Source organism: Schistocerca americana, chromosome 4 (assembly GCF_021461395.2).
Source record: "Schistocerca americana isolate TAMUIC-IGC-003095 chromosome 4, iqSchAmer2.1, whole genome shotgun sequence".
Taxonomy (NCBI): Eukaryota; Metazoa; Arthropoda; class Insecta; order Orthoptera; family Acrididae; genus Schistocerca; species Schistocerca americana.
In genome coordinates, this window is record NC_060122.1 from 394,326,262 (window position 1) to 394,398,350 (window position 72,089).

Consider the following 72,089-nt stretch of genomic DNA (forward strand, 5'->3'; position numbering starts at 1 on the left):
GCTGGGTTTCATTCTCTCCCTTCTTTTCATCTTCATCTATAGCAAAACAAACCCGGTAATAGACTGTACAAGCAGTCATCACAGTCATCCACATGACACATACACACTTGGCACTTCGCAAGCCGGAAGATGGCGACGGCAAACCATCTCCACTGGGACTTTGCCAAGAACGGCGAGGCACCGATATGCTATTTCCTGACCTTCCATTAGTTTAACCTTGAAAGTATGGAGGCAGCTGTTTGCAACGGAATACTTGCCAAAGTCTAAACCAACTTCGATGTGTACAATTACCTCCTTTCTGCGTAACTGTTATGGTGTAGAATTAATTTAGTAATTTTGTGCAGATTACTACGTGTGGTTTGAAATATGCGCGCAGGCGTCAATCACAACCTACAGCAATGATAATGTAACGTAACAGTTAAATGTAAACGTCGTGTGACTAGGGCCTCCCGTCGGATAGACCGTTCGCCGGGTGAAAGTCTTTCGATTTGACGCCACTTCAGCAACTTGCGCTTCGATGTGGATGAAATGAACGTAGCAGTTAAAACTGAATATTATTATTTTCGAACGCCACCTATATTTTGAGCGCGAGTAAATGTGCTTTAAATATACGTCGCGTGATGTAATCTCAATACACAGGCAAAAAGTTATTTATTATTAATGGAAATGTTACGCTCTTTCAAGAAATGATAACGTAACTTAACTTCCAACTAACCCAGAGATAATATAGAGCATGAAATGATTTCTTTTCGAAGGAAAATAATCTAACGTTACGCACAAAGAAAGAATGGTACAAACACCTATGTATTATTGAAATAATTGCAAAGAATTTCTTTAACTATCTCTTTAAGAATTGAGTTAACTTTTAATTCTTTGACTTAAATGAAAATATTTTAAATCAGAGGTGAAGCCTCACGTAGGCCTTGTGGTGTTAAATCTCTGAATAACTTTCGTAACCAAAAAGCATTGAAGCGTTCTCGTTACCAAAAATATTAAATAACCTTAATATTGGAAATTGACTGTAAAAATTCTTAAAAGCACTTAGGATTATTTTCCTTTGCGAGTGAAGCTCGCAAACACTGAAATGTTCTTTAGTAAACGTAATGGCGGACTCAGCGCCGCCAAAACAGTCGAAACCAGATGGGCGGTCGACAGCAGTATTATTATCTTCAAAGAAATTTCATGTGAAGGGAGAAGTATTTTTGAAAGGAAACATAAGATACTTCCGATTAACAATATACTGTAACTTTAAAAAAATTGTACAGACAGCGAATTACACATACATCGACCCACAGGTGAGAGAGAACAAACAGGGAAAAACAGAGAACAAACAGGAGCGAGCAACATGGCTCTTGTATGTATATATTACACTTGAAGTTGCATGCTTTCGAGGAACGTATTGAAATATCGTATTCATTATCTCTGAGATTAATGGAAAATATTTACAGTATTTGTCACAAAATATTATCCGACTAGACAAAATGCCTCATAATATTACAGGCATTATTTTCTCGGTTTACCATTACATTCATACCAGTTGAATAAATCGCGTCATACATTAGATACGCTTCCAGGTGACATCACACATGTCAAAAAGTAACAAATATTGTTACAGTTAATGATAATGATTAGAGGACAAAATACAGCAAAATACACTTCATTCAATCAAGCTTATGTTTAAAACTTTCCAAAAAATACTAATTATAATGGAGGGCTTCTATAAATGGTTCATTTGTTTCAAAAGTCTGTATTTTCCGAAGTATTACGTGTACTGTACAAATATTATGGAAACATGAACAGGACCATAAACTTACCAAGTTTGCTTTCTGTACTCTACAAATGTTCTATGAGTTCCCCTGTTGTCACTCGACACACGTGCATGTGATAGCCACGTCATCACAGCAGCATTGAAGAGTTCTGTGAACTGTTCCAGAGGTCTTGCTACCGTATGTAATGTACCTAAAGGAAAAAGTCACAAGGCGTTAGGTCAGGCGACCTGTGGGCCAGCCGAACAAAGCCACGCCATCTTCACTACTTCGGCCAATCCAGCGATGAGGAAGTTCGTCGGTTAGGTAGCGACGAACATCGATGCCCCCAGTGGCGGTGCGCCCCGTGCTTTTCGGAAGATGACATTCTTTGACTGCGTAGTCACTTATGGAAAAACCACAGCTACAGCATATCGTGGCAAGAAGTACCATTCATAGTCTTCTCACAGAAAGGAAACGGCTCGCACATTAGCTTTCGGTGAACCTCGTTAATGTGCCACAACTTCATAAGGGTGTTCAGTGTCCTACAGTATCACATTGTGGCTATTAAACTTTCCAGGTAAATGGAAGGTCGCTTTGTCGCTGAAAAATCACCTTGAAGGCGAGATATTCATCCTCAAGTGCTTTCTGCACTGTGATGCAAGATTGAAGACGCCAAACGCAATATTCTGGTTTTAATTGTACGAGCTACACCGATACGGTTTGAAACGTAACCAACGTAGCAAAATCTTCCACGCGATATTCCAAGTAACCATTTTGAGCGGACCTTTGATTTTTTGGACTGTGTACGAAACTGTCCCTCACCCTCTCCACGGATGCAACTGGCAGACTTGGTCGACCGTTAGTTTTCTCTTTACCGAAACAACCAGTGTTCCTAAATTGTCGATACCGACAGACAATGCTCTGTTTAGATGACGTGTCCTGTCCATAATTCCTTCTGAACGCACGCTGCACAGCTGTGAAAGATAAACATCTCGCATATTCCAATACACAAAATCACTTTTTTTTTAACCTTTTTCGCCGTATAGTCAAGGAACTGCACTGGAGTTGCCATCCTTTCCAGTACAGAGGGAACGTCACCGTAATGGACCTTCTTGTCCCGACATCCCGACGACACCCAATTTTGCAAAATACTGTTACGAGCTTGGCTCTAGGAATGAAGTAAAGCCATCTGTTAGCGCAACGTCCAAATGCAGCCTGTTTAATTTATGTCAATAAGTTCATATTGACAAAGTCGTCTCACAGATGGCGTTGTATGTTGCGTGTCCTGTATAGACGATGCAAGCACGTTCTAGATCTAGTGCCATCATTCTAGAAAATACCAGACTTCTCCAGCAGTACGGGGCTGGAAGTATTAAGCAGCACCACATGGCAGAATAGGGTAGTTTCACATTAATAGCGACCTGATAAGACGATTCTTTCTAAACTTAATACGGACGACGAGTGCAAGTTAGTGATGTTTGAAGTGTTTCCTGCGGATATATAGACGTGAAATGTGTAGTGACGTGTACTTCGATGACTAAAGTGTTATTGTCGAGTGTTTACCGACTATAAAACTTATCATAGCTTACGAAAATGCCTAACGATGGAAAGGAAAGCGTCAGTTTTCGGATGATTATACAAAAGTGTGGACATACGCATCCGGTAGAGTTGTGTGAGATCTGTAGCTGTTACATCTCAGTAACTCACAGAAGTAAAACAGATGTGAGGCATCATATTTCTACGAAGAATCATACAAACATATTTGCGGTAGCATCGGCATCACAGCCTACTTCTACAATCACGATTAAATAAGATACCCAGGAAGAGTTGCTCGTTGCTGCTGCAAAACTGACAACAGCTTATAAAGTTGTCAAGCATCATCAATCCTTCAGTTTTCTTGACCGAACAGTAATACTGAATGCCGCAATGTACCCTGACTCTGAAGTCGCCGCAAAGCTGTCTAGAGTCAGGACCAAAGCTATAGCGGCTGTTAAAAATATTCTCGCATCACCCTCCGTGTCCGAGCGCATAAAACAATAGCAAGAAATTTCATTACATGCCATAGGCACCTATACATCGAACCACAAGACTAAAAAGGTTTCCTTTAGTTGTCGAATACTTAACTAAAAGTGACGGAATCCAGCAGAAGCTGTTGAACTTCGATTCGCTGAAAAATGAAACATCGGAGACAATTGCAAAATTTTGTCTAGACACTTACGCGTTATCAATCATCAGACTCTTCTGTCTCACGCAAAATTAAGATGGCTACCGTTAATACCCGCAGGTGAGAGAAATTTTTAAGCTTTGGATATCATTAAAACTATATTTGACGCTCAGGTCAGGCCACCTAAACTAATTTCAGATTTTTTCAATAGTCCGATCCCTGAAATTAACTTTCTGTAGCCAAACTTGGGTCTGTTTGAAAATATATATTAAAGGGGGAAGAAGAATAATGTCTCTATGATCAGATGGTTGGATCCCCTCATTCGAAGGCGTCAGATTGCAAAGCCTGGGCTACTCTCAGGTTGGAATCTCCGTCTTCGAAGATTGTGTCCGTCTGTCTGTCTGTCTGTCTGTATGCCCGTCTGCCCGCCGCTTACTGCTGTAGCTGTTCGTTCGTCCGTCCGTACGTCCGTCCGTCCGCCTGCGTGCTCGCTGTCCATCACCGCCGCTACCACTGCTGCCTGCTGTCCGTCCTTCCGTCTGTTCGCCGCCGCCGCCGCCGCCGCCTGGTCGCCGCCAGCCGGTGCTCGCCGCCGTCGCCTGGTCGCCGCCGCCTGGTCGCCGCCGCCGCCGCCGTCGCCGTCCGACCCTGGTCTTTGGCCGTCTTCGTCTTCCTCCGTCTTTGTCTTCGTCAGTCCCCTGTTTGTGTCCTTTCCTTTTCGTTCTGTGCGTTATTGTTTCTCCCTGACGTCATGTCCACCCCCACCACCACCGCACCGCTACCACCACCGCCATAGTTTACACTTCCCCTTCTGTCGCCTCCACCACTATAACGTGGTGTGCCCAGTCCCACCCCCCTCCTTCCATCCCACCTCTTCTCACTCGCCCTTCGCCCTCGCTCTTTGTCGCCCCCTCTCCAGCTTCTTCCTCCCGCTCCTCTCGATCTGATCCTTTCCCCCCACTCCCCCAGCCTGTCACTGCAGCTCCGGCTAGGGTGGTGGCCCGTCGGGCCACTGTCCATGCCCAGCTCTCCCCGTCGCCTTCGCCGTTACCGCCGTCGCCGTCACCGTCACCGTCACCGTCACCATCACCGTCTCCGGCGCCGACTGCTGCGTCCACGCCGGGACCTGTCCCTTCCCACCACCTCCCTATAGCTCCCGTCCCTCTTGTCACCACCCGCCCTTCTGCCGCCGTTAAGCGCCCTAGTGGCACCACCACCTCCTCCGCCCCCAAAAAGGCTCCGCCCCGACCTCCTTCCCCCCCCCCCCCCCGGGGTGCCATGGATGTCTCCCCACCTGGCCCTGCTCCCTCCGCCTCTTCCTCCTCCTCCTCCTCCTCCTCCTCCTCCCCCCCTCTTTCTACAAATACCTCCTCTCCCGTCCCGATCCTTCCCTTCTTGAGGCCCAGAATCTCTCCCTCCTCCTCCGCCAACACTTCCCTGGTGCACCTATCTCTCTCCTCACTCCCAGACGGGATTCCGTTCTCATCTCCTCCCCCAGCCCCACCCTCCATACTGACATCCTCTCCCACCTCCCCATCACCCGTTTTGGCCCCAACACCTCTCTCACCCCTGCTCCTTCCCCATCTCCTACCCGCCAACCCCAACCCCCGCGTCGCCCACCGACCCTCACGACCGTGATCACTCGGCTCAGTCCATCGATCACGGAGGAGGAGGTGTTGGCGGAGCTCAAGGCGCATCCCATGCTGGAGGTGCGGGCGGTCCGCCGCATTTTAAACTCGGCCGGCCCCACCCGCCTTATGCGGGTTTTCTCCGAGGACGCCCCCTCCATTGACCGTCTCCTGAAGGAGGGTGCCCTCCTCTTCAACCAGCGTTACAAGGTCGACCCCTCCTGTTCCCCTCCTCAATCCCTGCGCTGCCAGAGGTGTCTGCACTATAACGCGCATCCCACAGCTGAGTGCCACGAGGCCCCCACCTGCCCGCATTGTAGGCAGGCGCACTTCCTCAGGCAGTGCCCTAACCTCCAATCCCCTCCTTCCTGCAATACCTGCAATCTCCCCCATCCCACCTACTCCCAAAAGTGTAAAGCCTGACCCCCTCCGACCGCTCCTGAACTCACCATCCCTGTCCGTCCTCTGGACGCCCCCACCCCTCCTGGAAATTCCCTTCGTCCCCCCCCCCCCACCGCTGAGGACATCATCCGGTTCCTCACCATCATCCTCCAGAATGTCCATCCCTTTCAGCGCCCCCACACCCTCCAACAGGTATCCCTCACCGCCCGTTCCATTTTCCACCTCAAAATGTACGCCACCTACTCCAACAACCAGGCCCATTTCACCTTCTCCCGCCTTGACACCCTCGTCTAAATCCCTGTCATGGCACGACAGCAACGTATCCTTTTCAACAACATCCGCTCCCTTCCCGCCAACAAGAACCTCTTCCTGCACACCCTTGCCACCCACCATGTGAATGCCTGCCTCCTTACTGAAACCTTCCTCCAACCCCACCACTCCATCCACACTTCGCCCTATCTCCTCCACCGCTCCGATAATCCCCTCCCAATTGTGCGTGGCGGAGTAGCCATTGGTCACCACCGCCAGATCCCTGTTCGGCTCCAACCTCTCCTTCCTGACCCCACCGAACACCTGATCCTTAGTCTCTTCTTCCCCGGCCTTACCGTTACCTGCGCCACCATCTATGTCCACCCCAACGCCCCTATTAGCTTCGACTTCCTCTCCCACATCGACCGTACCTTCTCCTCTTACGTGATCACCGCCGACCTCAACATCCATAGTCGTTCCGCCGCCGAGGTACGGCGGTGGCATCAGTTCCTCTCCTCCCTTCAGGGCGACCTAATCCCCATCCCCCAGCACACCCGTCCCGAATCCAATTCCACTCCTGATGTTATCCTCTCCTCCCCCAACCTCCTTGGCCGCATCACGGTGGATGTCCAGGAGCCTATTGGTAGCGACCATCTCCCTGTCCTCCTCACCGTTTCAGATAGTCATCGCCCCCGCCCCGACCCTCGTCATGACCCTCCCCCTAAGTATGTCCATGACTATTCCCGTGCCGACTGGAATGCCTACCGGGATAACCTTTCCACCCAGGTCGATAGCCACCCCTTCACCTACCACCACCCTGACGATGTCACCCATGCCGCCTCCTTTCTCCAGCAGACCTTGTCTGAGGCCGTGGAGGCCCACGTCCCTACTGTCGCCATCCATCCCCACCGTCCTACCTTACCCCCACAGGCCGTCCTCCTCCTCCGTGACTCCCGTCGTCTCTACCGTGCCTTCCTCTGCACGCGTGACCCGGACACACTACGACGCCACTGGCAACTCCAGCGACACATTCGTAATTTGCTCGCGGCTAAGAAACGCCAGGTCTGGCGACAGACATGCACCCGTTTAAATGATACCCTACCAATCAACTCGTCCAAGTTCTGGTCAGCCTTCCATCGCCTTACCGGAACTAAACCCTCCCCCTACTATCACCCTTTCCCTGACACCCTTAGTAAGGCCAATCACTTTGCCTCCTACCTCTCTGATGTATTTTCCATTCCCGATGATCCCCAGTTCGATTATTCCCTCTTACCGGATATCCGCGATCGAACTGACACCTCTGTCCCTCCCCTCGCTCCTGGTTTCCAGTACTTGGACAACATTGCACACACGGAACTCAATGCCCCTATACTACACAGGATCTCATTGATACACTCCGCACAAAACGCAACATTGTTCCTGGTCACGATCGTGTCACCTACCGTCACCTTCGTGAAGCTCCTGTCTCTTTCCTCTCCACCCTGGCCAGGCTCTACAATGTAGTCCTGTCCACCGGTTACTACCCCGACCTGTGGAAAACCTCCCGTATCCTCATGTTCCTTAAACCCGGCAAACCGCCGTCTCCTCCTACCGTCCCATCAGCCTTACCTCAGTCTTCAGCAAGGTCCTGGAATCTATCCTCACCCAATGTATCCACCAGCATCTCCGCCAGCACTGCCTCCTTCCCGTTACCCAGTGTGGCTTTCGGCCGTCCTTCTCTTCCGACGACCTTCTCCTCCACCTCACTCATCTCCTTTCCGAACAGCTTAATTCCCGTCGCTCCGCAATCTTCCTCTCCCTGGACCTCGAATGTGCATATGACCGCGTATGGCATTCCGGTCTCCTCTTCAAGCTCCAAACCTTCGCCCTTCCCATTAACTACATCCGTCTGATCGGCTCCTTTCTCTCCCGCCGTCCTTCCTATGTCACCATCCATAACACAGATTCCTACACCTTTTTCCCCTCTGCCGGTGTGCCCCAAGGCTCCGTCCTCTCCCCCCTTCTGTACCTTTTGTACACGGCGGACATGCCGCCGCCGTCAGCCCCTGTCCACCTTCTCCAGTTTGCCGATGACACCGCCTTCCTAGCCCTTGCCCCCACCCTCCAGCGCTCCCAACACCTTCTCCAATCCTATCTTGACCGGTTCACCGCTTAGTGCAACCAGTGGTTGCTCAAGGTCAATCCCTCCAAAACCCAGGCGATCATTGTAGGCAAAACCACCCCTTCCTTCCGCCTCCTTGATTTCTATCTCACCATCTATGTCCGTCCTATCACCCTCACTCCCACCCTTAAGTACCTTGGCGTCACCCTCGACCGTCGCCTCTCCTGGACTCCCCACCTCCGGACAATCCAAGCCAAGGCACGCTCCCGACTCAGTCTCCTCAAGCTCCTCTCTGGCCGTACGTGGGGTCTGGACCCCTCCACCATCCCCCACACCTATAAGTCCCTCATCTGCCCTATCCTTTGTTATGCCCATCCGGCTTGGATCTCCGCCCCCGCTACCTTTTATAAATCCCTCCAAATCCTGGAACGTCATGCTCTCCGCCTTGCCTATCGCATCCGTCTCCCCTCCCCCACGCGTATCCTGTACAATCTCATCCCCTTCCCCCACCTCCTCCTTTTCCTTGAAAGGATACGGATCCTGTACACCTCCCGCAAACTCGATCCTCCTCACCCGCTCGTCTCCCTGATCCTCTCCCACCCCCACCCGCTGCCGCGCCTGTATTCGCACGTCCCACCCAGTCTCCGTCTCTCCACCCTCCTTACCCTCTCCCAAGGTGGCTTCCGCCAGCTTCCCCTCCCTGATGATGTCCTCCTCCCCTGCATCTACCCCTCCTATCAACTTTGATCCTCCCCCCCCCCCCCACCTCCTGTGTCCTTTCCTTTAGGCACCCTCCCTCCCTTCCCTTCCCTTCTCTTTCCTTTCCCCCCTCCCTCCTCCCCTCTCCCCAGGGATTCCCCTCCCCCTTCCTCCCTTCCCCTCTCTCCTTTGCCCATGGCATCTCTGCTCTCCCCTCTCCCATTCATCTTCCCCTTCCTCCTCCTCCACCTTCTCTCTTGGCAGGTCACCGGACTCGTACACGCTCAGTGAACATTCGCGCGCCGGAGATCATCGCCGTCAGTGTTTCGTGTGTGTGCCTTCGTTTGTGTGTAGTGTTGTTCACCGTCACGCCACCACCATTCACGTGCCATCGCCATCATCCATGTTATGTGCACCGTGTCGCTTCGTGTTAGTGGTGTTTCTCGTCCAGCGTGAACGGCTCCATGTTTTTTCGATTTTTAGTGTCTACATTTTTTGCTCACCGTTTTTACTGTCTACTCTGTGCCACCTTTATGTACTACGTGTTGTCAAACTCAAGGCTGAAGAGCGGCGTATTGTGCTGCTGAAAGCCCGCCTTTGTATAAGGTGTTTAAAATCACAATAAAGAAAAAATAATAATGTCTCTATAACTGAAATAAGGTATATATTAATTGACACTCAAAGATGTTTGTATGAAAGGAAAACCTCCAAAACCAAGACGAATATGAACAAATTAAAGAATGAGAACCCTAACCAAGACATAATTAATTTGATTTCGAAATTTGAGGCAGAGATAATGGATTTCTACACCAAAACATTTGATTACTTTGAGAATTGGGCTAGTTCCTTTAGCAAATATCAAGTATTGATTGGATGACGCTATGTAAAACACCAGATTGAATTATGGTTGAAAACACTGTTATATACCCGTTAAAAATGGTGTGAAATTTTCTGGAGACAATTGTTTCGAGGAATATATTCAGGAATATCTGAGTTTCTTAGGGAGAGTGGAAGTCTAAACGGTCCGTGGAAGAAAGGTTGATTTATTTTCTTAAGGAATCCAAAAATCCTGAACACAAATGCCAACTGCTAAAATTATGCGAGTATTTGTTTTCTAATCTCGCACACAACACCAATGTGGTAAGAATATTTTCGCTGATGTCGGCCCAGTGGACTGTTGAAAGAAATCGACCACTGCCAGAGTCACTGGAATCAGTTTTACAGTTCCAGTTCAGCTACAAGCTGACGTGCATGAAGCTTTATAAACACGTGAAATGGGAAAAAATACTTGGTGAAAAAGGTGAAATTTTTCGAAAAATATGGTGTGTCAACCACTTCTGCATCAACAAGTTCCATGCAGTTGTGTTCTACATAAAAAGTAATAATATTAAATAAATTTTTTCCTTTATTTCTACACCCCCATCTCAGTCTCCCGACGAGGTCCCAGCTAGATATGGCAACCGTACACCGCACTCTTAACGCCAACTGGTGGGAACAACGCAAATTCGATGTCTTTGCGGTTCTTTTCTTGCGTCAGTCGTATTTGTAGATGTAATACTTCGGAAAATGTAGAAGACTGAAAAAGAATGAATCATACACGAAAATTATATCCTGTAACCAACGTCCGTCACCAATTACCCAAAAGCTCTAATGTGACATTACGTTTTCATTCAGTTACTAATTCTTTTGGGAGAGTGATGAAAATAATAAGTAGGTTTTTTGGTTTGTTACTTACAATGAGCTGCTGGGCATGAACTTCAAAATCGGTAATTATTATTTCCATTATATACAGGAAATTTATTTGGTTATGAATCGATGTGTGCAAAAATTGAAAAAAATAAGAAACTTTCACTCTTACTTTAATCAATAGTGGATTTTCTTTAATTGCAATTTCCACAAAAAGGGAAACTGCCTGACTGTCATTATCAACAAAAAATTTCATTGGGGGCTATTTTTGTTATCATCTAACTCCAATGTATTTCCTTCAAAAACATGATCACACGAGAAAACAAGTCGTCTTGCACAACAAATCAAATCAAAATCCAGTCTTCTCTCACACATTTCTTTCTATTTCTGACCAATAATTTACAGCCTCTCCCCTTCTCTCGATAGTCTCATCTCCCTATCGATTTCTCGATAACCTAAAGCCAATAGTTTTTAGTTTGTTGCCCAGCGACAAAAATGGGAATCATCCCCCCGACGTTTCTAGACATTTGACGAGAATAAGATGGAAAACGCCAGTGTCGGTTGGTCACAGCCAGTGTGCTCCCTGCCGCCGATGGATAAGCAGCTGCCAGCAGCAAGTCGTATACTCTTAGCTCAATTATTTTTTACATAGTTTAATTCTTAATTTCTTTGCGTGTTTTTGGGTACTTGCATTGTTTAATTCATAAATTTCGGGCGTATTATAGTGTTTGAGAGTTGTAGCATCGCGTTTTAGTTCCTGAATAGTGTAAAATCGGGTAGTCTCCTTCTGCCGCCGAGCGGTGTGTCAGCAGTGCGCAAGTAGCAGCATTACTGCACTTACTAGGTAATCTGGTATTTTAATAACCGTTTAAATTTTGTCTCGAATTGTTTGTGCTCTCTGTTCATTAGTTCAGACGTTCTTTGCACAAGAGTATTTAGCATGGACAGGGACTGCGCCTGCTGTGATCGGATGCGGGCTGAGTTGACATCCCTTCGCTCCCAGCATCAGGCAGTGTTGGCTTCGGTCACCCAGCTTGTGGCTCTTGCCAATGGGCATCACTGTGGGGGTCCGGATGGGGGTTTGTCAGGGATGGCCAGCTCTTCCCACGCATCCCCCAATCGGACTACGGCTGTGGCTGCCCGGGATACTGTCCACATTGAGGCTGACCCCTCAACCGTGGTAGAGTGGGAGGTTGTCTCGAGGTGTGTCAGGGGGTGAAAGACATTCTGGAGGGCTGAACGGAAGGCCTCTCCAGTTTGTCTCACGAACTGGTTTCAGGCTCTGCCTCCGGCTGATACTGATCTTCAGCCGGACATGGCTGCTTGTCCTGTTCCAGAGGTTGCCCCTAAGTCTGCAAGATCTGGGCGGTCGCACAGGGTGGGCTTACTGGTAGCTGGGAGCTCCAAAGCCAGGCGCGTAATGGGGCCCCTTAGGGATATGGCAGCAAGAGAGGGGAAGAAAACCAATGTGCACTCCGTGTGCATACCGAGGGGAGTCATTCCAGATGTGGAAAGGGTCCTTCCGGATGCCATGAAGGATACAGGGTGCACCCATCTGCAGGTGGTCGCTCATGTCGGCACCAATGATGTGTGTCGCTCTGGATCGGAGGAAATCCACTCTGGCTTCCGGCGGCTATCTGATTTGGTGAAGACTGCCAGTCTCGCTAGCGGGATGAAAGCAGAGCTCACCATCTGCAGCATCGTCGACAGGACTGACTGCGGTCCTTTGGTACAGAGCCGAGTGGAGGGTCTGAATCAGAGGCTGAGACGGTTCTGCGACCGTGTGGGCTGCAGATTCCTCGACTTGCGCCGTAGGGTGGTGGGGCTTCGGGTTCCGCTGGATAGGTCAGGAGTCCACTACACACAGCAGGCGGTTACACGGGTAGCAGGGGTTGTGTGGCGTGGACTGGGCGTTTTTTTTAGGTTAGATGACCTCGGGCAAGTACAGAAAGGGCAACAGCCTCAAAGGGTGTGGGGCAAAGTCAGGACATGCAGGGACCAAGCAGCAATCGGTATTGTAATTGTAAACTGTCGAAGCTGCGTTGGTAAAGTACCGGAACTTCAAGCGCTGATAGACAGCACCGCGGCTGAAGTCGTTATAGGTACGTAATGCTGGCTGAAGCCAGAGATAGATTCTGCCGAAATTTTTACAAGGAAACAGACGGTGTTTAGAAAGGATAGATTGCATGCAACTGGTGGTGGCGTGTTTGTCGCTGTTAGTAGTAGTTTATCCTGTAGTGAAGTAGAAGTGGATAGTTCCTGTGAATTACTATAGGTGGAGGTTACACTCAACAACCTAGCTAGGTTAATAATTGGCTCCTTTTACCGACCTTCCGACTGAGCAGCATAAGTGGCAGAACAACTGAGAGAAAATCTGGAATATATTTCACATAAATTTTCTCAGCATGTTATAGTGTTAGGTGGAGATTTCAATTTACCAGATATAGACTGTGACACTCAGATGTTTGGGACGGGTGGTAGGGACAGAGCATCGAGTGACATTATACTGAGTGCGCTATCCGAAAATTACCTCGAGCAATTAAACAGAGAATCGACTCGTGGAGATAACATCTTGGACCTACTGATAACAAACAGACCCGAACTTTTCGACTCTGTAAGCGCAGAACAGGGGATCAGTGATCATAAGGCCGTTGCAGCATCCCTTACTTCCATATTCAGGGATAGGAATATAAAAAAAGGGAGGAAGGTTTTTCTGTTTAGCAAGAGTAATAGAAGGCAGATTTTAGGCTACCTAACAGATCATAACGAAAATTTCTGTTCCGACACTGACAATGTTGAGTGGTTACGGAAAAAGTTCCCGAGTAAAACTGTGAGGGATGGGAAAAACCCACCGTGGTTCCACAACAAAGTTAGGAAACTACTGTGAAAGCAAAGAGATCTTCACTGCAAGTTTAAAAAAACGGTTCAAATGGCTCTGAGCACTATGGGACTTAACATCTTAGGTCATCAGTCCCCTAGAATTTAGAACTACTTAAACCTAACTAACCTAAGGATCTCACACACATCCATGCCAGAGGCAGGATTCGAACCTGCGACCGTAGTAGTCCCGCGGTTCCGGACTGTAGCGCCTAGAACCGCACGACCACCGCGGCCGGCACTGCAAGTTTAAACGCAGCCAAAACCTCTCAGACAAACAGAAGCTAAACGATGTCAAAGTGAGCGTAAGGAGGGCTATGCGTGAAGCGTTTAGTGAATTCGAAAAGTAAAATTCTATGTACCGACTTGACAGAAAACCCTAGAAAGTTTTGGCCTTACGTTAAATCAGTAAGTGGCTCGAAACAGCATATCCAGACACTGTGGGATGATGATGGCATTGAAACAGAGGACGAAGGCTGAAATACTAAACACCTTTTTCCAAAGCTGTTACACAGAGGAAGACCACACTGCAGTTCCTTCTCTAAATCCTCGCACAAACGAAAAAATGGCTGACATCGAAATTAATGTCCAAGGAATAGAAAAGCAACTGAAATCACTCAACAGAGGAAAGTCCACTGGACCTGATGGGATACCAATTCGATTCTACACAGAGTACGCGAAAGAACCTGCCCCCCTTCTAACAGCCGTGTATCGCAAGTCTCTAGAGGAACGGAAGGTTCCAAATGATTGAAAAAGAGCACAGGTACTCCCAGTCTTCAAGAAGAGTCGTCGAGCAGATGCATAAAACTATAGACGTATATCTCTGACATCGATCTGTTGTAGAATTTTAGAACATGTTTTTGCTCGCGTATCATGCCATTTCTGGAAACCCAGAATCTACTCTGTAGGAATCAACATGGATTCCGGAAACAGCGATCGTGTGAGATCCAACTCGCTTTATTTGTTCATGAGACCCAGGCAAAATATTAGATACAGGCTCCCAGGTAGATGCCATTTTCCTTGACTTCCGGAAGGCGTTCGATACAGTTCCACACTGTCGCCTGATAAACAAAGTAAGAGCCTACGGAATATCAGACCAGCTGTGTGGCTGGATTGAAGAGTTTTTAGCGAACAGATCACTGCATGTTGTTCTCAATGGAGAGACGTCTATAGATGTTAGTGTAACCTCTGGCGTGCCACAGGGGAGTGTTATGGGACCTCTGCTTTTCACAATATATATAAATGACCTAGTAGATAGTGTCGGAAGTTCCATGCGGCTTTTCGCGGATGATGCTGTAGTATACAGAGAAGTTGCAGCATTAGAAAATTGTAGCGAAATGCAGGAAGATCTGCAGCGGATAGGCACTTGGTGCAGGGAGTGGCAACTGACCCTTAACATAGACAAATGTAATGTATTGCGAATACATAGAAAGAAGGATCCTTTATTGTATGATTATATGATAGCGGAACAAACTCTGGTAGCGGTTACTTCTGTAAAATATCTGGGAGTATGGGTGCGGAACGATTTGAAGTGGAATGCTCATATAAAATTAATTGTTGGTAAGGCGGGTGCCAGGTTGAGATTCATTGGGAGAGTCCTTAGAAAATGTAGTCCAGCAACGAAGGAGGTGGCTTACATAACACTTGTTCGACCTATACTTGATTATTGCTCATCAGTGTGGGATCCGTACCAGATCGGGTTGACAGAGGAGATAGAGAAGATCCAAAGAAGAGCGGCGCGTTTCGTCACAGGGTTATTTGGTAAGCGTAATAGCGTTACGGAGATGTTTAGCAAAATCAAGTGGCAGACTCTGCAAGAGAGGCGCTCTGCATCGCGGTGTAGCTTGCTGTCCAGGTTTCGAGAGGGTGCGTTTCGGGATGAGGTATCGAATATATTGCTTCCCCCTACTTATACCTCCCGAGGAGATCACGAATGTAAAATTATAGAGATTCAAGCACGCACGGAGGCTTTCCGGCAGTCGTTCTTCCCGCGAACCATACGCGACTGTAACAGGAAATGGAGGTAATGACAGTGGCACATGAAGTGCCCTTCGCCACACACCGTTGGGTGGCTTGCGGAGTATAAATGTAGATGTAGATGTAGAGATGTAGAGGTCTCCACTAGAGGCAAGAGGGTTATGAGAGATCAAAAGGTTCATTAATTGCACTGCCGGTGAAAGGTACGGCTCTGCTATATGAAAAAGTGGGAGGGGCAGATGTCTGAGCACGTGCTTTGGCCAAAGCATTATGTTTTTTGGGACATCACACTTATAAATGCAAGCACCTTGACGGCTACTAATGACCACTCAGTGCAGATGTACTCCTCCTCCGAGCCCTTGTGGGAAACAACGTGAGGTTGCGAGGAATGAGGGTAGTGGGCAGGGGGCGCTATGTACGTAATAGGTGACAAGTTGAGAACCTGAGTTGACAGGAAGTGTTCTCGGGTAGCTAAGAGAGTTAAAGCGACTGCTCGCCTAATGTGGGAGATTCGGGATGAAGTCCCGAGCCGTCACAAATTTTTACTAACCGCCATTGAATTCATTTCAGTGCCTGATTGCGGCTAATGTCGGATTTTCAGTATCGTCAATATAATTTTATTAATTCATCACAGACTTAAGGTAACAAAGTCAGCGTTTTGTACGACTGAGTGATGCAAGTTGACGCCGCAGTTCGACTGAATGAACCCACATCTAAAATCTTGCGTTTGCTAATTATAACTGCGATGAGCCGTATCATCTGATACCAGTTAACGTAAAGTCCAGGTAGAGTCTGGCATCGATCCTTTAGTTTACGAGTGTTGATGTGTCTGGTTTTCAGGAAACTGCTTTCGGTTCAATCCGTTGCACACAGAGACCAAAACAAAGCAATGGATTCTAATAGTAATAGGAGAGGCCGAGCGCCTTGAGCAGTAACCAATAGATCATTTTTTAAAGTAGATACTTACCACATCTGTAATAAAGGGGTTTGTGTACGCTTAAAAAAATGTTCAAATGTGTGTGAAATCTTGTGGGACTTAACTGCTAAGGTCATCAGTCCCTGAGCTTACACACTACTTAACCTAAATTATCCTAAGGACAAACACATACACACACCCATGCCCGGGGGAGGACTCGAACCTCCGCCGGGACAAGCCGCGCAATCCATGACTGCAGCGCCCAAAGACCGCTCGGCTAATCCCGCGCGGCAGTGTACGCTTCACCCGCTTCACCACTATTTGTCACGAAACATGAAAGTTAACATTGCTACTCGCTCCGAAGCTAACAGGAAGTTTCAAACCTTGAATCTAGGTAAACAAGTTATGGAATGTCTACATGTATACCCCGCAAGCCACACGATGTTGTGTAGCGTAATGTTCCACGGTCACAGCTCCAGTTCCATTTACGAACAGCGCCGGGGAACGATAATTGTTGGTAAGCTTAAGTCTCCCTATTTAATTTGTCGAATTTTCTCGTTGTCGTCATTTCGCGAAACGTACGTGGGAAGAGGTTACATGTTGTCCGCCTCTTGCCGAAACGCACCCTCTCGGAATTTCAGTAGTAGGCCTCTCCGTGATGCACAAAGCTTCTCTTGCAACGTCTACCACTGAAATTTGTTGAACATTTCCGTAACGATCTCGCGCTCACCAAACGATCCCGTGACGAAACACGCCGCTCTTCGTTGGATCGTACCCACCTCTTCCATCACTTCAGCCTGGTAAGAATCGCAAACTGATGAGCAATGCTCAAAAATCGATCGAATAATTGTCTTGTCAGCCACATCTTTCGCGCATGAAGTATATTGTCTTTAAGATTCTTCCTATGAATCACAGTCTGGCGTCTGCTTTTTCTACTATTTGTTTTACGTGGTCATTCCACTTGATTCCGCAGATTGGAAAATTGCGCAGGTCGCACCAGTGTTTAAGAAGGGTAGTAGGAGTAATCCATCGAACTACAGACCTATATCATTGACGTCGGTTTGCAGTAGGGGTTTGGAGCATATATTGTATTCAAACATTATGAATCACCTCGAAGGTAACGATCTATTGATACGTAATCAGCATGGTTTCAGAAAACATCGTTCTTGTGCAACGCAGCTAGCTCTTTATTCGCACGAAGTAATGGCCGCTTTCGACAGGGGATCTCAAGTTGATTCCGTATTTCTAGATTTCCGGAAAGCTTTTGACACCGTTCCTCACAAGCGCCTTCTAATCAAGGTGCGGGCCCATGGGGTATCGTCTCGGTTGTGCGACTGGATTCGTGATTTCCTGTCAGGAAGGTCGCAGTTCGTAGTAATAGACGGCAAATCATCGAGTAAACCTGAAGTGATATCAGGTGTTCCCCAGGGAAGCGTCCTGGGACCTCTGCTGTTCCTGATCTACATAAATGACCTGGGTGACAATCTCAGTGCCGGCCGAAGTGGCCGTGCGGTTAAAGGCGCTGCAGTCTGGAACCGCAAGACCGCTACGGTCGCAGGTTCGAATCCTGCCTCGGGCATGGATGTTTGTGATGTCCTTAGGTTAGTTAGGTTTAACTAGTTCTAAGTTCTAGGGGACTAATGACCTCAGCAGTTGAGTCCCATAGTGCTCAGAGCCATTTCAACCATTTGAACAATCTCAGTCCTCTTAGGTTGTTCGCAGATGATGCTGTAATTTACCGTCTAGTAAGGTCATCCGAAGGCCAGTATCAGTTGCAAAGCGGTTTAGAAAAAATTGCTGTATGGTGTGGCAGTTGACGTTAAATAACGAAAAGTGTGAGGTGATCCACATGAGTTCCAAAAGAAATCCGTTGGAATTCGATTACTTGATAAATAGTACAACTTTCAAGGCTGTCAATTCAACTAAGTAACTGGGTGTTAAAATTACGAACAACTTCAGCTGGAAAGACCACATAGATAATATTGTGGGGAAGGCGAGCCAAAGGTTGCGTTTCATTGGCAGGACACTTAGAAGATGCAACAAGTCCACTAAAGAGACAGCTTACGTCATCGAAAGGGTGCAAAAAAGGGCAGCTCGTTTTGTATTATCAGGTAATAAGGGAGAGAGTGTGGCAGATATGATACGCGAGTTGGGATGGAAGTCATTAAAGCAAAGACGTTTTTCGTCGCGGCGAGATCTATTTACGAAATTTCAGTCACCAACTTTCTCTTCCGAATGCGAAAATATTTTGTTGAGCCCAACCTACATAGGTAGGAATGATCATCAAAATGAAATAAGAGAAATCAGAGCTCGAACAGAAAGGTTTAGGTGTTCGTTTTTCCCCCGCGCGGTTCGGGAGTGGAATGGTAGAGAAATAGTATGATTAATGTGGTTCGATGAACCCTCTGCCAAGCACTTAAATGTGAATTGCAGAGTAATCATGTAGATGTAGATGTAGATGTCACTCTGGATGGTTACACTAAAGTATGTTTCCAGCAATTTGTCACTGACGGAGTAATTGTATGTGTAATACGTTACATTTATTTACGTTCATTTACATGAATAGTAAGGTATGTTGTTAATTTTATATTACGGTGGCAGGATATCCCAATTTCTTGCTTTATAGTAGATGGTACTTTGTTGAAGACATTTGAACCACGAGCTACAGTCTGAACCTTAGACCAGGAGACAGAATCTATACGAAACTTACTTTTATACTTTGTCTTGTGATTGTGCACATCACAGAGACATTAAAAACTATTTTTATCATCCGCAGCATGTGCCATTAAGGAATAAATGTACTAGGAAGTCAGTGAAAGGCATCCAAGAACTTGAAGAATTAACTGATATTTACTCGACGTAGTATCCATACTGCTCGCTTTTGCTGAGTAGCTACTTTTATTCCTTTTCGTTCATTGCCTCAGGAAATAGTTCCTTCTCATGACACTAAGAGAAAAATTCCTAGATAAGCCAACCACCTCGTCTTTAGATTATCAGAATGAGAGAAACATCTGATTGTGAGTACAAAACGTCCTGAGGCACTTGTGATGTTGCGTTTATTAATAAAACGACTATTGATTTAAAACTATGAACAACTTTCACCGAAAATTACTGTCGTTCCCATATTGACTTTAAGTCTGTGAAGAAATCTTCAGCTCCATGTATAACTGGATATTACGTAACAGCGCAACTAGACTGTCCGGTCATAATACTGTGACCACCGCGTAAGTTCAACATCAAAGTGCAATAACAACCCACGGAGAGCAGCTGGCATCATTAGCAGAGAAGGGTATACAAAGCGTGTCGGGGGCACGCAGAAAACTTCTGCCATTGTCGTAATGCGGAAACGGAGCATTTTTTTTTCTCTTATGGAACTTAACTGCTAAGGTCATCAGTCCCTAAGATTATACACTACTTAACCAAAATTATCCTAAGGACAAACACACACACCCATGCCCGGGGGAGGACTCGAACCTCCGCCGGGACGAGCCTCACAGTCCGTGACTGCAGCGCCTCAGACCGCTCTGCTAATCCCGCGCGGCAAGGAGCGGTTTTTCTGATGTCCAAAAGGGCATGATCATTGGCAGGGTAGAAGCATTTTCAAAACGGCCAAGTTGATAAACTGTTTGCGTCCTGTTGTGGTAAATATATACCTTTCATGTCAAAATGGCGATATCCAAAACCGGGTGCTGAGCAACTGTGGTGCTCCACGGGGCATAGACGACAATGGCGAACGTCAATGTACAGATGTGTACGGGGAGGAAGACGTACAACTGTTGAGCAACTGACCGACCAGATAAACCATGGGGCTAGTAAGTGTCTGCTCAACGACCTTATGGGCCTCCGTAGCAGGCGCCTGGTTCATGCAGCCTTGGTGACTGATGTTCATCGGTGACGAACGCACGCCAGTATTGCGACTAGACTCCAGTGAGTGGGACTGCTCGTCTTTTTCAGATGACTCGCGTTTCGTGCTCCGTCGGACTGATGGCCTTTGACGTGTATGGTGTGAAACGTGTGAACACCCTGAAACAATCGACGGGAGAGTCCGGCCTGGAAGAGGGAGACTTAATAGCTGGGTGTGGCGGGGCGGGGTCGGTTGTCTGCATTGTCTCCTTCACTTATCGAAAGTCCACCTACCTCGATATGCTTCTTTCCGACGTCCCTTCACTCTGTAGTAGCAGATGCGTGTTAGGCAGTGTAAAGCAGCGTTGATGAAACCACTACCTAATACCTACCACACAGCGGCCGGGTAACTCGGATTGAAAGTCAGTTCCTGGAAGTTCATTTTTAAAAAATCGGGCGTTCGGAGGTTGCAGTCTGCTTACAGAAACCATGTAAAATTAGATTGAATCTGCTGTTTATTCATATGGTTCAAATGGCTCTGAGCACTATGGGATTTAACATCTGTGGTCATCAGTCCCCTAGAACTTAGAGCTACTTAAACCTAACTAACCTAAGGACATCACACATATCCATGCCCGAGGCATATTCATATGGAAACACACGAAATGGCTATCAAGTCTGTATTTAATATCGTAATGCTCTGTCATTCAAAGTTCACTGTCTGTACAACGTAGTTTCGCTCTAAAAGTCCGACCCGACTAATTTTCACTTTCTACAGGTGAAACGTCCCTTTTGAACAATTAAACATGACTCTGCTTAAACTGACACACAATATTTTTAGCGCAACACAATCTGACTATCAAAGATCCCTGCAAAAGAATGGCCCTGAGTAACATTAAACTATACCTTTCAGAAATCACTTACCTCACAAAAATCTTCATTCCTCGAACTACTGCAATACAGCGAGCGCCACTACTGACAGCTAAATAAAAGATTCAAACTACGGAAGGCACTAACTACTGGTAGGGATAGTTAGCAAATGAAAGATATTAATAGAGAACAAACAATGTATTTACCTTTTGTTGTTGTTGTGGTCTTCAGTCCTGAGACTGGTTTGATGCAGCTCTCCATGCTACTCTATCCTGTGCAAGCTTCTTCATCTCCCAGTACCTACTGCAACCTACATCCTTCTGAATCTGCTTAGTGTATTCATCTCTTGGTCTCCCTCTACGATTTTTACCCTCCACGCTGCCCTCCAATGCTAAATTTGTGATCCCTTGATGCCTCAAAACATGTCCTACCAACCGATCCCTTCTTCTAGTCAAGTTGTGCCACAAACTTCTCTTCTCCCCAATCCTATTCAATACCTCCTCATTAGTTACGTGATCTACCCACCTTATCTTCAGCATTCTTCTGTAGCATCACATTTCGAAAGCTTCTATTCTCTTCTTGTCCAAACTAGTTATCGTCCATGTTTCACTTCCATACATGGCTACACTCCATACAAGTACTTTCAGAAACGACTTCCTGACACTTAAATCTATACTCGATGTTAACAAATTTCTCTTCTTGAGAAACGCTTTCCTTGCCATTGCCAGTCTACATTTTATATCCTCTCTACTTCGACCATCATCGGTTATTTTACTCCCTAAATAGCAAAACTCCTTTACTACTTTAAGTGTCTCATTTCCTAATCTAATTCCCTCAGCATCGCCCGACTTAATTTGACTACATTCCATTATCCTCGTTTTGCTTTTGTTGATGTTCATCTTATATCCTCCTTTCAAGACACTGTCCATTCCGTTCAACTGCTCTTCCAAGTCCTTTGCTGTCTCTGACAGAATTACGTCATCGGCGAACCTCAAAGTTTTTACTTCTTCTCCATGAATTTTAATACCTACTCCGAATTTTTCTTTTGTTTCCTTTACTGCTTGCTCAATATACAGATTGAATAACATCGGAGAGAGGCTACAACCCTGCCTCACTCCCTTCCCAACCACTGCTCCCCTTTCATGTCCCTCGACTCTTATAACTGCCATCTGGTTTCTGTACAAATTGTAAATAGCCTTTCGCTCCCTGTAGTTTACCCCTGCCACCTTCAGAATTTGAAAGAGAGTATTCCAGTTAACATTGTCAAAAGCTTTCTCTAAGTCTACAAATGCTAGAAACTTAGATTTGCCTTTTCTTAATCTTCGCGTTAGTATTTTGCAGCTGTGACTTATTAAACTGATAGTTCGGTAATTTTCACATCTGTCAACACCTGCTTTCTTTACCTTAATAGTCATAATATATATAGCAGTTCATGACAAATTACAAAACTCCGCCATCTCTCTCCCTACATCCATCACTGCTGGCGGCTCACCTCCAACTGCGCAACGCTACGCGCTGTTCACATCCAGCTGCCGCTGCCCAACACTACAATGGCAGACAACAATGCAAACTAGCCACAGACTTCACACAGCACAGCCAGTGATTTTTATACAGAGGTGGCGTTACCAATAAAAAAACCTAAACAGCCTACTTACACAGGTACCGACCCACAACTATTCTCGAGTTAAACACTAGGTCGTTTCATTGGCCTTCTTCGAAAGAAGTGCTCGCGAAAGTATTCCGTATAGAGCACGAAACATGCCACGCGGAATTGTTACTACGACCAGAAAGTTCACACGCTCATAACTCTCAAACTATTTAATTTTGAAACACCAAACTCTCATTAAAATATTCGTAACTCCAGTCGCTTCAGTCACGAGGTATTCGAACCGCAATTAACTCATTATTTCTTCATTTTTCAGAGTATTTTTACAGAGCTATCTAACATGGTGATATTCGTAGGCCGATTAGCAAGCGACTATCTCGAACTACTCTAGTCACTGCCCACTCCACTATATTCGCGCGGGAACAGCTTAATTCTGATTGGTTGTTGATCTAAACGACCAATCAGAATGTTCCTTCCAGATCATTCCAGAGTCAAAATTTGCCTTATACAATCAATAACCTGATAGAAATTAACATCATTAAAATTTCCATTTCTAGTATATTGTTTAATCAAAATAAGTGAAGTGCCAAATATTCCCCAAATTGATAAATAAACTTATTCCGCCTCTTTCATTCTGGCTGCTTTTGTACAAAAACGAGCTCACACCGACATATGTGATCTGAATCATGGTTGCACCATAACTTTCGCACGGTCTATTTGTACAAGGTTTTATGAAAAATGACATATTAAGTTTTAACGTATGTCCCACATACTCTCAATCATTCCCATGCATTCACACAACAAAATAGAACCAAATCATAATTCTGGCCGATTTTTGTGTTATGTACTGCACAGTGACTAAGGTGTAAAAAATAAAATTCTAATTAATTGATTTTCATGCACTGGTAACTTTGTAATGGCTTCAAATGATAACGAAAGTCAATATTTGTTTGTTTCTAACATGGTTTAAAAAAAAATTAGCATTGGTTTTAGGACTTTTAGCTAATTTTCTTTATCTCCGGCTATATCATAAATAAAAATTAGAAATTTTGGCAGCATCATTCCATTAATAACAAAAGGCTGTGTACCACATTTAAACAAAATCTGATAATAACTAATACAGATTATTTGATTCGATTCGCAAATGGTATGAATCTTCGTACTGACTGACTGTTACGATATCCAATTCTCACTGCAGACAGCGTCAGCTGCGCTGTGAGTGAGGCGAAAAAAAAAAAAAAAAAAAAAAAAAAACCATCCTGCATGCCTTACTGCAACGAATGTCATCCCGTAATAACTTGTTGGATTAGATGGGGAATGTCTTTGTGGCATTCCCTTGGTGATCCCGTCATTTTGGAAGTCACAATGGATCAATAAAAGAACGCACGCAATTTATTTTTGGTCGGCACATTGCAGTCTACCAGTAGGACAATGCAACGTGCCACACAGCTCACAGTGTGAAGCTGTGGATGGAAGAGCACCAGGTTGAGTTTACCGTACTCCCATAGCCACCAAACTCCCAGGATTTAAACCCAGTGGATATTCTGTGGAACCACCTTGACCAGCCTGTCACGCCATGGATCCTCAACCTAGAAACGTAGTGCAGCTGGGGACGGCATTGGAGTCCATGTTCCTGTCTGTACCTTCCAGAACATCACTGACTCGTTTCCTGCACGTCTCGCGCTGCAAAAGGTGGTTATTTGGGGTTCTGGCAGGTGGTCACATTGATGTGACTGAACAGTGTAGGTTTGAAAGAACGATAATAAAGGAAGCAAGCTTGGCATTAAACGTCACGTCGACGACTTTGTCAGTAGAGGTAGAACATAACCTCGTATTAGGGAAGCATAGGGAGGAAATCAGCAGTGCCATTCGAAAGGTACGATCACGGGTGTACGGGAATCTGAAACGCCTTCCTCCCGAACGTGAGCCCAGTGTGCTAACGTAGACATTCTATAATAATATAAACAGCCTCTACAAAGTAACGAAACGTACTTCCGATATTTGTTCGAATGACGCTATCGACTGAGAGTGAATCCAAGCTGGGAGGATGTGTAGAACAAGGCACCAGCAACAAAACTGCAGGAAGACAGCTTACGCGCTGCCCCATCAGCGTCCTTCTTGTGAAACCAGAAGAGTCAGTGTCCCACAAGGCTCCTTGATTGACGGATCGTCACATGTAATGGAAATGTGTAGATAAATGCTCTTGCACATCGTCTGTGTCGAAAGACACGATATTAGCGTTGACAGAGTTCAAACAGACACTTCGAAAATAGTTTGCCTTAACGTGATATTTTGACTAGTAAATGTCATCCCGCAACGGCAGCGACCTGTATACGGATTAAGTCCATAGAGAAGGGTCGTAGGCAGCGGCGAGCAGATACTAGACCACACAGAACGTGTGGATGACTGTAACACACCATGTGGAAGTGTCGACAATGCTGGTTCGACACTAGAACATTGCAAGGCAAGGACTTACATTCATCAGTACTTGACAAACTTTCCACTGAGGTTTTCCCGTATCACGTATCGAAAATTGTAACATTTAACAAGTGTAACTACTGAAACATCCCATATCAATGATCCATTTAAAACAACAAAAAAATGGTTCAAATGGCTCTGAGCACTATGGGACTTAACATCTGTGGTCATCAGTCCCCTAGAACTTAGAACTACTTAAACCTAACTAACCGAAGAACATCACACACATCCATGCCCGAGGCAGGATTCGAACCTGCGACTGTAGCAGTCCCCCGGTTCCGGACTGAGCGGCTAGAATTAAAATAACACATTACACGCTTGAGGGCGCTGTAAATAGTGTAGGACTGTAAATAGGTAATTATGTGACACCCACCGCAGACAATAAAAAGTCCGCCACAGGTAGTTCCAAAAGTAAAGACCCAATTGAACAAAAGTTTATCTGAATTAAGAAACACAATTAGTAGACAAGTCTTGAGTAGGCAATCCCAAAATAAGCTCTTCTTGTTGATCGCAAACAGTCCACTAGTCTGATATTGGAGGAAGCCAAGTTCTTAAAGGCTCTGGCTCTGAGCGCTATGGGACTTAATCTCTGAGGTCATCAGTCCCCTAGAACTTAGAACAACTTAAACCTAACTAACCGAAGGACATCACACACATCCATGCCCTAGGCAGGATTCGAACCTGCGACCGTAGCAGTCGCGCGGTTCCAGACTGAAGCGCCTAGAACCGCTCGGCCACACCGGCGGGCCAAGTTCTTAAAGTTCTTAGTGATCTTAGTCTAAAATAAAGTCCAAAATAAACTCTTCTAAACTGAACACGATAACAGTCCATCTGGCTGAAGAAGAGGAAAACCAAAGTTCTGAATTAAAATTCTTGGCGCACTAACAATATAAACCAAGTCCGATCAGAAATACACTGCCGGCCATTAAAGTTGCTACACGAAGAAGATATGCAGATGATAAACGGGTATTCATTGGACAAATATATTATACTAGAACTGACAAGTGGTTACATTTTCACGCAATTTGGGTGCATAGATCCTGAGAACTCAGTACCTAGAACAACCACCTCTGGCTGTAATAATGGCCTTGATACACCTGGGCATTGAGTCAAACAAAGCTTGGATGGCGTGTACAGGTATAGCTGCCCATGCAGCTTCAACACGATACCACAGTTCATCAAGAGTAGTGACTGGCGTATTGTGACCATTGATCAGACGTTTTCAATTTGTGAGAGACCTGAGAATGTGCTGGCCAGGGCAGCAGTCAAACATTTTCTGTATCCAGAAAGGCCCGTACAGGATCTGCAAGATGCGGTCGTGCATTATCCTACTGAAATGTAAGGTTTCGCAGCGATCGAATGAAGGGTAGAGCCACGGGTCGTAACACATCTGAAATGTAACGTCCACTGTTCAAAGTGCCGTCAATGCGAACAAGAGGTGACAGAGACGGGTAGCCAACGGTACCCCATACCATCACGGCTTGTGATATCCCAGTTGGGCTATGACGAATACACACTTCTAATGTGCGTTCATTGCGATGTCGCCAAACACGTATTCGACCATCATGATGCTGTAAACAGAACCTGGATTCATCCGAAAAAATGACGTTTTGCCATTCGTGCACCCAGATTCGTCGTTGAGTACACCATCGCAGGGGCTCCTATCTGTGATGCAGCGTCAAGGGTAACCGCCGCCATGGTCTCCGAACTGATAGTCCCTGCTGCTGCAAATGTCGTCGAACTGTTCGTGCAGATGGTTGTTGTCTTGCAAACATCCCCATCTGTTAACTCAGGATCGAGACGTGGCTGCACGATCCGTTACAGGCATGTGGATAAGATGCCTGTCATCTCGACTGCTAGTGATACGAGGCCTTTGGGATTCAGCACGGCGTTCCGTATTACCCTCCTGAACTCACGGATTCCATATTCTGCTAACAGTCATTGGATCTCGACCAACGCCAGCAGCAATGTCGCGATACGATAAGCCGAAATCGCGACAGGCTACGATCCGACCTTTATCAAAGTCGGAAACGTGATGGTACGAATTTCTCCTCGTTACACGAGGCATCACAACAACGGTTCACCAGGCAACGCCGGTCAGCTGCTGTTTGTGTATGAGAAATCGGTTGGAAAGTTTCCTCATGTCAGCATGTTGTAGATGTCGCCACCGGCGCCAACCTTGTGTGAATGCTCTGAAAAGCTAATCATTTGCATATCATAGCATCTTCTTCCTGTCGGTTAAATTTCGCGTCTGTAGCACGTCATCTTCGTGGTGTAGCAATTTTAATGGCCAGTAGTGTATGTCATACACTTTATATAGAGACAAAGTTAAAGTTCATGATTCACTTGATACAGAGATAAAGTGCGATTAAAGTTCTAGATATACTTAATATAGCAACAAAGTCCATGTAAAGTCCATGACAAAATTATGTGAATGCATCGTGTCTGTTCTTACGGACATAACCCGGAAGAACAGACACCACACATTCATATAGTAGATTCGCCTCGATGGACAATGAATCCATCACCTCCAGGGTGGACGCTGAGTTACGTGTGGCCTCCTGTGGGAATCTCAGAGCAGCGAGCCGAACATGGAGGACGTGGACGGGGACTGTGGATTGGTGGCGCAGGATGGGAATACGCGTCGGCCGTTGTCCGCACCGAAGCAGTCCGCGCAGTTGTAATAAACACTGTGTACGGATGGCACAGTGGTTATTGCAACTGCCTAGTAAGCAGGCGATCCTTCTCTTCCCTTTCCTTTCCCTTCTCCCCACGTCTATCTTCAATTTACATAATATGTTCATGACACACTTAATACAGAGAATTGCTAAAGAGTCCTAGTTCCCAAGGACAATTTACTAAAGCTGCTGAGGCCGAATTATAGGCAACCACAGAAATAGTAAAATCCGAAAGTCAGTCTTCCCGTTGGGGCTGCGTTTTCTTCAGGGAGGCTGCGCTGCAGGATCCAGGACAAAAAGGCTGGCTCGGACGGTGATTCCAGCGTGGCGATGGCCCCAGAGTCAACTCATTGTGGAAGAAATACATTCACGTTCGGCGTCTACCCAGGAAGCTCACTCGGTGTGAAAAAAATGGTTCAAATGGCTCTGAGCACTAAGGGACTTAACTTCTGATGTCATCAGTCCCCTAGAACTTAGAGCTACTTAAACCTAACTAACCTAAGGACATCACACACATCCATGCCCGAGGCAGGATTCGAACCTGCGACCGTAACGGTCCTGCGGTTCCAGACTGTAGCGCTTAGAACCGCTCGGCCACCCCGGCCGGCACTCTGAGTGAACTGGCTGTGCATGGTCCCTGCACCTTCCTAAATATACCCCTCGGCGCCTTCGTAAATGTCTTTATTCCTGTCACGTGGCTGGCCTAAAAAAAGACATGCCTGACGACAGCGACGTTTGTTGGCGCTTTGAGCGCAGTTTGTATGAGACTATTAGGGTGTCGTGGCAGCCCTTGAGTATTATCTTCTATGAGGAAGCAGGCTTCCTGAGGAACTCGGGTGTTGAGCGGATTACAGGCGGAGTAGGCGCAAGCTATACGGCATTGCAGACGTTAAGTGACGGCAGAGAAGTGGCGTGCGTCCGCCTATGGCTTGTGTTTAACCAGCATAGTTGAGTCAGGGTGGAGACGTGACAGAAAGGCAGAAAGGAGCAACATCTTTAGTCAAGGTCATGACCAGACCGTGGATGAGTTCGCCAGATTTGTTGGAGGTATCAGTGTGAACTGTCCACCTTGTCTGCAAGGAATGATACACTATTCTCATGTAAAACGACGTAGATACGGTGATCGTAAAAACATCCCTAAGCGACAGAATCGAATACTTGTCACGCCCTGTCAATGACACTCGGTTTTAAATCTGATAGCAATTGCTGTTGAAAGTGAATACAGGGCATCTCAACCAGTTTCCGCTCGAACATTGCGAAGGGAACTGCATGCAATGGACATTTGCAGCCGGGTACCTCTACAAAGGCGGTTGCTCACAGCGACACGTAAAGCTGCACGTCATCAGTCAACCAAACAACACAGGACTGGACAGCAGGTAACTGGAGACGGCTAGTGCGGTCCGACGAGTGGTGATTTTGCCTCTTGTCAGATGATGCGAGGCGTAGAGTGCACAGATATCCCAATAAGGCCTTAACCCGTAGTGTGTGGAGGGTAGTTCTGTGACCTCACGTACGAGGCATGTTCAGAAAGTAATCGTATTCAGACAGTCACGGGCTGTCGTTTGCTTTTTCGGGGTTGGCAACACTGAGTGGTAGAAGGAGGGGGAGGGGATCCCCTGACCAGAGCGGCCATCGCGGGATCACTGTAAAAGATAAACTCACTCTGTAGGGTCAAACTGTGTGAAAGATATCGGCCTGAAATCCCGACAAGTGCGAGCCACGTGCTGTTATCCGCTTACTATTAGCGGAAGGAATATCACCTAACGCATTTTTCTCCAATCAGATCGATTTATGAAGAAGATGTTGTGAATAGAACGCGTGAGTTTAAGTAATGTAGGGAGTTAAGCGGAGACAAACAATTTATCATGACTAACACAGGAGTGGAAGACCTTCGATTTTGGTGCAAAACAATCGAGGAATTTGTTCGTAAAGACCACCGACTGACAGGGAATTAAATTTCTGCTATGTTTCCACAATTCTCCAAAACTCTCTTATACGAGACACTCACAGAAACTTCGAAATACTGGAAACCGTGCGCAAGATGGGTTTCAGAACAGCTGACAGAGCAGCACATGGAATCAGATCAGTAGCGCCCTCAAGTTTCTTGGGGGACTTGAATTTGATTGTGAGGACTTTCTGAGCTCTATTGTGACTGGAGATGAAACCTGTGTGGCTCTTACATGCCTGAGACAAAAAGACAGTTGTCACAGTGGCGTCACACCAATTCCCCATCTGCCGAAAAATTCAAAACCCCAATTCGAGGAAAAAATCATGGCCTCAGTGTTCTTGGGACCGAAAAGGCATCGTATTCATTGATTTTCTGCCTTAGGCGGAGACTGTCAATGCACAACTAAATTATGAGACTCTAAAAAACTCAAAATGAGTATTCGAAACAGAAGGAGACTAATGCTGACGGGGAGAGCGTGCTTGTTGCACAACCTGCATATCCACACAGCCTTAGACACCAAGCATCTCTTGGTCTCATTTGGTTAGGATCTTTTGAACCACACACCTTATTCTTCTGACTTGGCGCCTTCATGGTCTCCTTTTCACCTCACTGAAGGCACACATGACTGGACGTAAATTTTCAACAGACGAACAGGTGCAAAAATAGGTTCCTAAATGGAGGAAGAAGCTCGTGCGAGAGGTCTTAGAGGAGGCCGTAAAGAAGCTTTGTGCCATAGCTTACAGCATTCACTGAATGGGATGGCGATTATGTGGAAAAATAGTCTGCAAGTGTATCAAAAATGTCCTGTAATTTTTGTTCAAATATAATTTTTTCTACAAAAAACATAAAAGTCTAGTACTCTTACTTTCTGAACAGCCTCGTACCATGATTTGGACCCACTCATTCGCCTGAATATGAACTGGCATAAAACTTCCTGGCAGATTCACTCTGGAAATGAACCGGCATATTTATTTCAGTACTAGCTGACAAACCTGGCATTTCCCAGCCATTTATTTTGATACTTTTCTATTAGAAACAAAAACAAAAGATGAACTGTGTTTGTAGTGCAATATCTAAAAATTTCATTTCCATATATTCGTGAAAACACCTCTGAAATTAGGAAATAGTCCTACAAAGAAATATTCATAATGCACAGGTGTATAAGTACAGCATCACAGACAGTTCGTGTACGCTGGCTGCTGCTTTGCGTCTCTACACGCTTTCGAAAGTGTCTCTATGACAACGCCTCTTCATAGCTCTATAGACAACAATTGTCTCGCCTATAGCCGTTTGCGTTTCGCAGTTGAAAGCTGTCGAACTCGCTGCTACGTGTCAGGGATTCCCTTGAATCGACTATAGGAGTGTCTTACTACTAAAGAATAAATATATCAAAACGCATGATCCAGCATTTTCCGATCTCATCTCGGTGTTTATGACGTTATATCTCTTTAACTATGTGCCGTACAATGATATATTTTGTAAGGTACATTCAGCGGCGTGTGTGAATACTGTCTGCTGTAATGTTATGTGAGCCTCACTGCTCTTTTTTTTAACTAATTTGTGCCTGATTTTATTCTGAGAAGCTTAGTAATGTATGTAAATACCGTAAATGTAAATTTGATTAAAAAAGTACAAAAAAACAGTTGATTTACTAAAAAAAAGAAGACTGTTAATCTGTATCTTGTGGGAAGAGGACGTGCTGCTAGGCCGTCACTCAGAACGTATTGTTGCATTTAATGAAAATTGCTATTTCAGTGATAAAACCGAGTAAAGTATGTTTAATAGTTTCCAAACGTTTATGTATACAGACTTTCTGGAAGTGATGAATAGAAATATCTTGTTTTTTGGAAAAGAAGTTGAACTTCATTATCGTCGCCGACCATTAATCGACAGAACTGTAAGAGTACAAAGTTCACTAAAACACAGGAAAGGAAATGCATTCCCTATAGTTTTCATTCAGTACGTAACAACCTCTCATAATTTCTTAGTTGCAGTAATTGGATTGTGTTCTTGTATAATAGTATGGTGTTGAACTCCACTGGCCAATTTTGATGCAGCAGGACGTGTAGTTTGAAGGAAGTTTGTGTGCCAAGCAGTCTCCTTTTCTCACGAAAAGCACATTGCTGTTTGATCTTATTTACTTACAACAGTGGTCCCTTAGGTATGAAAAGCTACGAAAACTTGGGCTCAAAGCTATCCGCAATACGGCCAAGAAACTAACAGAGTCGTATTTTAAACCTTAAAGAACAATAACTTCCTCCAAATTATAATACGCGCCAACTGGTGCACAAGCAGATCATTCAACGAGGCAGCAACCAAAATTCAGGTACCAGTTACGACTTAAAGTAAAAATCTCAATCAAAAATCAATCTCTGTCTCTCCAAATACATGTATAGATATTCATATTATTAAGATAAAAGTCAAATAAGTTGCGAATAGAGTCAGTAACAAAGAAGTAATAAATTTAAACGTCATGCATGATGCTCCAGTTTTTCACGCATCTCATGTTTGTGACGCCATATGTCCTGAACTATCACAGGTAGTTGGCTGTTATCCCAGAGCGACTGTTGCCTGACAGTAAGGGATATGTGTTCCATGTTTGGTTGAAATCGGCCGAGTGATTTCGCGGGAGATGTGGAAGATACGCACATACATCCATTTTTATAGTATGTGTGTATTCTAGGTGACATCTCCACGATGAGAATACTACGAAGGCTCCTGTCTCCCAGGGGCAGCAGCCTCGTTCATAAGGTTGCACGGACAAATTCCTAGTTTGGCGAACATCCTGACAATCTATCACATCTTTCCTGGCTCGCTACATCATCCGTTCTTTGTCCTATATATCTGGGACTATTTAAAACAGTGGGCTCCAGTGTTACACGATCTCGGATGCCTGAAAGGACGCGTATAGTGCTGCGTCTTTATACGTAAACTGCCTTCTTAGTTTTCTTAGCTCTGTTCAGTGGGTCGATGTAGCAATGTTCTTCCGAAAATTTTGCAGTGCTGAAGGGTCGTGCTGATAAAACATTTTTCGAATGAGGGGCACTGTAACTCTTCATATCTCATAGTTAAAACAACTCTTCAGAGTCGTAAAAGATTCTTCTGATGTCTAATGCGTTGCTAAGAGATTCAGAGACATTGCATAAATGCTACGCAGCAATAATGAAAGTATAATAAGGGAAACTGTCAAGACGTTACAGTTTCCAAGCATGCGTCCATATTGTTAGCTGCTCCAAACTTTAGCTCTTGCAGACAGAGTTTGATCAGAAATACTTGTGTCGTTTACGGGTGCATGAATCATTCTGATTGTAGCCTAAAGTAAAAAAGAATCACTTTTCATTCGTAGTCATCTCGTTCAAGCGATATTTTCTTCTATATACATGAATCTGGGATGCACTTTTTCCTTCTACTGTAGCGGTTTTGTTTCTATTATTTTATCTGTGAGACCAGCTCGAGTAGCTCTCTGTATGAACACTGTGAGAAGGCAAGATTGGAAATTGATCAAACATAGCATAATATCTCATCATTTCCGGAAAGAGGACATTGACCGAACATAAGTTTGGTCAATCCGCATTGCCGAAAATGTTGGATTACGAAAGCAGTCTTTTCACATCACATACATCACTTCTTGGTCATTCGAAATGGGTAACAAGAAGAAATTTGCATTAACGAAGCTAAATGTATCAAATTTGTATTTAAGGCCAGAAAAACGTCTGTTTTCTTCACGAAAACATTTTAATATTCAGACAATGTATTACTTCCCCCCAAATACATCTCGCGTATTGACCACGACGAGAAAACTCGAGAAATTAGAGCCAATGCAGAGGATTACCGACAATCATTCTTCCCACGCACTATTCGCGAGTGGAACAAGGTTGGAGGGATCAGTAGTACCGAAAGTACCCTCCACCACACACCTTTAGGTGGCTTGCAGAGTATATTTACTATATCTGAGACTCAAATCAGTTAATAAAGAATTGATCTTTGCACTTTCTCTTCTGATTAATTACTGATCACCAAACGTCGTACTTCTTGTATTATGATGTATCATAGATATTTTTAAATTAATACACATTAAATAATCACTCGCATAAATAAATAATTCCAATTTCGGAAAAACTTGATAGCTATATTTTGTTGTTTTATCAGAGCTTCAGTTTCAGTTTCAATCTCTTAATGCTTTCATAAGGGCTCTCTCTTTAGGTATTATTAATCAGTTCAGGTAAAAAGATCTTCAGCATGAATTCATTGCAAGTACACTGAATAATGTTTAACGCTTCATAAAGTCTTACTGTGTGTATGCAACATATACCCTACGCCTACATCACAAGACTTTACGTTAATTGACAAAGGTGTGCAATCAAACGTGACTGAAGGCATACTAACATGAACTGAGACAACATATTTTGCAACATAAAACATATTCTTTTTTTTCATTTGTTACAATGATAATCAACAGTGTCTTGACACAGCTGGAAACATCATCATCGTGCGGTACATAGCTGCCGAGTCGACCACAAGTCACCAAATAGCGCCAGGTGACCCCTCCACTGACGTCAAGGTCTCGTGTTGTACGTGAAACAGGCAAAAAACACATACATTTGTAGCGTTTGCCAACTGTACTTAATGAAGTTATTAATCATTTTCTGAAGTAAAATAGCGTAACCTACTGTACCACGTATTATGACGGTGGGATAATGCGTAGCGGAACAACTTCAAAAGTTACCTTCCGGTCAGCATCCCAGAAATGTGATGATATTGTCATAAAATTATGGCTTCAGTAGGATATGCCGCACCTGCAGACACTTGACTCTCTTACCCCGCCGAACTGAGGCCATTATCCAGCCTAGAGGCGCTATTACACAGTATCAGCGTAATACATCCTGACGATGACTAATTTATTATCCTGTGTGCCTATCAAATACACAGAAACAACAGTATGGTTGAAGCCACCGAACACAGCAGTATATACAGCAAACAGAAAAGGAAACTAAAGAGAAATGTGGAACAGGAATTAACGTTCAGGGAGGAGAAGCAAAAGCTTTAAGGTTTTTCGATGACATCAGAGTCCTGCCCGTGTGCCCGCCCACTTTCTTGTATTTAGGGACGGGCTCTGGCCCCTCCTTCAGAGGCGGGGTGTATTTTAAGAGAAACATAGTGATGTAAAGTATAATCACTGTTAATGAAATTTGTAGAATAGTGTATTTAGTAAAGTAATGGTAAAAAAATGTTCTGTCAGGGACTGAAAAGGAGCTGTAAAATCAGTTGAATGGAATAGATAGCGTCTGGAAAATAGACTGTAAGGCAAGCATAAACGAAAGTAAAATAAAGGTAAAGGAATGTAGTCGAATTAAATCAAGTGATACTGAAGGAATTAGATTGTGAAATGACACTTGAAGTGGTAGATGAGTTGCACTATTTGGGCAGCAAAATAATTGACGATGGCCGTAAACAAGAGGATAAAAAAAAGTGACTTGTGATAAAAAAAAATCCAGGTTTAACGTTCCGCCGAGACTGGTTTCGAAAGATGAAATAGCAAGAAAATTTGTTGATGCTGAATATTAAGTTTTGTGATGAGGTCTGGGTCTAAAACTGTAGTGAAAATGTTGAATGAAGTCATTCTGTATACGGCTGCTAAAAATATTTATTGCGATTGTCATTTCGACATTCTGCCATTTTCAGGTACCCCAGAAACAGTTATCAAATTTAAGCGTTAAAAAGCTTTTCTGGAAGTATTTGTAACCTTATATGGAAATGAGACGTGGATTATGAACAGCATAGTCAGGACGAGAACACAAATTCTGAAATGTGGTGTTTGAGTAGAATGGTAAATATCAGATGGGTAGATCGAGCAACTAAGTACCGAATAGAACTGAGGAGAAAAGGGGTTTAGTGCTCAAGTTAATGTAGTCAATTTTTAGTTTTGCCACATTCCGTGCATCATATTCGCAAAACGAGGATAATGGAACGTAGTCGAATTAAGTCGGGTGATGCTGAGGGAATTAGATTAGGAAATGAGACACTTAAAGTAGCAAAGGAGTTTTGCTATTTGGAGAGCAAAATAACTGATGATGGTCGAAATAGAGAGGATATAAAATGTAGACTGGCAATGGCAAGGAAAGCGTTTCTGAAGAAGAGAAATTTGTTAACATCAAGTATAGATTTAAGTGTCAGGAAATCGTTTCTGAAAGTATTTGTATGGAGTGTAGCCATGTATGGAAGTGAAACATGGACGATAAATAGTTTGTACAAGAAGAGAATAGAAGCTTTCGAAATCTGGTGCTACAGAGGAATGCTGAAGATTAGATGGGTAGATCACATAACTAATGAGGAGGTATTGAACAGAATTCGGGAGAAGAGGAGTTTGTGGCACAACTTGACAAGAAGAAGGGATCAGTCGGTAGGACATGTTCTGGGGCATCAAGTGATGACAAATTTAGCATTGGAGGGCAACTTGGAAGATAAAAATCGTAGAGGGAGACCAAGAGATGAATACACTAAGCAGATTCAGAAGGATGTAGGTTGCAGTAAGTACTGGGAGATGAATAAGCTTGCACAGGATAGAGTAGCATGGAGAGCTGCATCAAACCAGTCTCAGGACTGAAGACCATAACAAGAACAACATTCGGGACATTTAGCTATGACGTAGAACGTGTTAGTTTATTAAAAATTAAGATACAATGCTACATCCTCGCCGTTTACATTACTGTTCTTTCTATTTTTATTATTCGATCGCAGGACTTAACTAAAATGCGGGATACATTGACAGTACACATCCTAAGGAATCAATGGATAGTTAGTATGACAATGAATGAGAGAAGGGGCGGGGTGACTAAAGGTTGAATATCATACGAAATGCAGGTTCATATAGGTGTGGGTTGCTGTAGCTAAGCAAAAACGAAGAGATTTGCGTAGGATAGAATTGCGTGGAAGGTTGCATCAAACCAGTGTTCGAACTGAACAGCACAACACGACATTTCTAAAACGTTTTATTCCTAAAGCGATTGTCTGCCCTTCTGATAAAGAGGTTCTCGCACGAGTGCTAGTTACAATGTTCTGCGTTGTTACCTGTTGGGATGCCCCTTCCTTCTCTACAGGGCCAGCAAATGGAGTGTCACACCGACGAACTTACTCAACTTCCTCCACGACTGTCCGGGGAATGTTTCTACTCTCAACGCAGCCCATGACAAAAGGTCCTGGTAATTGTGTTATACCATTTAGACTGCGCAGGGAGGACATTATCTTACAGCGGCGTTGAGCCGAGGGAAGCGGAAGACTGAATGTATCTCGAGTTGGATAACACAGTACACAAAGTGGACCAGAAGTCACTGTGATCTGTTTGTAAACTCCATCGTAGTTACTCTCCTGTTAGTCTTCATCGCGACGCTATAGCTGTAAGGTGCTCCTATGTTTTCTGCTATTGTAAATAATTCGCGACAAAGACGAATGATCGCACGGCATGAGTTATGAATAAGATCCTTAATTACGTGTTTTGTTTTATCTGTGGTTGACTTGCTAGTCAGTTGTTCCTGCAGCGCTGGGACATTCGTATTTGTGCGTAGTAGTGGAACACTTGAGTTCTTCAGACAATGAGAACTGCTATTTGTGACTCTGGGAAAAACTATCTGGAATACTTTTTATGGAGATGAAGAAACATTTACAATACTTTCTAGTTCTTTATACTGATGGAGAAGAAGTTGGAGGAATTTTAAAGGTAATAAAGGCATGCGAAAGAATGAAATATTGGTTTATCAGAACCATTAACTGAAGGAAATCTTTGTCGCTCAGGTTACTAATAATGTTGTTGATTACTGTTAGTTTGATCTCACGCAATTGCTTGAGATGTCTGTAACTTTTGTAATGAGATAATTTCGTAATTGTTAGTCTTCTTATGTTGTACAGTCCTTTTTGTCAATAATCAGACTTTAATTTTTCAAGAAGGATTTTCCTTAAAGTAAAACCTACCTCCATGGCTACTAGTAAAGTTTTGAAAATTTTGTCGTGTGTGCATTGCACCTTATGCCACACGAAGACACAGATTGTTTCTGACAAGCAAAAAGAAAGAAATTACTAGTGAGTAGTTTATTTTTCTTTAGCTGTTGCATCTGTTGACTTCTATTTTCTTTCGAGAACGTCAGTACTCCAGACACAAAAATAGCTTGCTGAGCAGGAGGTAAGTCACATTTATTTCAGTGCAGATCTCACCTTGCATTCTTGAGCAAACAGTGCGTAGTCATGATTGTCAGGTGCCGTGCTTGCAAGCAGATTAATTTGCAGTGAATACTGCCGATAATTTCAAACAATTATTTTCTTCAGAGTAGAGCTATAATTTATTTTTGTGGATATTCCAAGTCAAACATTGCACTGTCACGTAACGCTCGGAATGTACTTCGGTACTGAGATTTAGTTATATGGTTTTCACTGATCAGACAGTTAGTTTCCTTTGGCATTTAATTCGATTCATTTGCTTTATTTCAAATTTTGCTTTCCGTAAAGTTTAAAGTATTATTTAACGACAATGTTCACATGCGTAACACAGGGAGAATTCGCAACTGAATGCAATACCTAATGTAAATGATACACGAGGAGAAAGTTTTTGAAATCATTATATTCATTTTTCTCATACATTTTGTACAGAAACCTTACAAAACAAGCTCAGGACAGTTATTTTCGTTTGGTGCTCTTTCGACTGTCACATTCACTGGTGGATGTCCTTTCTTCATTTTCATATTTCTTACGATTGTCATTACTGATTGTAATATTTGAACGGAAAATATGTAAAGCGCTATAATTGTTGCAATATTCATTGCCGTTATTAAAATTACGACAGAAATTTGTTTGCCGTGGTGCGACTGGCGTGTACCTAATTGTGCCCTCTAGTTATACTTACATGGTTATTATCTTTCTGGATCTTCTTCACAGCTATGCTAAATGAATAACATTAGAAGCTGCGTAAAACGATACGAAATAAAACTGGTGAAAGAGATACGAATAATTGTCTGTAACTAATGGCATATCCTTCATTGATTATATGACGTTGAATTGTTGGGCCTAACGATGAAAGTTTTTAAACAAACACAAATATTCCAATGAAGATCGCGGCATTTCTGCCACATTTTTCGCCCACACTACATTTTTATTTTACTTATACTTGCTGCCTGTCAGACTTCTACTTGCTGTCAGTCACACAAGAAGAATCAGTAGCAGGAAGGTAGGGGTAGATGTGCGGCAGATGGTTTCAGAGCACGGGAAAGCGCCTGCTGTATCACGCTGGAGTACAGTGCTACGCTTCTCCAGCCATACGATCAACGTTAGTTGCACTGATTGCAAATAATAATTTCATAAAGTCATTAACTAAAGTAAAAATATAAATAAGAAGAACATTTTAACTTAATCGTTATTGATGGAAGACGGTGGACTACTCAGGAGGGCGTACTGAATAAGCAGGCGCCAAACTGTCACCGTAACTTACTGTGAGTCTTCTACCGCGCACGAGTGAGGCGACGCACATCGGAACGGTCAAAGGACATACGAGGCCGATAATATTCGTCGCTGTTAATAGTGCCTTGGAAAACGTTTGTGTGTGTGTGTGTGTGTGTAAGAACTCACTAGAAGTTTTTATAAGATATGAAAAAAATGCAACACGCGGTTTGGACGGTATAATGTAACGAGTAACCGAAAATCATTTGTAGTGTTCAGCAGTGCCTCGGTGAATGGACGTGTGAAGTTCTGATCTTCTTTTAATGCTGTGACTCATTAGATTGTGCTCTGAACGTAGTGAGCTTCCGTGGAATTTGAGTTAATGAATGAACAAATCACTGAGTTTGATCGAGGTCGTTAGAAGGGCTGGAAAATATTCTGCGATATTATTGCACAAAGACTTGGCAGGAATGTGACTGCTACACATGATTGCTGGCAGTGGAGGTCACGAAAATGTACGGTCGCAAGAAGACAGGGCTCTGGACGGCTTCATGGCACTGCTGAAGGGAAGACCGTCGTGGTCGGCGTATGTTCCTCGCACACCGTACTGCATCTGCAGCAGCAGTTTGAGCAGCAGTCGGCACCACAGTGACACAACGAACTGTTAGAAACCCGTTACTTCAAGGACAGCTCCGAGCCAGATGCCCTGTGGCGTGCACTCCACTGACCCCAAACCACCGCCATTTGTGACCACAGTACAGTAGTGTCAGGCGAGAGCTCAATGGAGGGCAGGGTGGGAGGCTGTAGTGTATTTTATAAAAGCTGGTTCCTACCTCGGTGCCAGTGATGGCCGTGTGTTGGTTACAAGGAGGCCAGTTGAAGGTCTGCAACTTAGCTGTCTGCGTGCTGTTACACTGAAATTTGGTTACGGTTTGAGGTGCGGTAGCCGCGCGGGATTAGCCGAGCGCTCTAAGGCGCTGCAGTCATGCACTGTGCAGCTGGTCCCGGCGGAGGTTCGAGTCCTCCCTCGGGCATGGGTCTGTGTGTTTGTCCATAGGGTAATTTAGGTTACGTAGTGTGTAAGCTTAGGGACTGGCGACCTTAGCAGTTAAGTCCCACAAGATTTCACACACATTTGAACATTTGAGGTGCGGTTTCGTATGACAGCAGGAACACTATCATGGTTGTCCGACGCACCCTGACTGCAAATTTGTACGACAGTCTGCTGATTTGGTCTGCTGTGGACAGCATTCAATGGAATGTTTTCCAACAGGATAACGCTCGGCGACGTACCTTTGTTGTAAATCGACATCCTCTACCGTGTGTCGATTTGTTGCCTTGGCCTGCTCGGTAATGAGATCTCTCTCCAATCGAGCATGTATGGGACATCATCGGACTACAAGTCTAGCGTCGTCCAGAAACACTATTAATCGTCCCTATACTGATCGGCCAGGTTCAACAGGCGCGGAACTGCATCCCACAAACTGAGATCCGGCATCTGTACATGATAATGTATGCACGTATATGGGTACACAGCAGCATGGTTAGCATGTCCTAACCAGCTGGATTTTATTACAGTGTCAAGGGTTGTTAAGAACGTAGTCCAAGTACTCACCGCACTGCGAACTGTCGTTTTCGACCGCGAAATGTGTGAGAACCAAGTCATGATGCCCTTTATGCCACTCCTGAGGCCTTTTCTTCTCGATACTGAGCAGCGGTATATCCGAATTGTATTACTCGACCACCCATAAGAAAACTGAGCGACACGCGCTTTGGGCGGTATAATATAGCGAGTAACCGAAAATCATTTGTCGTGTTGAAAGTGCCTTGCGTTCAACATTCTAGCGGTTACACTGTTTATTTATGTACTAGCAGTTCTGACTTATAATCCGTTATCTGGCGCTTACATTAACCTGTGGTCTTGTACTGTTTATCACTTAAATATGTTGCCTAGAGATTTCATTAATTATTTTTTGGTCTTGCGATTTTTTTTTCTGTCAGTGTATTTAGTAGGACACGACCGTAAAAAAACCGGACATGTACGGAGACAGGTGGAAATCCAAAGTATTAACTGGAGCTGCGAACGCTGGTCGATGAGCCAGCACTCGGCTGGGACGTCCGGCACACCTCCTGGCCATTGCTGGTCGCCTGGCAGCCGCGGAGGCTCGGAGGCCGTGACGTGTGTCCTCGTCGATCAATTGACTCCCGCCCCCAGCCACACACACATAACGACGGCCACTTGCCAACGCACCGCCGACCGCCGAGCGTGGGGGCGGGAGATCGCCCATGTGATTCATAACCCTGTGCACGGCATTTAGCAGAGCATGAAATAAATCGACCTTGAAAGTTACGTGTGACGCGGCACTTTCAATATTTGCTACTCTTTTGTTTTTCCTTAACTCACTATCTGATCCTTGCAAAGTTTCGCAGACGTATTAAGTAACCAGTATCGATATGACATGTCGACACTTTGAATAGTCTCTCCTCTCTCTCTCTCTCTCTCTCTCTCTCTCTCGACGCCACAAGGTGGCATCTTTACCTTTTGTGATGTTCGTGCAGTTCCAGCCAGAAGGAGATAGAAGTTAGGTTTGTGCCATGTTTCCGAGTAAGTCAAAAACCCTTTCGTTCCGGGGCGTCGAACACAGAGTTTCGGCAATTCAGAGACAGCGGCAGTAGTTCGGATATTTGGTGAAATCGATTCAGTTGACTGTAGTGATTGGTAATTCATTCACGTGATATTCGTATTGCACATTTTGTTTTGCAAAAATTTCACGTGCTGAACTTGCAATCAACTATGCACGTGAACCTATATTCAGAAGCGACAATCACAGAGTTTCAGAGTGTATCTGCTATTCGTAAGTTGGAAGCTGTTTACTAAATCGTGTTGTAAACATACAGTCTGATGTATTATGCGCACAATTTCACCATTCTCTCCTGCACTTCAGATTTTTCTGCCATTTCGTGGAAATCGTATATATTAAACTTGAATATATGTCATTTCTGGAGTTTCCACTTTTGTCTCACGTCTGTTGTGAGTCCTACGTAGATTGGGGCCACTGTAGTTTGATTTGAAGACAATACACAAACTTCATTTCACTATACTGTTATTCATTTCTGCTTTGCTACATCATTTACTGCATATTTGTGCATATTGATGACGCATTCCCTGTCTGACATCCTGACATCTTGTGCGCACCTGTTGCAACCATTCCCCTCTTGATTATTCAGTGATTACAGATAGTGCAGGTAATGAAATAACTCAGTTCGAACTCAATTTTCCCGCATTAATAATGGTTCAAATGGCTCTGAGCACTATGCGACTTCTGAGGTCATCAGTCGCCTAGAACTTAGAACTAATTGAACCTAACTAACCTAAGGACATCACACACCCATGCCCGAAGCAGGATTCGAACCTGCGACCGTAGCGGTCGCTCGATTCCAGACTGAAGCGCCTAGAACCGCACGGCCACTCCGGCCGGCCCGCATTAATAATGATAAACACTCTGCTCTCTGCACGTATAAATGTCAACTGTTAAAGTAAGTTGTGCCGCTGGTTCCTCAGTGGGTGTGTTCACGACTCCTGAAAATGACTTTCACAAAAGCAAGGTACTTATCTCTTGACCACTTGCTAATAGTTCATACAGATTCAATCTTTCGAGACGTATTATTCAAATGATCTGGAGACGTTTCGTCAACTCACTGCGATCTCACTCAAGGGCCACGATTCCACTGCACCATGTTAAGCCGTTAGTTGGTCACTTCCACAGTCAATAACTTTGATCGGATTTTACGTATCACTTTCACAATATTTGGTGTTCAAATAGGCAAGCTGTTCCTGCCATTTACTAGTGTGTGCTACTGGAAATATTCCTTTTTCTGTTCCAGAAGTCAGACTGCATTACAAAATTGTTTATTGGGGAATGAGTTTCCAGATTACGAGTGTAAGCTACAGCTTCACTGAATCAGCGGTTAAGGATACCTCTTGCTACAGTCATTTAGTATTTAAAAGAGTAGCCACATCGCAACTTTAGATACTGGTATACGTAACGAGGTCGTGTAAGACGATGCGATAACACAGCGGGCCCAATCAGCTCATTATATCTCAGACATCTTGAAAATTTATCTCCAGATATCCATGTGGGCTTTCGTGAGCTAGGAGTGTTATTGATACCGTCACGAGTGAAAGTGGTTGATCTGTAAACAGCATTTATGACATTACTCGATAATTTGCAGTTAGCTAACGAGAAATTCCCATTGACTGCCTGCGTCCTCTTCTCGAAGGTGTTGAAAACGCTGTGAAATGACTGCATGACGTTATTGGCAGGGTTACTGTTGTTCGGCCGTTTCCTGAAAGTCTTCCTATTCGAGGCCATTTCGACGACTTGCGTGTCGATGAAGGCAAAATTAAATCTTGGGAAAACAAAATTCCTAGTCAGCGAACGAGGAAAATCCGACGGTGAGTAGTTGAACCCGGGGCAATACGATCTAGGGGCAGCGACACTTAACCACATTGTTTGTTGGTGTTTCGATTTGTATCTTATCTTCGCATCTCTATCCAACAGTTCTGTACGGATGTCAAATGACATCTTCTGAATTCTGTCACTAAGAATTTCACTCAGCCTTTTTTTTTTTTTGTTTTTTTTTTCAGAGTGTAGACACTACCCTCACCGATATGTATACCTCGTGCCGTGGAGGATAAAGATCGAGCATACGTAACGTGCACCACATTTTTGTACGTATATGCGTAGAAATTATTCATGCGCTTGTTGAAGGACAACGTTCCACTAACCGAAATAACGTCTTCTACTTCGTCCACCCTCTGTGCATTTGCACCTACAGCTGAAGTATGACTGCTGGACACTTCACCAGTCTCACGTAGTTCAATGAACACGCTAGTAAACAAACTTGAATCTATTGTATGAATCACGGTCTCGCGACGATATGATTTAATAAAATCTTCTTGGGCTTCCAGCCCCGTCAGGTGCTTTAAATTTTAACCACCTGGCGCAGCTGGAAGCCAGAGAAGATTTTACTCACTTCTGAATATGGTACTCCGCGATTAGGAAACCGCCTGCCGCATATTCCACAAGCAGCAGCAGCAGTGTTTCCATTACTAAACCCGTACACAAATAACATATCGTATAAATACATGCAATATGATAAAACGACACAGTAGCACTGGCCCACAAATCACAACCACAGTTGAAAAATTCAGTTATGTAAATTCAAGCACAGCTTGGCAACTTGAACTTCAAAAGAAAAATTACAGTCGATAAATAAACACACAACATCTGGAGTACCAAACCGCAAAATGAAAACTTATTTTGTAACCAAAGGTAACTCAATAACCAATAAAAATGTGTCATATGTTATATGTAATGTTTAATTCGAATTAATTTATACTGCCACCTCATAAAGTATTTACCATTTCTCCTGAAATACCGAGTACACATGTTCACCTACCCATTTATGAACGAGGCAAAAGTTCTATCATTTCCAACTCGCTTACAACCGATACTAAACGAAAATGATTTGGCTTGCCTTCGGAATTCTTGCTCTGTGTTAAAACAGAATGAAAGATTTCACTTTTACATCACCAGGAAGAATGTATTGTTGATTGTACCATCCCAGCCGTCCGCAGATCTCAGCAAGACCACAGTTTCTAAAATAGGTAACTGATAATGTGGGTTAATTTATATTAAGTTTGTTATTGTTGCTGGAGTTAAACGCGATTTACGCATGCAAGATGGCATAGATATGCGAATATGGTCTATCGATGGAAAAGAAATCAGAAAACATTGATAAGTTAGCAAAGGAGAGACTCTCCACTAGAAGTTTCTCAGGGTTACGGGATAGGCGTAGAAACAGTTAAGGACTTAAAGAAAAGTAAGGAAAGCTGTTAAATTTTTGAATCGAAGCTGTAAATCGATCCAGACCGCCACAGCGTAAGTGCCTGGAAACTTGCAACTTAGGCGAAACCAGATGAGGCTTTCCACTTGTGGCGCCAGCAGAAGAAAGCTTAAGAAGTTCAGCATCAGGTCCAATGTTAATAGAGGGAGCAGAGGAGAGTTCCAGGGAACTCTGAAGGTTGAAGGAAAATTTAATGCTTAATCAGAATGAATGATCGATTTAAACTTCGCTATGGGATACGAGAAATTACTGTTGACATAATGCGACGTATACTTCAGCTACAACGATCAGAATAACTTTCTCCTTGGAAATACACTCCTGGAAATGGAAAAAAGAACACATTGACACCGGTGTGTCTGACCCACCATACTTGCTCCGGACACTGCGAGAGGGCTGTACAAGCAATGATCACACGCACGGCACAGCGGACACACCAGGAACCGCGGTGTTGGCCGTCGAATGGCGCTAGCTGCACAGCATTTGTGCACCGCTGCCGTCAGTGTCAGCCAGTTTGCCGTGGCATACTGAGCTCCATCGCAGTCTTTAACACTGGTAGCATGCCGCGACAGCGTGGACGTGAACCGTATGTGCAGTTGACGGACTTTGAGCGAGGGCGTATAGTGGGCATGCGGGAGGCCGGGTGGACGTACCGCCGAATTGCTCAACACGTGGGGCGTGAGGTCTCCACAGTACATCGATGTTGTCGCCAGTGGTCGGCGGAAGGTGCACGTGCCCGTCGACCTGGGACCGGACCGCAGCGACGCACGGATGCACGCCAAGACCGTAGGATCCTACGCAGTGCCGTAGGGGACCGCACCGCCACTTCCCAGCAAATTAGGGACACTGTTGCTCCTGGGGTATCGGCGAGGACCATTCGCAACCGTCTCCATGAAGCTGGGCTACGGTCCCGCACACCGTTAGGCCGTCTTCCGCTCACGCCCCAACATCGTGCAGCCCGCCTCCAGTGGTGTCGCGACAGGCGTGAATGGAGGGACGAATGGAGACGTGTCGTCTTCAGCGATGAGAGTCGCTTCTGCCTTGGTGCCAATGATGGTCGTATGCGTGTTAGGCGCCGTGCAGGTGAGCGCCACAATCAGGACTGCATACGACCGAGGCACACAGGGCCAACACCCGGCATCATGGTGTGGGGAGCGATCTCCTACACTGGCCGTACACCACTGGTGATCGTCGAGGGGACACTGAATAGTGCACGGTACATCCAAACCGTCATCGAACCCATCGTTCTACCATTCCTAGACCGGCAAGGGAACATGCTGTTCCAACAGGACAATGCACGTCCGCATGTATCCCGTGCCACCCAACGTGCTCTAGAAGGTGTAAGTCAACTACCCTGGCCAGCAAGATCTCCGGATCTGTCCCCCATTGAGCATGTTTGGGACTGGATGAAGCGTCGTCTCACGCGGTCTGCACGTCCAGCACGAACGCTGGTCCAACTGAGGCGCCAGGTGGAAATTGCATGGCAAGCCGTTCCACAGGACTACATCCAGCATCTCTACGATCGTCTCCATGGGAGAATAGCAGCCTGCATTGCTGCGAAAGGTGGATATACACTGTACTAGTGCCGACATTGTGCATGCTCTGTTGCCTGTGTCTATGTGCCTGTGGTTCTGTCAGTGTGATCATGTGATGTATCTGTCCCCAGGAATGTGTCAATAAAGTTTCCCCTTCCTGGGACAATGAATTCACGGTGTTCTTATTTCAATTTCCAGGAGTGTATTTCCATTATCGACGTAACTGAAACGTACAGGAACCTTAGCTTCTTGGACTGAGACGCATGCTACCGTACATAAGCCTAATAAAGGAAAACTGTAATTTCCTGCGCAAGTTCAATGAGTGGCCACAAATTTAAGATACTTCTTACTGGTAAATTGAAAATACCGTGTGCATTCTGAGGAATAACGAAAGTACCACTTTATGAAATGCGTAAGAAAGGATCCTGAACAGGCAACGCACCTAGTCATCGTGCAGAAGATGTACTTCTGGCGGTTAATGGAATGATTATTGTTATACTCCAGACGGCGTAAGAAGGTCCCTGACAGCTCATGGGTCATGCTTTCAACTGCTAAGCGCTGATGGCTACATGCGAAAACATTAGCTGTCTACAGCGCTGTGACAATATTGAGGCACTACCATACAGACGTTTACAAGGTGGCGTTACATTATTTGTGGACGTAGATCCGCGAATTTGTCGAATCAAGCACACTGCAGTTGTCAGGGGTTAACTTAAGACGACCCAACTATAGATATCTTCCACCTTGTGATGCACCACTCATACAGCCAGGAGACCGAATTGCGACTGTGGCTGTGGAAAACGAGAAGACGGGAAGAGAAGGAGGGGGGAGGAGGACTGCGATTGAGGAATCCGTTTTAACACGCACCAATTAACTGAAATGCATTGATATTGGCAAATACAACAAAATTTGTTTCACTCTGTCTATGATTTAAGTCTCCGGAAACTGAGCACTTTAATCAAGTAAAACGTGAATACAGAAGCAGAACGAACTGGACAATTATTTCCCGAAAATAAACTGAAAGCAGTTCTTGTGAAATCAAGTGTACCTTATGTTTAATTTTGTAAATAAGTTGTCTGGTAAATTACACCTAATTAATGCGGTTTGCTTGCAAATGTTCTACGTAGCATGTTTTGTAAGCATAGTAAATAGAAGCTTCCGGTCAATATACGTGTATTTTGGATTACTTATGTTCTTCAGTTATCTGTCTTACTTTTCCGGTTATCTATCCGATCTCGATTATTAACCTTTACAAACAGGAGTTTACTGTATTTGCATCAAACTATTCGACCTCAACCAGTGGTTAAATCAAAAATTTTCATTCTTTTATTCTACATTGAGAACAAGGGAATATATTTGACTCATCTGTGACTCCCTTATCTGATACTACCTCTACTGCTGTTTGTTTTTCTGACGTTGTTACGACTTCCTATCACACCAATATTGTGATCTCATGTTCGCACAGAGCGTATGGTATTCAAAGGGGGCCACATCATTGACTATTGTTGTGTTCTTTAGTCCGAAGACTGGTTTGATTCACCCCTCCACTCTACCGCTTGCAACCATCTTCATCCCTGCATAAGTACTACAGCCTACTTCATCTGAACCTGTAGTCAATATTTAGGCTTCATCTAAAAGTTTAACGCCATCTTCCTGTCCCCTCTCCCCCCCCCCCCCCCCCTCACACAGACACTTCCCTCCATCACTAACGTGACAATTCCTTCAGGCCCCGGGATGTCCAGTCAACCGATCCCTTCTTTTAGTCAAGTTGAGCCATAAATTCCTTTTCTCTCCAAGTCGATCTATTAACTCCTTTTTAGCAATTCAGTTGCCCCTTCTAATTTTCACCGTGCTATTGTGGTGCCACATTGCAAACGCTTGCTCGTAAATTTTCTTCTTGTTTAAATTTTTTATTACGCACGTCTCAATTCGATACTAGAATACACTTCAAACACTTTCAGAAAAAACTTCCTGACACCTACGTTCACATTCAACATTAACAAATGCATTATTTTCATAAACTCTTCCCATTATGTTGTAAGTACTCTTCTTAGACTGAAACGCCAAACAAACTGGTATAGGCATACGTATTCAAATACAGAGATACGCAGACAGGCAGAATACGGCGCTGCTGTTAGCAACGCCTATACAAGACAAGTGTCTGGCGTAGTTGCCACAACGCTTACTGCTGCTACAACGGCAGGTTATCAAGATTTAAGTGAGTTTCAACATGCTGTTGTAGTCGGCGCACGAGCGATGGGATACAGCGTCTCCGAGGTAGCGATGAATTGGAAATTTTCCCGTAAGACCATTTCACGAGTGTACCGTGAATGTAACGAATCCAGTAAAACATCAGATCTCAGACATCCTGCAAGAACAGGACCAACGACGATTAAAGAGAATCGTTCAACGTGACAAAAGTGTAACCCTTCCGCAAATTGCAGCAGATTTCAATGCTGGGTCATCACAAAGTGTCAGCCTGCGTACTATTCAACGATAAATCATTGATATGGGATTTTGGAGCCTCAGGTCCACTCGTGTACTCTTGATGACTGCACGACACAAAGCCTTACGCCATCAACACAGACAATGTACTGTTGATGACTGGAATCATGTTGCCTCGTCAGACGAGTCTCGTTTCAAATTGTATCAAGCGGATGGACATGTATAGGTATGGAGACAACATCATGCACCCATGGACCCTGCATGTCAGCAGGGAACTGTTCAACCTGGTGGAGGCTCTGTAATGGTGTGGGGTGTTGGACACCTGATACGTCTAGATACGACGCTCCCAGGTGACACGAACGTAAGCATCCTACCTGATCACCTGCATCCATTCATGCCCATTGTGCATTCCGATGGACTTGGGAAATTCCAGCATGACAATGCTACACCCCATACCTCCAGAATTGCTACAGAGTGGCTCCAGGAAGACTCTTCTGAGTTTAAACACTTCCGCTGGCCACCAAATCCTCCAGACATGAACTTTATTGAGCGTATCCGGGATGCCTTGCAACGTGCTGTTCGGAAGAGATCCCCATCCCCTCGTACTCTTACGGATTTATGGACAGACCTGCAGGATTCATGGTGTCAGTTCCCTCCAGCACTACTTCAGATATTAGTTGAGTCCATGACATGTCGTGTTGCGGCACTTCTGCGTGCTCGCGGGGGCCTTACGATATTAGGCGGGTGTACCAGATTCTTTGGCTCTTCAGTGTTTATTCTTTGCTTCGGCCACCGTCATGTACTTTGTTATCCAAAGTAACAAAACTCATGGATTACTTTCAGTGTCATTTCTTAACCTGATTCTCATAGCTTTGCCTGATTTCATTTACCAACTCTCCATTTCCCATGTTTCAATTTTTTTGTGTGTCGATCTTATAACCTCTTTTCAGGATTCTCTCCGTTCGGTTCTACTGACGCTCCAACTCCGTAGCAGTTCATGAATGAATTACAGGTTTTCATTTCTTCTCTATCAACTTTATTCCCACACCAAACTTCCCCTTGATTTGTTCCACAGCTTGCTCACTGTATAGACTAAATAACATCGGAGACAGACTAGAACCCTTTCTCACACCCTTCCTAAGTACTGCTCAGCTTTTTTGTGTTTGACTCTTCGCCAAATAACTAATATTCACCTTTAACAGACAATCAATAGAAAGTTGTGAAGTTTAATAAACAATTACTCATACGGCCAAAAAAATAAAGAGCGAACTATGGTGAAGGCGAAGACGATGGGCATTTATTGCATGAATTTGAAATTTGAAGCTACGGTAGCACTTGTGGCATATTAGTATGGAGAAGTGGAGAAAAAAATCCATCGGTACTTGGAGGAACATAGACGTATGAAAACAACGCAGATTCCTAATGGACCCTAATATATGTTGCTCCAAGTACCAACGTAATCAGTATGTATATTATGAAAGTGTACAGTGTGCGTTCCGCCAAAACTCAGAAACGAGTCTCGGTACGATAAAGGGAGTTAAATGGAAGTAGCCCTATATATCCTATCTATTAGGAAGGTTCTCGTTTTTTACTGAAGGGCAGGCTCTTGAAGACAGAAGGGCTGGGAAGTTCAGCCCTATAGAAATTTCTAGAACATTCCAGAACATTCGAGAGTGTACGAGAACATTCCACAACATTCGAGAGCATTCGAGAGAATTCCTCAACACCGCACAATGTTCCGAAATGTTCCACACTGATCCGTGATATCCTGGAATGTTCGGGGATGGTTTGGAAAATTCGGGAAGATTCCGGGATTTTCTGGAACATTCTCGAAACTTTTCAATTACAAAGGAAAAACATCAATGAACTACTTCAACACATTGCTTACAACAAATCACTCCTCAGTGATAACCAAACGGACATTTACAAGGTTATCATGGACCGGCTCGGCAACAACACTGGCGGAATTATTTGCTTGGACGCACCAGGCGACACTGGGAAAATGTTTGAAAAAAATCTGTTCCTGGCGGAAATGCGCGCTAAACAACACATCTCACTTGCATTGTCATCATTCGGCATTGCAGCCACACACTTATGGAAGGGCGACGAACTGCTCATTTCGTCCTACAACAGCCGCTGAATGAAGCCGAAGCACAATTCCCTCTATGCAAAATCTCAAGAGCATCACAAGGAGTTAATTTCTAGAGCAAGGCAAAATTATCTTTTGGGACGAATGCATAATGGCACATAAAAAATTCACTCTAATCCGTGGATAGAACATTACAAGACTTGCAAGTAAACTCTGAAGTGGTGGGAGGAGCTCCACTTGTACTCTCAGGAGATTTTCGACAAACACTTCCAGTTATATCTGAGTCAACATCAGCAGACGAGATCAATGTGTGCTTAAAAAAAAGTTACATATCTGGGCACACATACAAATACTGCGAGTAACAAAAAATATGAGAGTTGGACTATCGAACGACGAAACAACAGCACGTTTTGACCAACAGCTTTGGGCGAAGAGGCTTCTCATACTAACCAAACGACCGGCCTCGTTAAACTCAACAGTGATTTCTGCAACATAGCCACTGCTGAAAACGAACTCATTGACAAAATTTATCCAAACATTGTTCACAATTATAGCAATCCGGAATGGCTATTTGGAAGGGCAATTTTGACAACTGATATTGTCAGCGATATCAGCTGAAATATTCAAAAGAAAATTCAGAGTCAAGAGAGAATATACAAATCGATTGACACGATGGTAAACGTTGAATAAAGTGTGAACTTCCCTACAGAATTCCTAAACACTTTGCAGGTACCAGGAATGTCATTACACTGTCTTCGACTTAAGGTTGGATCTCCGATCATACTACTCGGAAATCTCAACTCACCAAAACTATGTGATGGATCAAGGATGATCGCTAAACAACTATCGAATAACATCATCGAAGCTGAATTTATGACTGGAAAGTACGAAGGACACACACTATTAATCCCCATAATTTCACTGATCTCTACTGAGCTGCAATTCCAGTTTAAAAGACTGCAGTTTACAGTCAAATTAGCCTACAGTTTTACAACTAACAAAGCGCAAGGACTCCTGCTTCTCTCACGGTCAACTATAAGCAGTCTGCCATCGAGTGGGAAATTCGGAAAATTTTTACATATATATCCGGGGATAGCAAAATAAAAAATGCTATTTATATACACAAGGGTTGTATATAGTTAAAATAAGTTTTCAGTAAAATTTTTTACCTCTTTATACTATATACACTATATAAACTATAGTGTACTATATACACTGTAGAGTACTGTTACGATTGTACGATGAAGAGAGAATAGAGTGAAACCTGGTGCCAGCAATGGCCAACTCCTCTCGAATGGCACTAAGGGAGCCGCGACACGTAATGCCTCCATCCGACGGACTGATGGATCATTGTCAACCGTCACATACCTTCACTTCATGACAGTGCCGAGAGGTTTTGGAATTCAGTCCAGGACATTGGCGCAAAGTCTGGTGATCAGGGACTTTACGCCACCACCTCTCCTTTTCTTACCGGCCAAATACTGGTAGAAAAAATTTCGTCTATTTCAGGAGTCGAACCGACGTGACTGTAAGTCGAGCGCCACCGAAAGAGGCGTGCGTTAGCGACTTTGGCCTCGGAGGCGGCTAACACTATTGTTACAAATATGTAACAAATATAGCTGAGAAGGTCGCACGCAGAATCGCGATTTGCGAAGGTCTTGGTGTTCGTTTCCTATTTGGGCTAGGAACAAAGGATAAAACGTTTCTGGTTTATCCCGGACCAGCGGATCTGCATAGACAATCGAACCTCTGCCTACTGTAGCTTGTTTAAAGTATGTTAAGCAGGGTTTGAACAACGAACCGCAGCTGGCGCCCAGGCAGATTGTACGAATCGATTAGTTACTTTTACAAAAATTTTAGTTGGGCTGAAATTAATGCTCAACTATCGTCCCCATTTGCGTGTGCAGTGTTCGGATTTTACGTGCAAATACGTGCAAAAAAACACATTTTTCTGGGAGGTTTTGGAAGCGCGCCACTTCAATGCAATAAACTCATAAGAATATTTTCGGCCGCGCGGGATTAGCCGAACGGTCTAGGCCGCTGCAGTCATGGACTGTGCAGCTGGTCCCGGCGGAGGTTCGAGTCCTCCCTCGGGCAGGGGTGTGTGTGTGTGTGTGTGTGAGTGTGTTTGTCCTTCGGATAATTTAGGTTAAGTAGTATGTAAGCTTAGGGACTGATGACCTTAGCAGTTAAGTCTCATAAGATTTCACACACATTTGAACATTTTGAAGAATCTTTTCAAACTTTGCACTAAGGTAGATAAATAGATATCTGCATGGTCTGATGAATCTCGGTACCTTCTTCATCATGCCGATGGGAGGGAGCGAATCCGTCGTCTTCCAGGGGAACAGCTCTTTGGCACCTGCAATACGGGACGGAGACAAGCAGGCGGCAGCGTCAACGGGTCCAGCGAAGCTCGTGCAAGGCACCATGACGGCCAAAGTGTATCGTGCACTGGTTGCAGACCACGTACATCCATTCATGACGATCATGTTTACCGACAGTTTTCAACATGATAATGCGTCATGCCAAAAGTCTAGGAGTGTGATGGAGTGGTTCGAGGAATGCAGTGGCGAGTTCGAATTGATGTGCTGGCCCCCAATTCGCCAGATCAGAACCCGATCGAACACACCTTGAATGTGATTGAACGCGGCGTCAGAGATGACCACCCCCTTCCCCAGGAATTTACGGGAATTAGGTGACTTGTGTATGCGGATGTGGTGCCAATTCCAGCGACGTACCAGGGTCTAACTGCTTCCATGCCATGACGTTTATTTCCGTGCCAGAGGTGGACATGCCGGCTATTATGCGGTCATAATGTTCTGGCTGATCAGTGTATACCTAAAGTTCTTGATTCTGTGCCCAAAATTCAAAAGATTCGCCAACCATAGTAAACAATATATAATATCATACGGCTAAGCAGCATTCGTGTAATAGCTAAGAAAGTTTTTTTTCTGGGAAGATAAAATATCTGAGGTGAATCTCCTGGGGAGATGACATCATATTTTTGCTGTACTTGAGACGACTCATTATGTTACACGACGTGGGTATTAATACCAAAAAATAAAACAGTGCAGATATGGCAAGGTGTCTTGATTTAAATGTCTGCTGCCAGGTAAGTTGAAAAGCTAGTTCCCTTCTTTTACATCCCTAACGCTGCCCAGGACATATTCATCTTTCTTGTGCTGTGATATGAGTATTTTTCATTCTGGTTCCGTGTAATAGCCTCATTATTTCTCATAATTTCTAAGTGCTTTTTGTTTCAGTAAGTTAACAGTGTCTCGTCAGGTAAGTTGAAAAGCTAGTTCCCGTCTTTTACATCCCTAAAACTGCCCAGGACATATTCATCTTTCTTGAGCTGTGATACGAGCATTGTTAATTCTGGTTCCGTGTAATAGCCTGATTTTTTTCTCATAATTTCTAAGTGCTTTTTGTTTCAGTAATTTAAAAGTGTCTCGTCAGGTAGAACAGGCTTTAAAAACTTTCTAGAAACTGGCGTATTTGTGATCTCATTTAAATGTTGAGACCATTCTATCGAACGATAAAGATAATGCAAGATGCATTTAGTCTTTGCTGCAAACACTTTTTGCCCATAGAATGCTAAAAGCGCTGGTGTCCGTATTCGGAACGGAGCTATGTCGCGGACTGCTGTTTTCCGTAGTCAGAGGTGCTCCAAATAGCGTCATCCAACAGTATTCGGCAAATAGGTGTTAAATTTGTGGAGTTTAACAATTCGTGCAGCGAATGTTTTACGTCAGAAGCATGAAACTGGAATTTTGTAAATAAGCTGTTATTGAAATCATATGCATATTAGGGAAAAAGTTTAAAAGTATTGGTGCATTTGACATTATATAATTAACTGTAACACAATACAACGCAGTTAAATACTGCACATTCCAAACTCTTGCACACAGTTCAGTTGCAATCCACTAACCTCATCATTATACTGCCAGAAAAACAGTCGTAAGCAAAAATAGATTTATAAGGGCCAATCTTTAGCTAAATTTCACCGTGTACATATTTATGGAAAGACTCCCAGGGAACCACAGAACTTGTTGGTAGCGGCAGAAAAAATTTTGCGTTCATAATTCGAGACAGCGGCTACACAAAGCAAAATTATGTACTTACAGGCAGTTCAAACATACACCTAAGTAACGCATATACCCGTATTAAATATTTTTGTTGGTAGTATGGAGCACCTGTCCTACTTCTGTGTATTTGTTGCGACATCCCCTGTCAGTTCGATTCTGTGCTTTGTCTCCAGTGACCTCGTCATCGACAGGACGTTAAATTCTAATATTCTTTCCTTCCTTTAGTTATGGACGGTTTATACTATCTTGGTGTACTGTCAAATAACATACACAGTACTATTTAGTGGAGCATTATATTATCGAACAGATAAAGAAGTCCAGGTTTTATCTGGGTTGTGGTCTCTATGGCTTTCCGTTTACGCCACATGTCGTTCGTTTACGTCACATGTCTATCTAAATATGCGCCACGAGGGCATGTGTATACCTTTCCCGAAGTCAACACTCTCTCTACCTGTGGTCCAGTGAAGACCAAATTACAGTGTGACTCACCCTCGCAGACGCTATAAAAACTCTTCCACCGCTCACGGTCCTAACAGGACATGTGTGACGCACATACTGACGTCACAGGTCGTGCTATAGAAAAACTGTTCCACTGCTCCCGACATGTGTGTGATGTGCATACTGACATCACAGATCGTGCTGTAGAAAAACTGTTCAACCGCTCGCGATCCTAACCGGACATGTGTGACGCGCATACTGACATCACAGATTGTGCTATATAACACTCGAAGAACTTTAACGTAGAGGTGACGTCGACATGCCACCGGCAGCGGCGTGAGAGTGATGGCTCACCCTGGCTTGCGTTTGGCGGTGGATCACGGGGGCTTCGACCCACGCCCATGGAGTGTCTGCACTCTGCTCCTGTCCAGTTGCATCAGCAACGGTGCCTAGGTGATCGCATATTTCGAGAGGAATTTCTCAGGTGTCAAGTATGAAAGGAATGCCACCACCTCATGCTTGCAGGACCCTAACGGGCACCTGTGCATCACTTTGTGGGGGCTGCAGGGGTATCCAGACTTCTGGGAGCGGGTGCTCTAGTGTCCTGTGCAGTCCAGTGGATAGTGGGTGGCGGGCAGGCCTGCGCACAATGTTTGAGTGTATGTTACATTATTTTACAAGCAGGTTTGTAGGCTATATTATGCGTTATTTGGACAATTTACAGTTAGCAAGCATGTCTGCAAACAATTATACATGCATTTTTTAGGAGTAGTTTGCATGTCTGTATGGAGTGTACTGAAATTATTTTGGTAATTTACAAGTTGTTTGTGTGTCTGTAGTGCGTTATTTGCGTAATTTACGAGTAGTTTACAGGTCTGTAAACTAAGTATTCCGTCCACAAACAGACTCTATGGGACAGTTAGCCATCCACTATGAATGCTCGACAGCCAGGAAGACAGGCTTAAGCCGACGCCTCCATTTATCCGAATTCAATCCACCAAACTCTTTTTACACTGGATAGTCATCGCCTCTGTACACCGCGGCTATACCGGCAGGTCCCTTCCAAAGCTCATTGTGGCTATGGATACACAGCATGCTGTGCCCCAGTGCAGACCCACACCACAATGGTCTGGATACGACTTCATCCACTCAAAATTAAAGCATTTAAAACTGGCAAACAGAGCCAAGGCATAAGGCAGGGTGCCCTCAGAGACCGTACCACCTTTAACTACCGATGGCACAACTCCTTCGCCTCCTAGAGGGCATTGATACCATGTGTCCACGAGGTCGAAGGGACTCTTTGGAATCGACTCTGTTTCTGTTGAAAATACAGTGTATGAAAGATCCTGACAGCATCAGGGTAGGGCGACGTAAGACTGGGCATAATTTACATATAGGTCTAAAATGCAATCATGCTGTGCTATGGCATGTGACCATGTGAAGGTGAATACCCGTGAAGAGTTATAGCTTTTAATGCTGTGACAATCATTCCCGACATGCCAGTAATTTGAAGAGGGTGTGTCAATTTCTTTGGCGAAGTCAACTTTGTAGCTACATTTGAGGTAGAAAATATTGAGCATTTATTGTAAAACATAAGCTCTGAAGAAAACAAGTATCTTTAAAATTTATTTTTCATCAATGTCTTTGTTAATGATAACATTTGTACGATATAAGTTCATTTCTGCCTTCTATACATTACCAAAACTTAAAACCGGAGGCAGATAGATTTCATTATTAACTCATTGCACATTGCAGTACCGTAAGTAGACTATCATAATGCAGTGCTGTTCCTGTAGTCCAGCTTTTATCTAAATAAATCAATGGATTTACGGAATTTCCAGCGTAGCTGAGTCAATAGCCAAGCTTCGCCGGGTAAATATCACACACGAATTGCGACTAACTAGCCGTGGATATGAATTTAAAGTTTGTCAGGAGTTGACTGTTCAGTTTCAATAAATACCTAGAGCTAATTTACCCAATAAGTGACCTCGTTAGCATAAAAGGTATAATCTGGGCCAAGTTAGGTTAAATTCACATCCTCGCCCTTGATTGGCTGCTGAATTATTGCCTTAATTTCACAGCAGAGCGTTTCCTATTTGTTGTTATTTGGTAAATATTGTTCGGTTCTACGGCCCTCGTCTGCTCTGATCTATTACAGATACGTCAACATCTACACGGCTACCCTGCAATTCATACTTAAGTATCTGGCAGAGGGTTCGCCGAACCATCTTCAGACTATTTATCTAGAGTTCCACCCTCTAACAGCGTAAGCGTGCGAGCTCCGACTTATTGGATCATTTCTCGATATGTAGTTGAGCGCCTACAGTATAATGTTGCATTCCGAGGCGAAAGCTAGTGACTGCAATTTCGTGAAAAGACCTGGCCGCAATGAAAAATGCTTTTGTTTTAATGATTGCTATCCCAACTCGTGTATCATATTCGTGACACTCTCTCCTCTATTTAGCGACAGCACAAACGAGCTGCCAATCTTTAAACTTTCTCAATGTCCTCCGTCAGTCCTATCTGGTAAGGTCTCCTTACCGCGCAACAGTATTCCGGAAGAGGACGGAAAAAGCATAGCGTACGCAACTTCTTCAGTAGATCTGTTGCATCTTCTAAGTGTTCTGCTACCGAAACGCAATCTTTGGTGCGCCTTCCCCACAACATGGTCTATGTGATCGTTCGAGTTTAAACTGTTTGTAATGGTACTCCCTACGTATTTAGTTGCATTTACAGCCATTAGATTTATATGGTTATCGAGTTACCGAAATTTAATGGATTTCTTTAAGTACCGTGGGTGACCTCATCCTTCATTATTTAGTCAACGGTCACTTTTCGCATCATACATATCTCTTGTACACAGTATTTTGCAATTAGTTTTTTCCCGTTGTATAACTTTGCTAGGCGGTAAATGACAGCATGACCTGGAGATAATCTAAGAGAGCTGCTCGGATTGTCTCCTGAATCGTTTATGTAGATCAGGAACAGTAGAGGGCCTTTAACATTTCGTTGGGCAACGCCAAATATCACTTCTGTTTCAGTCGATTACTTTTCGTCAACCATTACGAACTGTGCCCTTTCTGACAGGTAATCACGAATCCAGCCATACAATTGAGACACGGAATTTGATTAGAAGCCGCTTGTGACGAAAGGAGTCAAAAGCCTTCTGGACAGCTAGAATATTGAAGCAGTTTAAATATGGGCGGGTACCCTCATATGGCAAGAGCTGACAAGACGTAATGCACCCACAAATATTGTCTAATAAGAATTGTAAAACTGTGCAGTTCACGTAAAGAAAACACGTAGTATCAACATGTCTGAACTGGAATCGTCAGCTCATACATATACCTGGGTTTAACAATCTGTAGGGATATGAAATGGAACGATCGTATAAGCTCAGTTGTAGGTAAAGCAGTTGGTCCATACGTACGGGCAGCATTTAATCAACAATTGTTCATGCTTTGTCAGACAGATAGATATTCAGCGATCACAAGCCCCGTAGACCACGCGATGCTTGCACATACTGCCTCCATTCCTTCTTGTTTTGTGCCCGGTTCCTCCAGGTGTCTTCCATTCCCAGGGCTGCTAGGTCCTTCGCCAGGTCGTCAATCCAGCGCTGCCTTGGTCGTCGAATGGGGCGTTTGGTGTTTGGTTTCCCCGCTAGTGCCATCTTCGCCTGTCTTCCATCTGGCATACGGTCTACTTGACCCACCAATTGTATTCCTTTGCCTCTATCTTCTGTAGGATAGTTGGTTGTCGCACCAGAAGGTAGATTTCATCGTTTATCCTCCTCCTCCATTCTCCGTTATCTAAAACTGGTCCCCATATCTTCCTCGTTACTCTTCTTTCAAATATTAATAGTTTTTCCCTTTCTCGCTTAGTCATGCTCCATATTTCTGAACCGTACAGTACTGCTGGGCATATCACTGTGTTGTAGATTTTCATCTTAGTGTTCATTGAGATCGATTTAGAGCCGGGCGTCTCTCTGAGAGAATGCATGCATTTCATTCCCATTGCTGTTCTTTCCTTGATGTCCATTTTTATGTTGTGTGTGGTAAACCTAGATCCCAAGTATTTGAACTGGTGTACTCTCTTGAACCTCTTGCCATCTATCTCAAGAAATTCTTCCTAATAACATGAACTCTGTTTTGTCTCGATTCACTTTGAGGCCTACCTTCTGTGAATAATTGTACATTTTCTGGAACATGCTTTGTCTACTAAATATAAAATCAGAAATCAGGGAATTATATATACTGGTGTCCAAAATTAAAGACACAAACGGAAATTTTGTATGGTTGCCACTAAATAGTATAAACAGGTGATAGTATAGTAGAAACAGTGTAAAGAATACATAACGTAAACGACTGCAATACGCATAAAGGTAGACAAAAATGCTCTTCGTTTCTCCAACTTAACGTATTTGCAGATATGTCCCGACAACTGGTTAATGTGCTCAGTATGGGGTGTGACAACCTCTGGCAGCAATACACGCCTGGCAACGTCGGGACAAGCTGTGACTGATGCCGCCAGACTCACGTTGAGGCAATAACGCCAATTCATTCTGCAGAGCTGCTCGCAAGTCTCGGAGAGTGGTTGGCGGATGCTGACATGATGCAACCCATCTCCCTAGTGGGTCAGAGACATGCTCTATGGGACTCAAATGGGGGGAGCGAGCAGGCCGCGCCATGCGTGCAACATTTTCCGTTTCCAAGAAAACATCAACCGCCAGCCGTGGTGGCCAAGCGGTTGTAGGCGCTTCAGTCCGCAACTGCGCGACTGCTACGGTCGCAGGTTCGAATTCTGCCTCGGGCATGGATGTGTGTGATGTCCTTAGGTTGGTTAGGTTTAAGTAGTTCTAAGTTCTAGGGGACTGATGACCTCAGCTGTAAGTCCCATAGTGTTCAGAGCGATTTGCACCAACCTAAACATCAACCACCCTTGCTCCATGAAATCGAGTATTATCTTCCATCAATACAAAGTCAGGGCCCACAGCAGCTCGCATATGAGGTCCCAAGATCTCGTCACGGTACCTGAAACCAGTTAAACTTTGCCGATTCACTCGTACAACTGCACGACGAGCTGTTCGAGTGGTGCACGTAATCCCTGCCCACACCATTAGAGATCCTCCTCGATATCTTTTTCTACAATGCTTCGGTCTCGAAAACGTGTTCACGTTCCCACCAATTGCGAATCCGTCGAGAATCACTCTCCAGACCACATCTGGACTCATCTGTGAAAAGAACGTCGGTCCACCGTTCGACCATCCAGATGTTGACGACTCCACTCTAGACTTTTCCTTTTGTGAAGACGCGTCAGATGTACACATACAGCAGATCCACGAAAAGAAAGACCACTCTGCCGAAGCCATCTGTACACCGTTTGCCTCGCAACAACACGTCCAGTGGATGCTGCGAGGTCAGATGCCAGTTGCTAGGGGTGCGTCCTCTGGAACACAATCTTTCATTGTAAAAGCCATAAAATATGACCGTTATTACAATAATATTTCATTAAGCTAGTCATCAAATATGAATGAGAATACAGGTCGTTAAAACAGTGAAACCCACTTGTAACAAAGTGAGGTCTTTACGATAAAAAAAAAGAGCGTAAAGAGAGCAATGAGAGAAGCATTCAACGAATTCGAACATAAAACATTGGCAAACAATCTAAACAAGAACCCTAAAAAGTTTTGGTCATATGTAAAATCGGTAAGCGGATCTAAATCCCCTATTCAGTCACTCGTTGACCACGATGGCACCGAAACAGAGGACGACCGAAGAAAGGCAGAAATACTGAATTCAGTGTTCCGAAACTGTTTCACTGCGGAAAATCGTAACACGGTCCCTGACTTCAGCCGTCGCACGGACGCCAAAACGGAAAATATTGAAATAAACGATATCGGAATTGAAAAACAACTGCTATCACTTAGTAGCGGAAAAGCATCCGGACCAGACGAGATACCCTTAAGATTCTACAGTGATTATGCTAAAGAACTTGCCCCCTTTCTATCAGCAATTTATCGTAGATCGCTGGAAGAACGTAAAGTACCTAGCGACTGGAAGAAAGCGCAGGTCGTTCCCATTTTCAAGAAGGGTCATAAATCAGATGCGAATAATTATAGGCCTATTTCGCTTACGTCAATCTGTTGTAGAATAATGGAACATGTTTTGTGTTCTCGTATTATGACGTTTTTAGATAATACAAATCTCCTTCATCATAACCAACATGGATTCCGCAAACAGAGATCATGTGAAACTCAGCTCGCCCTATTTGCCCAAGAAATTCACAGTGCCGTAGACACTGGCGAGCAGATTGATGCCGTATTCCTGGACTTCAGGAAGGCATTTGATACGGTTCCGCACTTACGTTTAGTGAAAAAAAATACGAGCTTACGGAATATCGGACCAGGTTTGTGATTGGATTCAGGATTTCCTAGAAGAAAGAACACAACATGTCATTCTTAACGGTTCAAAATCTGCAGATGTGGAGGTTATTTCGAGAGTACCGCAGGGAAGCGTGATAGGACCTTTATTGTTTACAATATACATAAATGACTTAGTTGACAACATCGGTAGCTCCGTGAGGCTATTTGCAGATGACACGGTTGTCTACAAGAAAGTAGCAACATCAGAAGACTCGTACGTACTCCAGGAGGACCTGCAGAGGATTAATGCATGGTGCGACAGCTGGCAGCTTTCCCTAAACGTAGATAAATGTAATATAATGCGCATACATAGGGGCAGAAATCCATTCCAGTACGATTATGCCATAGGTGGTAAATCATTGGAAGCGGTAACGACCGTAAAATACTTAGGAGTTACTATCCGGAGCGATCTGAAGTGGAATGATCACAAAAACAAATAGTGGGAAAAGCAGGCGCCAGGTTGAGATTCATAGGAAGAATTCTAAGAAAATGTGACTCACCGACGAAAGAAGTAGCTTACAAAACGCTTGTTCGTCCGATTCTTGAGTATTGCTCATCAGTATGGGACCCTTACCAGGTTGGATTAATAGAAGAGATAGACATGATCCAGCGAAAAGCAGCGCGATTCGTCATGGGGACATTTAGTCAGCGCGAGAGCGTTACGGAGATGCTGAACAAGCTCCAGTGGCGTACACTTCAAGAAAGGCGTTACGCAATACGGAGAGGTTTATTATCGAAATTACGAGAGAGCACATTCCGGGAAGAGATGGGCAACATATTACTACCGCCCACATATATCTCGCGTAATGATCACAACGAAAAGATCCGAGAAATTAGAGCAAATACGGAGACTTACAAGCAGTCGTTCTTCCCACGCACAATTCGTGAATGGAACAGGGAAGGGGGGATCAGATAGTGGTACAATAAGTACCCTCCGCCACACACCGTAAGGTGGCTCGCGGAGTATAGATGTAGATGTAGATGTACTAAGGCGGTGCCGTCATGCCATTACATCCAAATAACGATCCTCTCTCTCTCCGATGTCACACATGTTCGGCCGTGTCCTGGTTTTCGGGATACAGTTTCGGTCTCTACAACCTGTCGCCACATCCGAGAAAGAACAGAACGATTCACATCAAGCCATCGGTCCCCATCAGCTTGCGACTGTCCTGCTTACAATCTTTATATGGCCCTCCACTGCAGAATGTCCTGTAGACATCTTCTCTGTGCCTGGAGCTGTGTACACACCGATTGTGGATGTGGGACTTACTCTGTTTGGTAGGTGCCCCGACGCCATCGTTGGCGCGGTTATCCGTTGACCGGAATGCCATATTCCCTGCAGAACACAATCGTACAGACGTCTGTTGACAGTTCGTATGACTATATCGTGAATTAGACAGAGGACGGGGAAGTAGCAGGTCTTTGCTTAAGTTTTGGACACCAGTGTATATACAACCATGTGTAATTTTCCTTTGCTACTCTTTGCGCTAGGGGTGCGTCCTCTGGAACACAATCTTTCATTGTAAAAGCCATAAAATATGACCGTTATTACAATAATATTTCATTAAGCTAGTCATCAAATATGAATGAGAATACAGGTCGTTAAAACAGTAAAACCCACTTATAACAAAGTGAGGTCTTTACGATAAAAAAAAAGAGTAGCAGTCTCCTTATGGTATATTCTTAGGTGCCCAGTGGCGCTGCCCTTCAGGGCGCTCAATATTTACGCCATTGCACATAAGCACATAAGGAAAGTGCGAATATTAGTTGAGGACCAATTGGATGAAAATCAGTGTGGGTTTAGGCCTCTTAGAGGACCAGATCTTTAGCTTACGGCAAATAATGGAGAAGTGTTATGAATGGAACAGGGAACTGTATCTATGCTTTATAGATCTAGAAAAGGCATATGACCGGGTTCCTAGGAGGAAGTTATTCTCTGTTCTACGAGATTATGGAATAGGAGGCAAACTTTTGCAAGCAATTAAAGGTCTTTACATGGATAGTCAGGCAGCAGTTAGAGTTGACGGTAAATTGAGTTCATGGTTCAGAGTAGTTTCAGGGGTAAGACAAGGCTGCAACCTGTCTCCACTGTTGTTGATATTATATATGGATCATATGTTGAAAACAATAGACTGGCTGGGTGAGATTAAGATGTGTGAACACAAAATAAGCAGTCCTGCATATGCGGATCATTTAGTTGTGATGGCAGATTCGATTGAAAGTTTGCAAAGTAATATTTCAGAGCTAGATCAGAAATGTAAGGACTATGGTATGAAGATTAGCATCTCCAAAACGAAAGTAATGGCAGTGGGAAAGAGATATAAACGGATTGAGTGCCAAATAGGAGGAACAAAGTTAGAACAGGTGGACGGTTTCAAGTACTTAGGATGCATATTCTCACAGGATGGCAACATAGTGAAAGAACTGGAAGCGAGGTGTAGCAAAGCTAAGCAGTGAGCGCTCAGCTACGATCTACTCTCTTCTGCAAGAAGGAAGTCAGTACCAAGACTAAGTTATCTGTGCACCGTTCAATCTTTCGACCAACTTTGTTGTATGGGAGTGAAAGCTGGGTGGATTCAGGTTACCTTATCAATAAGGTCGAGGTTACGGATATGAAAGTAGCTAGGATGATTGCAGGTGCTAGTAGATGGGAGGGTGTCCACAATGAGGAAATCATGAACTCTATAGATGTAGCAGTCAGGGCGAACAGGCTTAGATGGTGGGGTCATGTTACACGCATGGGAGAAGCAAGGTTACCCAAGAGACTCATGGGTTCAGCAGTAGAGGGTAGGAGGAGTCGGGGCAGACCAAGGAGAAGGTACCTGGATTCGGTTAAGAATGATTTTGAAGTAATAGGCTTAACATCAGAAGAGGCACCAATGTTAGCACGGAATAGGGGATCATGGAGGAATTTTATAAAGGGGACTATGCTCCAGACTGAACGCTGAAAGGCATAATCAGTCTTAAATGATGATGATCATGATGATGCACATAAGCTTAGGAGAGCCAGCAAAGAATGGAGGACCAGGCCAGTTCCTTGTTGCAGCTCGCTGTCACTCTTCTGCAGGCTGCGAGATGTTTACTTTAGCCGGGTAGATATTAGGGAGCGCAGACGCGGCCCGGACAGCACAGTGCTGCACTCGTTATTGTACGCACGTAATTCCCTAATTTCTGATTTTATGGGATGGTTGGGCTGTTCATGGGTGGGGACCAAACAACGAGGTCATGGGTCTCATTGGATTAGGGAAGGAAGTCGGCAGTGCCCTCTCGAAGGAAACATCCCGGCATTTGCCTGGAGCAATTTAGGGAAATCACGGAAAACCTAAATCAGGATGGCCGGACGCGGGATTGAACCGTCGTCCTCTCGAATGCGAGTCCAGTGTGCTAACCACTGCGCCACCTCGCTCGGTTCTGATTTTACGTTTAGCTGGAAATTCATGAACACTTGTTCGTCAAATGCCGCCCATGGGTATGAACCATATGTATGTTAATAGCATTGCACTTGTTTCAGATCTTAAGATTTTCTGTTCTCTGTTGTATACTTTATTCATCACAAGAATAAACCTGGTGTAAACAAACACAAACGCAATGATTGGTCAGCAGTCGTAGCACACGTACACGGGTGTTGTTACCCTTTTGGAAGTAGGTCCTAGTCACGTATTAGATATCTTGTTACTATCTTACAATAAATAAAACTTTAACAGCCATCAACGTTTTTCTTAATCATACTTTTGCTATGTAGTTTTTATTTCGAAAATTGTATGCAGTCACACCCTCTGTACTGTTGCGCTCTGGTTGTCCGCCAATGAGACGTAGTGCGGAAATGGCTAACACTGCACAAAAATCGGCTTACAAATGTTCCGAGCACTTGATTTACTAAATTTAAGGTTGTATTGTAAACAGAATCCACAACTGAATCGGTAGCGTTGTAGAATCATGACATCGTAGGCTACTAATCCAAATATCACTTCTGCGCTTTTTTTTTTTCTTGTGTTGTTTGGAATACGCACATATTTTAAATCTAAAATTAATCAAATGTATGCTGATTGACACATACTAAATATCTTTTCTTGCGAAAAATGCACGTATTCTTATTTCTAATTACATACTACATGCAAAATTCCAGTTTTCATTGCCAATATAAATTCTTGGTTAAACTAAGAAAGCATAATAAAATAAATTGTAGGACAAAAATAAAAAATCAGATTTTATTTGGACTACGTCCACCGTTTTATACCACACAAGCCAGAATGATAAGCGTCGTCGAAACGTGGCAAACAATAATTTTCAGATTCTGCATTTTTACAGTTGTTACCGTACCACGGCAATACGTACACAACAGAACTTATCTCGAGCCAAGTTAAGAGACTTGTCGCGAGAAATAACAAGACATTTAAGTAAGCTTCCAGAACTATTGAAACTAACGCTTGGAGCTGGCGGCATACAGAAATCCACGTCGTAAAAGTAACAGGAGAAAATGTGGTGCCTGGACAGCTTCGTCGATTCTACTGTTGAGCACTTATTATCGACTCGTTATCGACGTGGCAGATGACAGACAGCTCCAATACTGAAATTTATTCCTCAGATTTGAATATGGAAGGAGTTCAGAACTACCCGACGACTGACTATGGCTTCAGTATTTAATTATACGGCGAAATCTCTGCAGTACGCTTTTGAGTCACACATAACTAGCGCAGAAGAGCTGCCCTGTGTTTAACTTACGAATTTTCATTACTTTTGTTATTAGTTACAATACTATGTTAGCTTAGAACGAGAGCATGCTATTCTTTCCGATTGGACGCTAAGAAGTGTGCGGTATTGCCGGAATTCCGCGGAATATTATTACGTTCTATTTAAAAATTAAATGAAATTCGAGTCTGTATTGCTTCTCCGCTCGTTTCTTTTTACGTCTTAACTGAAACTGCTCATGTCGCTGCAGGTTAGTTCAACGAGCTGGCTGGCCTTAGCTGTACAAATCAAATGCGCCGGTAAAGCTGTTGTCCCGTATTGTCACTCAGTCAAAAATGTGTGTGTGAAATTTTATGGGACTTAGCTGCTAGTCGGCCGAAGTGGCCGTGCGGTTAAAGGCGCTGCAGTCTGGAACCGCAAGACCGCTACGGTCGCAGGTTCGAATCCTGCCTCGGGCATGGATGTTTGTGATGTCCTTAGGTTAGTTAGGTTTAACTAGCTCTAAGTTCTAGGGGACTAATGACCTCAGCAGTTGAGTCGCATAGTGCTCAGAGCCATACTTAGCTGCTAAGGTCATCAGTCCCTAAGCTTACGCACTACTTAATCTAAATTATCCTAAGGACAAACACACACACCCATGCCCGAGGGAGGACTTGAACCTCCGCCGGAACCAGCCGCACAGTCCATGACTGCAGCGACCGAGACCGCTCGGCTAATCCCGCGCGACGTCGCTCAGTCGATGTGCGTCTAACGCACAGCATAAAACGTATCCCTATTATCGTACTTGAGTCTACTCGAGAAAGCTAGGCTTCCGCTCCACGTGAAGCGAAATCCATTGAGTTTCCAGCAAACATGGAAAAATACATGGTGTAATACTTACGTCAGGTTTATGTTTATGATGAGCACAGTGTAGCATCTGAAGATGGCCTCTGAAAGCCGAAACCGGTTATGATGGTATCATAAAAAAAACGATTGTGTCCGGCCGGCCGGAGTGGCTGAGCGGTTCTAGGCGCTACAGTCTGAAACCGTGCGACCGCTACGGTCGCAGGTTCGAATCCTGCCTCGGGCATGGATGTGTGTGATGTCCTTAGATTAGTTAGGTTTAAGTAGTTCTAAGTTCTAGGGGACTGGTGACCACAGCAGTTAACTCCCATAGTGCTCAGAGCTATTTGAACCATTTTTGATTGTGTCAAAAACATAAAACAAGATGATATTGAATAGATACAAAGGAGTGCAGCACTAATCATCTCATTCTGGGTTTACCCATACGATAGTGTTGCGGTGATAGTAAAGAAACTTAAATGGTAGACCCCTGTACACAGAAGCAAATTATCCCGAGAAAGCCTGTTTGTAAAACTTCGGGAATCAGCTTTAAGAAGTGAATCTACATCTACATCTACATCTATACTCCGCGAGCCACCTTACGGTGTGTGGCGGAGGGTACTTATTGTACCACTATCTGATCCCCCCTTCCCTGTTCCATTCACGAATTGTGCGTGGGAAGAACGACTGCTTGTAAGTCTCCGTATTTGCTCTAATTTCTCGGATCTTTTCGTTGTGATCATTACGCGAGATATGTGTGGGCGGTAGTAATATGTTGCCCATCTCTTCCCGGAATGTGCTCTCTCGTAATTCCGATAATAAACCTCTCCGTATTGCGTAACGCCTTTCTTGAAGTGTCCGCCAGCATCAGCATCTCCGTAACGCTCTCGCGCTGACTAAATGTCCCCATGACGAATCGCGCTGCTTTTCGCTGGATCATGTCTATCTCTTCTATTAATCCAACCTGGTAAGGGTCCCATACTGATGAGCAATACTCAAGAATCGGACGAACAAGCGTTTTGTAAGCTACTTCTTTCGTCGATGAGTCACATTTTCTTAGAATTCTTCCTATGAATCTCAACCTGGCGCCTGCTTTTCCCACTATTTGTTTTATGTGATCATTCCACTTCAGATCGCTCCGGATAGTAACTCCTAAGTATTTTACGGTCGTTACCGCTTCCAGTGATTTACCACCTATGGCATAATCGTACTGGAATGGATTTCTGCCCCTATGTATGCGCATTATATTACATTTATCTACGTTTAGGGAAAGCTGCCAGCTGTCGCACCATGCATTAATCCTCTGCAGGTCCTCCTGGAGTACGTACGAGTCTTCTGATGTTGCTACTTTCTTGTAGACAACCGTGTCATCTGCAAATAGCCTCACGGAGCTACCGATGTTGTCAACTAAGTCATTTATGTATATTGTAAACAATAAAGGTCCTATCACGCTTCCCTGCGGTACTCTCGAAATTACCTCCACATCTGCAGATTTTGAACCGTTAAGAATGACATGTTGTGTTCTTTCTTCTAGGAAATCCTGAATCCAATCACAAACCTGGTCCGATATTCCGTAAGCTCGTATTTTTTTTCACTAAACGTAAGTGCGGAACCGTATCAAATGCCTTCCTGAAGTCCAGGAATACGGCATCAATCTGCTCGCCAGTGTCTACGGCACTGTGAATTTCTTGGGCAAATAGGGCGAGCTGAGTTTCACATGATCTCTGTTTGCGGAATCCATGTTGGTTATGATGAAGGAGATTTGTATTATCTAAGAACGTCATAATACGAGAACACAAAACATGTTCCATTATTCTACAACAGATTGACGTAAGCGAAATAGGCCTATAATTATTCGCATCTGATTTATGACCCTTCTTGAAAATGGGAACGACCTGCGCTTTCTTCCAGTCGCTAGGTACTTTACGTTCTTCCAGCGATCTACGATAAATTGCTGATAGAAAGGGGGCAAGTTCTTTAGCATAATCACTGTAGAATCTTAAGGGTATCTCGTCTGGTCCGGATGCTTTTCCGCTACTAAGTGATAGCAGTTGTTTTTCAATTCCGATATCGTTTATTTCAATATTTTCCATTTTGGCGTCCGTGCGACGGCTGAAGTCAGGGACCGTGTTACGATTTTCCGCAGTGAAACAGTTTCGGAACACTGAATTCAGTATTTCTGCCTTTCTTCGGTCGTCCTCTGTTTCGGTGCCATCGTGGTCAACGAGTGACTGAATAGGGGATTTAGATCCGCTTACCGATTTTACATATGACCAAAACTTTTTAGGGTTCTTGTTTAGATTGTTTGCCAATGTTTTATGTTCGAATTCGTTGAATGCTTCTCTCATTGCTCTCTTTACGCTCTTTTTCGCTTCGTTCAGCTTTTCCTTATCAGCTATGATTCGACTACTCTTAAACCTATGATGAAGCTTTCTTTGTTTCCGTAGTACCTTTCGTACATCATTGTTATACCACGGTGGATCTTTCCCCTCGCTTAGGACCTTAGTCGGTACGAACTTATCTAAGGCGTACTGGACGATGTTCCTGAATTTTTTCCATTTTTGTTCCACATCCTCTTCCTCAGAAATGAACGTTTGATGGTGGTCACTCAGATATTCTGCGATTTGTGCCCTATCACTCTTGTTAAGCAAATATATTTTCCTTCCTTTCTTGGCATTTCTTATTACACTTGTAGTCATTGATGCAACCACTGACTTATGATCACTGATACCCTCTTCTACATTCACGGAGTCGAAAAGTTCCGGTCTATTTGTTGCTATGAGGTCTAAAACGTTAGCTTCACGAGTTGGTTCTCTAACTATCTGCTCGAAGTAATTCTCGGACAAGGCAGTCAGGATAATGTCACAAGAGTCTCTGTCCCTGGCTCCAGTTCTGATTGTGTGACTATCCCATTCTATACCTGGTAGATTGAAGTCTCCCCCTATTACAATAGTATGATCACGAAACTTCTTCACGACGTTCTGCAGGTTCTCTCTGAGGCGCTCAACTACTACGGTTGCTGATGCAGGTGGTCTATAGAAGCATCCGACTATCATATCTGACCCACCTTTGATACTTAACTTAACCCAGATTATTTCACATTCGCATTCGCTAATAACTTCACTGGATATTATTGAATTCTTTACTGCTATAAATACTCCTCCACCATTGGCGTTTGTCCTATCCTTGCGGTATATATTCCATTCTGTGTCTAGGATTTCGTTACTGTTCACTTCCGGTTTTAACCAACTTTCCGTTCCTAATACTATATGCGCACTATTTCCTTCAATAAGAGATACTAATTCAGGAACCTTGCCCTGGATACTCCTGCAGTTTACCAATATTACGTTGACTTTTCCTGTTTTTGGTCTCTGAGGACGGACGTTCTTTATCAACGATGATAATGTCCTCTCTGGTAAGCCGTCAGGTATTTTATCGTTTCGCCCAAGGGGGGGTCCCTCTAACCTAAAAAACCCCCGTGTGCACGCCACACGTACTCTGCTACCCTAGTAGCTGCTTCCGGTGTGTAGTGCACGCCTGACCTGTCTAGGGGGGCCCTACAGTTCTCCACCCAATAACGGAGGTCGATGAATTTGCAACCATTATAGTCGCAGAGTCGTCTGAGCCTCTGGTTTAGACCCTCCACACGGCTCCAAACCAGAGGACCGCGATCGACTCTAGGAATATACTACAACACCTTACAAATCGCTTCAGCTTGAATGGCGAAGACAAGATTAAAGGCGCACAGAGACTTCTAAGCAATCATTCTTCCCGTTCTCCACACGTGAATAGAACAGGAAGAAGTCTTAACAAATGGTACAACGGGAAGTGCTCCCCGCCATGCACTTCGCAGTGGTCTGCTGAGCCTGGATGTAGATACTGAGCTTGTCCTGCCAGCCGTCACGCTCAGATTTGGCGCCACTGGGACGGAGTGCGCGAGCATCCTGGGAGAGTAGTCGCCGCTGCCGATCAATGCGGGGTTGGCGTGGCGCATGCGCGTTGCTCCCTGCCAACCACTTGGTTACCTCCTGAGCTCTCCTGCAACCCTGGTGCGGCGGCCGCCCTGACGGCCACGACGGAAGGACGTTTGGGGTCCCTGGGGTGGGGGAGGCTCTGCTGCTAACCTCCTCAGTGTTCCTGCCGCCCTGGCCGCCGGGAGCACACCACGTGCCACCTGCCGAGGTCGTACGAGTTCAGGGGGAGAGAGAAGAGAAAGAGAGAGAGACAGAGAGAGAGTAGTAAGCCAAACGGACCTCCCTCCATCCAGGTGTGTGGCCGTTCGTTATTCATTTGAAGTCTTTGTTTACGTCATATAACGTCATATAACACTGTGTTTGTGGTTTGGGTAACTGAACACGACCT